Source organism: Lycium barbarum, chromosome 8 (assembly GCF_019175385.1).
Source record: "Lycium barbarum isolate Lr01 chromosome 8, ASM1917538v2, whole genome shotgun sequence".
NCBI lineage: Eukaryota > Viridiplantae > Streptophyta > Magnoliopsida > Solanales > Solanaceae > Lycium > Lycium barbarum.
Window position 1 is genome coordinate 93,507,539 of NC_083344.1, and position 72,089 is coordinate 93,579,627.

Below are 72,089 nucleotides of genomic sequence, written 5' to 3' on the forward strand. Positions count from 1 at the left end.
AGTGACTGTAGAGAGGATTTGTATAAATGTGTGCCAAAGTCAATCGTACCTCGAATGTAACGCAAGATGCGTTTTAATGCTTCCATATGCTGGACTTTGGGGTCATGCATAAACAAGAAAACCTGTTGAACGGCGTATGATATGTCCGGCCGAGCGAATGTCAAGTATTGCAAAGCACCGGCCAGACGACGATACTTCGTAGGATCCTCATACGGGGCGCTTGAAGAAGCGCTGAGTTTGCCCTTTGTGTCTACCGGAGTGGGGCAAGGCTTACACTGTGACATGCCTGCTCTGTCAAGAATATCCTCTGCTTAAGAACTCTGAGACATAAAGAGACTATTTTTGTCCCAGGAGATAGCAATCCCCAAAAAATAGCTCAACGGACCCAAGTCTTTCATTGCAAATTCCGTAGCTAACTTGGACATAATACCGAGTCTGAGAGAGTCTGAAGATGTAGTTAGATTAATAGCATCCACATATAACAAAATGTAAGCAATATTTTTTCCACGACAATAAGTGAAGAGAGAGTTGTCAGATGTACAATGCGAGAAACCAATGGTTGCCACATACTCAGCAAAACACTGATACCAAGCCCGTGGTGCCTGCTTCAAACCATAAAGAGACTTACGCAAGAGACAGACATAATCAGGATGAGCCGGATCCCGGAATCCCAGAGGCTGATACATATAGACGGTCTCATTCAAGTTGCCATGTAAGAAAGCATTCTTTACATCAAGCTGGTGAATGGGCCAAGAGTGAGATAAAGCAATTGTAAGAACCACACGGATAGTTGCCAGCTTGACCACCGGACTGAAAGTCTCGTCACAATCAACACCTTCCCGTTGAGACCTGCCATCACCTATAAGACGGGCTTTATGCCACTCAAAAGAACCATCAAATTTCTTTTTATGCCGAAAAATCCATAAAGACCGAATAATATTAGCATTTGGAGAACGAGGGACCAACTTCCAAGTCTTACTATCAATAAGAGCATTATATTCATCTTGCATAGCATTTTTCCAATTCGGGTCATTAAGGGCACCAACGGGATTCCGAGGAATGGGGGAGATGGAATTGTTGGTGACACTTAAGGCTTGATTATGGTATTTCAAGTTCGTCTTAAAAATCCCATGTTGACTACGTGTAGTCATGTGATGAACGGGTGGGGGACTGGCAGGGAGGGTGCTGCTGCCGTGGTGGGGCAGAGTGGGAGAGGGAGGGGCTGGTTGTGGGGGGACTGCCGTGGGGGCCGTGGCAGTGAGCTGAAGAGGTTGGCGGGCAGCTGGGGCAGTGGAGGTGGACTGCTGGGCAGTCGACAATGAAGAAAAGGAGGTGGGGGGGGGGGCTCAGGTGGTGGGTTGCACGAGAGGGAGGGGGCTGCATTGGCAGAGTAGTGGCCTGGTCATGCAACAATTGAATTCTCAATGGGGAATTATCATCATCTAAAAATTCATATGAGGTAGGAGATGGAGTATTTATTTGTGAAAATGGAAAGGAATTTTCATCAAACCACACATGTCGGGCTATGATTATTTTTCGGCTCGCTAAGTCATAGAATTTGTACCCCCGATGATTGGAAGGATATCCTAGGAAGACACACGGAGTGGACCTAGACTGCAACTTATGAATTTGTGTGGAGGGAAAGAGAGGAAAACATAGACAGCCAAAGACTCGGAGATGAGAGTAGGATGGATTCTTTTGATAAAGAATGTGAGTGGGTGTCTTATATTCTAAGAGTTTAGAAGGGAGAATATTGTGGAGGTACGTTGCCATGGCCAAGGCGTGATGCCAATAGGAGGGGGGCATAGATGCATGGGCAAGGAGTGTACGAACAATATTATTGATGGATTTAATTTTTCGTTCCGCCTTACCATTTTGGGGGAAGTGTGGGGACAAGAAAAGCGGAAAAGCATCCCGTTTTGTTCACAAAACTTATGAAAAGGACCATTGTCAAATTCACGCCCGTTGTCACATTGAAAGGTTTTGAGTTCTTTTTCAAACTGAGTGCGAATGAAAGTCCGGAAAGACAAGAAGCAATTATAAACTTGGGACTTTGTTTTGATGGGAAAAGTCCAAAGAAAATTAGTGTAATTGTCAAGAAATAAAACATAATATCTGTGACTTGAAGAGCTAAGAATAGGTGAAGTCCATAAATCACTGTGAACAATGTCAAAGGGCATAGTAGTAGTTGAAAGAGAGTCATAAAAAGGCAATTTAATTAATTTCCCCAGAGGGCAAGAATGACAAACATTGTTTCGAGCCTTATTACATTCAATAAAATTACTACTACGTAAAGAACTAAGAATAACATCCCCTGGATGACCTAAACGGGAGTGCCATATATGAGGAGAGATGACACTAAAAGCGGATGGTGCGGAAGACGAGACGGCTCGAAATGTTTTGAAGAATGGATAAAGATCATCCGAACTCTCACATCTCATGAGTTTGCTCCCCGTCCGTAAATCCTTCACATAAAAACCAAAAGTATCAAATTCAACAGAAACCATATTATCAATAGTAAATTTATGAACGGAAATAATGTTTTTGACGAGTTTAGGTGCATGTAAGACATTTTTCAGTTTTAAAGAGGGATTTTCTTGAAGGGATGTATGACCATAACCACGAATTGGAATCATGTTACCATTACCAACAACAATGCCATTATTTTTACTCAATTGATAATAAGACGAGAGAGTACCTTGGGAGTTGGTCATATGAGATGTGGCGCCGGTGTCCATGTACCAATTCTTGTCATCGGGCGGATTCAACGACATTGTGTGCATAGCTTGATCAATATCTGTGGGTGCACACCCACCATGTGATGACGAGGCTGACGAGTAGAATGACTGTGGAGGACGAGGACCAAGAACTCTCTGCTGCGAAGGAGCTGGACGCGACTGCTGCCACCCAGCCGTGGGGTACGAGCACGATGGAGTGGCCCACGGCTGTTGCCCCCAAGCTGCCCACGGTGGAAAATACCACGACGGGGCAGTGGGTCCCTACTGCTGTGACGCGGCGGGCTGGTATGCCTGTGCATTGGTGCGGCTGCCCCCGCCGCTGCTTTGTCCATTGCCGCTGCCACCGCGGTTGTTGCGGTTGCCGCCGCTGCGACCGCGGTTATTTTTCTTTCCACGATTCTGCGAATTCCCACGATTGTTGAAGTTATTTGCAGAGTTATTGGGCTGTCCATTTCCTAAGAAATTCTGAGGAGTAAGTAACATTGTGGGAAACAAGAGCAGCATTCGAGTCGGAGTCGTGAATGGCGTCCTCGGCATGGCTATCTTCCTCAAGCTCAAGCATCGACCGGACAACGTCAAAAGATGGGAGAGGAGTACGGTGCTACACCGTCATGCGAAAAGTTTTATATTCCTCCGACAACCCTCACAGAAGACGAAACACAAGTCGTTCGTCTGAAACCTTTTGACCGACGTTGGCGAGATTGTCTGCAAGAACTTTCAGCCTGGTGCAGTATGCTTTCACATTCGGAAAATCCACCAATTTTGTGTTGGTGAATTTTGCATCAAGAGCAAGAGCCCTAGCCGATTTGTTATCCTGAAAGAGATGAACAAGACGGTCCCAAGCTTCGGCTGCGGTGTCCTCTTGATGAATGATCGTGTTGAGAAGATCATTCGATATCGTACCATATATCCATTGCCGAACAATGTCATCTAGCCGTTCCCATAGGGCCTTAGCAGCAAGTTTTTCGGCTGCAGTTGCCGGTGGTGGCACGGTGGGGGAGGCAGGAGGTAGGATGTGGTCAATGACCAAGTTTGCACGACAATGGAGCTTGAAGAGGGTAGCCCAGTTATTGTATTGGCTTCCTTCGTAGTCAAGCACAATAGGAATGCATTATTTGATATTGGTGACGGTAGTCGCAGGATGCAACTTGGAGGTGCCAGCCATGGAGAAAAGGAGGGGGAATAGCCGAAGGAGAGGAAAACGAAAAGAGGGGGGGGGGGGGGGGGGGGGAAGGGCTAGGGTTTTAGGATGCTAGGGTTTTTAGGAGAACCTAGTCTGATACCATGTAAGGAAATGGATCATGGGCCTAACTCAACCTCAAAAGCTAGCTTATGAGGGGAGGATTGCCCAAGTCCATATAAGGAGACCACCCATCTCATTAACCACCAATGAGGGACTTTTTTTCATTCTTCAACACCCCACCTCACGCCTAGGGCTGGACATCTGGAGCATGGGCAATTTAATTTGGGGGCCTAACATCGGGTGAGATGAGTCCTGCTCTGATACCATGTAAGAGAATGTTTTCCTTGATTATTCTGTTCCCTTGAATGGGTTGATATGCATGATTTACAACATAATTGTAGGCTACAAATTAGGAACTAATTTGACTAAATAATTCTAACATATTCTATCCTAAAATAGAAGATTACAAAATATATTTGACTAAATAATATTACATAATCTAACAAAAGGAAAGGAGAATAACATGATAAATTATATTTTCGACCACCAAGATATATACAAATCTAATAAAATTATCTGGTAAAAAGTGTGGTTACCTCTAACATTAACATAATTCTCCTTAAAGATGAGAACATGCAAACTCTTATCCATTCGTGCATTCTTCTAGTCATTAAATTCTCAAATCATCGAATTCCAAAGTTGTTATAATTCCTTGGAAGTTTTTTCTCCCAAAATTCTTCTTCGGCTGAGAATTCCAATTAAATTTTGCATCTTTGTGACATCTATATCGAATGTTATTCACTCCGTTGTGACAAAGTTAAGAACTTAACGAAAGAAACCAAGAATAGAAGAAATAACTCTAAACGGTAATCAGTTTCAATTATGATTAAGAATAAATATAGGAACATGCACAGCAATTGGTTCTCCTTTATATATATGAGCATGTTCGAATAATAAAATAATATGTAGTACAACGAACTTTTACCATTATGCCTAAACCATACAACAATAAATAATGTAAATACAAAGTAAGAAAACATGAAAAGTAATGAAATACTTACATCCTATTAACAAGGGGTGATAATTATACTCTCTATGGGAAGATGAAGTTTCGGAATAATACCTACTAAAAAAACCAAGAATAGATTAAGCTAGATTCTCCATAAAATCGATCATCAGTTTAAAAAAAATAAATATGGCTTTGCTACATGAACTGCAGCGGATAAGAGATATTTATAACAGTGTGAAATTTGTATCCTATTGAAGTTCTAATTGATCAATTTTAAGCTTTAAGCTAATTAACTCTAGTTTCTGTAAGATATATTGCAATTAATATAATTCCTAACGTGAATAACAAAGTGCAAAACATGTGACCAAGTTCAATAAGGATTCTTTTCCACCAAACTCATTATAATTCTAATTCCTTAATGACCATTTTTACCTTTTTGTACATTAGTAATATAAGAATAAATTAACCTTTAAGGGGTATAAAAGTCGATCAATATTTAAAGAATATCTTGGTCAACCAACATTTATATTCATGTTTTTAAAATAGTATAGATAGACTAGTCTCTAAGAACGTACGTTGTACGTTATTATTTCCCATCAATTATTACCAAAAAAATGGTAAGTAATATTACTTGTAATTACATTATAATTGTTTTACGAGGTACAAAAATATTATTAGGCACTAATCTTAATAGTGAGGTAAAAGATATTATTAGAAAATATAACTTTTTCAATTTTATAATAACACTAACTTTTCAATTGTCCCAATTTTAATTATTAATGATAAAAATGTAACCATTTTCAATTTTATAATAACACTAACTTTTCAAATTATCCCACAGTAATAATTAATGATAGCAATTCTCATGGCATACCTTCGTTATCCAAAATCCTAATGATATTAGATTATGTCAGCTAAACGTGCATTAACTAATTTAGGTCCAAAACGAATTCTATTTCACCAAATAAGATGCCACAAAATGGTCTTAGGAATAAGAAACTTTTCAGTTAATAATGAAGAAATTAATGGAAATTAAGTGGAATAATTGTCATCATTTTTAAAGCTGGGAAGAACTAATTTTTTATTCAAACGGAAAGAATGGATAAATTCAATAAAAAAATAAGAGAGTTTTTAAATTATAAAAAAAAAAAGCAAAATGAAAAACGAGGAGGATTAAGTGGAAAAACAAGGTGTAATGTTCTATAGACTAGATAGACTATACGTTTCAATGAGAAGAAAGGTAATTTTATTGTTTGTTTAAATTAGACTTTTGAGATTTGTAAAGCAAAACTTCACGAGACTTTAATACTTCTATAATTGCAGGTGTCATAAATAATGTGAGGGAGTGGAAGAGTTTTATACTCTTTATGTAAATAACGTCACACCTCTCCAATTATTTAATGGTATGAATATAACCATTACAAGGATTTAAGACCATAATTATCATTTTAGTTAAAAAAAAAAAAGAGTCAGTGTAATGCAAATAAATTATCACGTATTATATATGGGTACATCATAAAATCCGCAAGGTTTGTTGTTTAGAATGAGAGTTATTTACTATTCAGAGATTTTGTTATTCACCTCTCTATTGGAGTTGCTGATTTCACTACTGCTTATTGGGCACGTTTTACTCTTATGCCTATTACTCTATGTAAGGATTAATTTCACAGATAGTAATTCAGGTTCAAGGAGGACCTAAAGAATGAAGATAAAGAATTATAACTAAGATTATTTATGAAATGAATTTTGGATTAACTATTTTAAATATAACACAAATCATGAAAAATATAACAAAAGTCGATGAAGAGAATAATTTTTGAAAATTTGCATAAAAATTAGTAAAGGGAGTTGATTAGGTTATTTAATAAAATGATAATAATAGTTTTTGATTTTGTGGAAGAATTAAATATTATTATGAGCACGACAAAGAAAATAAAATAAGAAATAGAAAAACATAAGCAAAGGCAAAGAAATGAAAAAGAAAGAGAGTAAACATGGGAACCCCAAAATAATGTTGGAAATTGCCTCAAGAAAAAAAATGCTGGAATGAATATAAGGAAGGGGTAGTATTGCATGAGAGAAAATTATAAAGATGGGAAACAATAGAGAAAAAGATAAGCAAATAAAGGATAAATGAACAAGAACAAATTGCAAAAAGGGTAAAAATGATTTTTTTAAAGTAAAAAAGGAATTAAGGTTTAGGTAATGAGAATATAATCAGATACAAAACTTTTTCCCGCTGGTTATTTTTCTTTGTTAAATTCTTGAAATTTTGAAAATGAAAGTTCTTAAAGATATTTATTATAGAAATCTTAAGAAAATAATTGAGATGGGAGGATCAAAATTAAGTGTTTACAACCAATCCCTTCTTAATTGGAAATGTGTAGAATTAACAAGAAGTGGACTAAGAATATTTTTCACACAACCACTTATTACATAAAAAATGGTTTTTGAAATAATGTGGCTGCATAGTAGTTTCATCTATAAATATTCCGGCAAGAAAAAGAATCATATTGTTAATTTTACCGCGTGAAGCGCGGTCAAGTTTACTAGTTATTAATGATAGCAATCCTCATGGCACACCTTCGTTATCCAAAATCCTAATGATATTAGATTATGTCAGCTAAACGTGCATTAACTAATTTAAGTCCAAAACGAAGTCTATTTCACCAAATTTAATTTAATTTGGTTTGAATTAAAGTTCGAGATATTGAGTAATATTTAATGACCTAATTATTTTTACATATTTATCCAATATTTAGTAGTTTGTTGTCTCACAGGATTAAACTTTGATATACTATTAGTTGACTTTGATCTTAATTGCAATTTTATCATATATATAAACTTATTTTTTTAATATTTTAAAGGGTATAAAAATCGTTCAAAACTTAAAGGATAATTTGGTCAACCAACATTTATATTTATGCTTTTATAATAATATAGATGTAGATTATGTACTTTGTCTGTCCCAATTTATGCAGTACTTTACTTTTCACCTCCTAGGATTCAAACTGCACGAATTTTAACTAACATTTTAAGATGCATTTTTCCACTAAATTGATATGAGAAAAATTGCAACTTATTGTACTTTTCATATAGTTCAATATATAAATTTAAAAAATATTGAGTTAATCCAATCCAGTTTAATTTCAAAGTTTAGTAAAATTGGCTCTCAAAAAACAAAAAGTATCACATATAGGGGTGTGCAAAAATCGGTTTAACCAATAAACCGAACCAATAAAAACACTATTGGTTTATCGATATCGGGTTATTGGGCTAACGGCTTTGTAAAAAATATTATTGGGTTATCGGTTCGGTTTCCGATTTTAAGGATTTAATCAAGTAAAATTTACTTGGCATAGGTTCCATTATTACCTATTTATGGAACATAACTAAACTTTTCAATAATTATATTTAGTAGCTAAAATATATCATATTTACTTCACATAGCTACCATGTTTTTACCACTCATCTGATAACTTCTCACTCCCCTAAATTTAAGCAAAAAAAAAAACGTGTCTCTCTCCTACCTCCTAAATACACGCCATTATTCACCATATCCATTACTTTCCTCCAATTTCAAATCAGTTTTTCAATTATTCAACTTCCTTTTTTATCTCTAATTAACTATTCATTGATTTCTCTCACGTTTCAAATCTAATTCCCAAAATAAAGTAAGATTCTATATAGATTTTTATTTTTTACCGTGTATTTAACCTATATTTGGGTGTTTTTTTTTTTCGTTTGAATCAGGAATGCAAGTCTAAGTAATTAACTATCAGTGTTTGTTCTTGGTTGTTTTTTCTTAGATTCAATTGGAATGACTAAGAAAGCTGCTACTCCGATGAGAAATACAGGTATAGAACCCGAATGTGCGATTCCTAATTTTTCTTTGGGAATTTCTCAACATGAAACTGCCATTGCAGGCTCTTATGCTGAGAATCGTTCAAAAAGAATTAACGATCCTAGGCGTTCTAAGGAATATGTTGATTTGAAGAGTAAACAACAAGAAAAATTGAAAAATGTTTCTCAAATGGAGAAACAAAAGAAGAGAAAGGCTGGTGACAATGTTGTTAATGTTAGGGGCAAACAAATTGCTAAAGCCAAACGTAATGTGGATGATGAAGAGGTATGTTTTTGTTGTATTTTCAGTATATTTAGTTCTTTTTTTTTTTTAGTTCAGTTATTACAGATCTGTGAATTAACCAGATCTATATTATATGTGCATTTTAAGTATATTTCTGTGTTTTTTTTACACATGTTTCTTCAGTTATTTTGTGTGTATTTTTCTTCACCATAACTGTGATTTTTAAGATTTTTAAGTACATTCAGTTATTTTTGTGTATATTTTGTTGACAGTTATTACAGTGATTTTTAAGATTTTTAAGTACATTCAGTTATTATTTTGTTGACAGTTATTTTGTGTATATTTTTAAGTACATTCAGTCGATATATGTCAATCATACGTATTTTTTGGCATTTTGTTTCAGGTATCTAAATTTTTGGTTACCAAGCACCCTGCTGTGGCACCATCTATGTGTAGATACACAAATGTTAATGTAATGCAAGATATTAGAGGCAAACTAACAGATCCACAGATGGATATGTTTAGGAATTCTTGTTTTGGTAAATATCTTAGAATGCAGCAATTGGATGTACAAGCACAGATTTTTCGGTGCTTTATGGTCAAAGAACTTAGGGGCAGTACATATAGGTGCTTTACATTTGAAATAAATGGTAAAGTTCTGCGTTTTGGCCTTAGAGAATTTGCACTGATCACTGGGCTAGATTGTGTATCTGATGAAAATGATTTTGTTTATGATAACTCAAAACCGAATAGACTTATGGTTGAGTATTTTGGTAGAAATCAGGAGAACCAATTGCCAGTTAAAAGACACGAGCTTATTGAGTGTTTCAACAAGATTGTCTGGGATGATAAAGGGGATGACGCAGTCAAGATGGCAATATTGTATTTCATAAATACGTGGGTACATTGTGGTGAGCCGAACTCAACAAACATACCAAGGATCCATTTTGATGTTGTAGAGGACGGGAGATATAATGAGTATCCTTGGGGTAAAGATTCGTTTAGAGAGTTGGTTGTAAGCATCGGGCAGAAATATGCTGGTTTTAAGAAATATTATAGGATTCATGGTTTGCTGTTTGCTATGCAAGTATGGTTGTATGAATGTTGCTCAAAAGTCCCGTCCACCATTGCAGTTAAGACGGGGAATTTAATTCCTAGAATTTTGAACTGGCGGACTACGGAAGGAAAACCAGAATTCAAGAGATTGATGGATGGCATGTTCAGAGATGATAAAAATCCGGTAAAACAGTCTTTTAACAGTTTTGTGTCTTTTACCATTTAACTGTTTTAATATGTTTGTTTTACATGCTATATTTTGATTATATTTTGTCTATATTTATGAAATAAGTCATTTGTGATCAATATATTTTGACTATATTTTCCTCATATTTTTAGTATGTTACCAATGTAGATATATACGGTAATATAGTTTCTATATTTTGTTGTTCATAGTCCTGTAGATTTGAGGAAGTTGTGCCAACAACCCATGAGTTGGAAACTCTTAAATTGCCTCCTGTTGCACATGATATACCAGACGTCAAACATGGAGTTGATGGTGTACATGGTACTGATTTGGTAGACGATGATTACGATGATTTTAGTACCACACCACCGCATCTGTCCAGTGGCAAACAACAACAAAGGAGTGCCAATTCTGATTTCCCGCGAGGACGCAGTTTCCAGTTTCTGTTCCTCCTTCCAGGAAACAACCATCACGAAAGGAATCTGGGATAAAAGGGACAAGGAAACCAGATGTACCTACAGCACCCCGAACAGATGAGTTTAAACTGATAAGGGAAGAGATTCGGATTTTCAAGAAAGAAGTAGGCGTTTTGTTTTCAATATGTTTTTTTTTACTTCATATTGCTTGTGTCAAGTAATTAACAATTCTAATTCTATTTTTTATCTTTCAAAACTGTAGGTGTTTGACTACATGGATAACAACTTCAAAAAGTTGTTAGATGCAATAAAGGGCAATCAAACACCAGATAAGGTAAAAATCAACACTAAAAATGGAAATTATTTACTTTTTAAGTTATTTTGATATATTTATTGGAAGACTTTATATTTTCTTTTGGAAAATTTTAAAGGTCGGCGACACAATGTTAAAAGCTGACTTACATAGTGATGGTGGGATTTCTCAAGGCAATCAAAGTGGCGGTGCAGTACAGCTTTCAACCAAAGAGAATCAAGGTGGTGGTGCCACTTCCGCGCAGAGGAGTCATCCAGTGGTACTCATTTTTTCTTTCACTTTTCTATATTTGCAGTATATTATTCAAAGTGAAAATATTGGATTTTTAGCTGTGTTTTTGTATTACCTATAGTGTATTTACATATATAGTTTTCACATGGTGATTTGTTAGTAGTGTTCTTTTTGATGTATCTATTTGTGTTATTTTTGTTATGATTGTGTTTATATATACTAGCAGTGCTATATTTGTTTTGGATTGATATTTTAATATTAGTTTTTCATATATGTTGTGGCTGTATTTTAATTGTATTTTGATTATTATGTTCAATGTTACTTATTCTGATTTCTGTTTACTATATTTCAGGCATATTTACCATATATTTTCTCTATATTTAACTGAAACTTTTAACTTTTAAAGCACTATTATATATGTGTATATGTGTATCTGTTTTGCTGATGCCTTTAAATTCATTTGAACCATGTTTTTATTGTTTTAGGTTGAGGGAGTTGGGTTGCCAATTAATGATCCGGTTTCTGTTGTTGATGTGGATAAAGAAACCGGAGTTAAAAGTGATGCACAAACAGATGGAGTGCCCATAACACCAATCCATTTAAATTTTGATGTAAGTACTGAAATGTGGCTTTTAAGTACTGAAATGTCATTTTGATAAGCAATAATTGACAAACACCAGTCGTTTTTTTCTTGTTTTTTATTTCAGGAATCTCAGCAAATCGGCGATATGGAGAATGCTAATGCTGAATTTACCGCATCAGAGGAAATGGTAGCGGACTTGCTAATCAACTGCCCTTTAGCATGTGTTATTCCTCTCGGTCCTCCTCCAGTACCACGTGATGATCAAACCGATTTGTCAAGTTTAAGGACTCCTCAAAATGTGGACAATAACCCGGTAACCATCTCTCAGTGGATGATTCCTGATTCTCAGATACCAATCCAACTTGGAGTACAACCAACAACCGGACAAAGTTCAACTAATGAAACTGAACAGCAAGTTGGAGTAGAACCGATAGTTGGCCACAGTTCAAGCGATGAAACTGGACAACAAGTTCCCGTACAACCAAATGCGGGCCAAAGCTCAAGTGGTGAGACTGCACAGTTTTCAAACTCTGAAAAACAGATCATTGTCCATCTAGGTGCTGCCCGAGAAAGGAAACCAAGCAAATATAACCTGTCCTCGTATTGTCCCAATTTCAGCTCAGCGGGTTCTTCTGCCAAAAATATCGGTCCTTGCATTTATCAGAAAAAACACCCATTTGTTGACCACCCTATAAATGCCCCGTTAGATACTTCGTTTCTTCAAGAATATCAAAAGTGGCTTGAGAAGGATCTGTTGAAATCGCATGACAAAAGGTACTTATTGTCACAACTTGTTTTTTTAGTTTTCCAGAATTCAATTATCAATAAACTTAACATATGTTCTTTCCATTGTTGATATACATGAAGCCAAATGAAAATCATTACAGAAAGAACAAGGAAGGACTCGATCCTGCGGATGCCGAACTTCGGTTGCATTTAGGCGTTACAGCCGTAGCCGACAAAAACTGGTTCTACTTGTTATCTATGGATGGGCAACTTTGGACTGATGAGGTTTTGATATCTTTCTGCTTGTTATCTAATTTTTTTATGTTTTATAATAGAATTACAATGTGATGTATCTAGAGTATATTTTTTACTATATTTGACATATATAGTAAAAAATATATTTCAGGCATATTTACCATATATTTTCTCTATATTTAACTGAGTCTTTTAACTTTTAAAGCAGTACTATATATGTGTATATGTGTATCTGTTTTGCTGATGCCTTTAAATTCATTTGAACCATGTTTTTATTGTTTTAGGTTGATGGAGTAGGTTTAGGTACTTATTGTCACAACTTGTATTTTTAGAATATTGTCATCATTATACTTGCACTATATTTAATATACAGACATTAATTTACTAGTTGAGCACAGTACTGTCCAGGTATACAGAATTGTATTTTTACTATGTTTAAGAGTATATTTCACTATATTTACTATATATACAACAATATTTTTTTTGAACATAGTGTTGATTATAGTCACTGAATTGATGTTTTTATAGCATATTGATGTTATTTTCTACTACCTACGCAAGAAGGGGAAGTATCACAATAACAACAACTATAGATTCACCACTGCCAGCTGTATTTTTCACACTTTAGTTGCTGAAATTTACAAATCTTGGGAAAACCCTGATTCATCCACATGTGTCGCCAGTAAGGAAGATGAACTGTGTGAGTACATTAACGGGCACAGGCTGTTGGCTAATGTACCATGGTATACTGTTGACAACGTACTAATTCCTGTCAACATAAAAGAGGAAAATCACTGGATTTTGGTTGTGATATCATTCACTGACAGGTCTGCTCTCATCCAATGAAAAGATCATTCATTTTTCTTATATTTTCTTTTTACAAACAGGTCCATCTACGTATACAACTCATACCGAGCTGCAGGGCATGATGCTGTCGTTAGAGTCGGAGTGAAAATGTTGGCTACTCTAGTGACACATAGTCTACAAATGACTGATTTCTATGAGAAGAAGGCGGATATAGATTTTGTCACACATCCTTCTTACAGAAATAGAGAACAGACCGACAACTTTGACATTGTGAATGTAGACAATCTCCCGTAACAAGCTCCCTCTAGCATATAAGAATCTATTCCAATAAAAAACACAATAAATACATCTTTTTTTTCGTGGGTTTTGATAAGTAAAGTTTTTGATCATTTTTGTTCCAGGTATTGTGGTGTGTATGTGGCAGCCTTCGCTGAATACTTGAGCTCAAGTGGAGTCATCCCAACCGAATTCGATGCAGATATGGTGCCCTTTTATGCGACTATGCATGGGATAAGTCAAACAACAATGCATCAAGTGATAACGAGCAACCTCCAAGACCAATTAGACCGGCAGTTGATTACGATGCAGTTGATAAAGAGGATCTTGATTAGGCCACCAATTCATTTGTGTTTTTGATTTTCATGTTGAACAATAGCATAGTTGGTTGCGACTTTTGTTGCTGTTTTTTCATTGTGGATATATTGTTTCATGTGTAGTAATCTTTTTTAGGATGATTAATATTGAACACCACCTTATGGTTTTTATATTGCTGTTTCTTTCAAGTATGTTATTTTTTCAATGCATAAATTCCATTTTTCATTATCTGTGAAATGTATTCATTTAACAAAGTAGTATGTATAACCATTTAAATACAGTCGATATATACAGAAAGTATAACTCAGATATATTCCATAAGTCCATTTTTAAAATTACAGTTTGTTACAAAATTTAAAATTTCATCTAAATACACTTCAAATATATGTAAAATATATATCAAATATAGTTAACAGTAAACCAGAATAAGTATTATCTACCAGATCAGACAAAATGCAACTAAAATATAGCCAAAATATATACGAAATACAACTATTAAATCATAAATCCAAAACAAAAGGTCAAATCAGTTAACATAGAGTAGACTTTCCAAATACCATTTAACCACCAATATAGCATTACATTGAAAAACATCGGATGTTCAACCATGTGAAATACAATCATACTAGAATAATATGAATTCAAGATGAATTCATTTTTTATTTTTAACTGAAATTTAAAGTAGAATTGTCTTAACAAATAAAATCAAAATGGACTTATTTATTCTTCTTATTGAGCGGCGGATTATCACACGAACGCCTATTATGACCAAGACATCCACATTTACCGCAGGAATTTCTGCGTTTACCAATCATCAACTCCTGTAATGGCTTGTCCCTCTTCTTTTTTGGCCTCCCAGGGGGTCTCTTATAGATCGGTGGCATAACAACTTCATCTAATATACTTTTAGGAACATTCCACTCGGTCTCATCGGGAAGAGGATCAACTGGCACATCATATGTGTTCACAACTGTTTCCGGCTTGAATAAATCCGAACAATATACATCAGCAGTCAAATTTTTATTCTTCAATACTGCCCATGCATGAGAACACGGTATCTCGTCCAGTTGGAACATCCTGCAGCTGCAAGTTTTCTTCTTCAAATCTATTATGAAACGCCTCGGTCCATCATTCACTGTGTAAACATATTCAGTTGACGTTTCAACCTGAGAACCATTTAACAAATAAACAAGCATTACCTGAGCAGTTTTACCATATTGGGAATATATATAAATATACATTACATATAGTAAAAATATAGATTAAATTTTTGTGTTGCAAACAAAGATACCCTCATTCGTATTGATTTGTACTCGTTGATCGACAACATCTCTTGATACCGCCTCATCAGTGTTGTGAATGTGTAGGTACCATTTTTTCTATTTGTCCAATTCCATCTACCAAACATCTTCCTCACTTCTTCAAGGAAATCAAAAATATGTAACTCTCTTGCAGCAACCAGTTTTCCATTAATACATTCGGCTATATTCGAAGTCATTGTCCATCCTCTATTAACAGGTGAATAAATCCTAGACCATTTATCTCTTCCAGCATCTTCTAGGTATCGTTTTACCTGAATATCAACATTCCCAATCTTCTCCATCAATTTATCGAACTCATCCTGGCTGTATGCTTTCGCTAGTGAATAAAATATAGGACTCAACACCTCACTGTTTGTTGTGTATTGCTTTGTCACATTTTTCCACAAATGGCATATACAAGCCAAATGAGGAACAGTAGGATACACCTTAGAAACTGCGTGTATTATGCTTTCATGTCTGTCGGACACGACACACATATTTTGCCTAACACCATAAGCTTGCTTGAACAGTTCACAGAACCACGTCCACGACTTATTATTCTCAGAATCTATCACACCATACGCTAGTGGTAGGATATTACCTACAAAAATCAGTATATATTTATAATATATTCAACACATATTTCAACTGAATTTGATCTCACACTGTATTTTTAGCACTATCATTTATAAAACAATAATATATATATTTACAATATATTTACCTCATATTTACAGTGTATTTCAACATATAATATTCACAAATTTACACCAGCAATACATCCAGAGTATGTTTTTAGCAGCTTTATTTGCAAATCAATAAGCATAATGTTGTATTTATAAAAAAAACATTCATAGAATAGAATTACACATACCTGCTCCATCCAAAGTACTTGCCGACACAAATGTACCATTATACGTTGATTTAAGATGTGCACCATCCACTACAACTATTGGTCTACAACACTCGAATCCCTTTATGAATGCTTTGAGTGCTACAAACAAATACATAAACTCATTTTCTGGTGATTTATGCATTTTAACGAGCGATCCAGGATACGTTTTATCAAGTATGTATATATATGCCGGCAACTTCTTGTATGAATGAGCTGGATCACCTCTGAAATCTTTTATAGCCTTCTCTCTAGCTCTCCATGCCATCATATAAGAAACATCTACGCCGAATTCATTCTTAACATAATCTATTATATCCCCAGGTGTGACCTTCCTTTTATGGTTAGTTATTTTCGCCTTCACAACCGCTTCTCCAATAAACCAACTTGTTGCCTGCCTTTGTGAATACACCTTGTCCTTCAACGGACATGTATGTTCGTCATCGAAAGCTCTAACCCTGAACATTTCAGAATCCCCAATTCTCGACGCTCTGAATTTCCATTTACATTCCGGCGACCAACATGCCAGAGTGTAGCTACATAATACAATGCAAATAGTACATATTGAATCAATTAAATACAGTATAAATATACAAAAAATATATCAGAATATATTGCATCAAACATTTTTAAAATTAACAGTGTGCTAAATAAGTTAACAAATCATCTCAATACAGTACAAATATAACAAAAATACATCTGCACTTTCTGTTACCAGAATACATTTAGAAAATCATACCTTATAGCATTCGATCTCTCTGTTTTGAAATTGAATCTTTCACGAATTGCGTATTTCGTCATCACAATTTTCAAAGTTTCCTTATCCTGGTAAATTGGATCGACAAAAACTCCTTTCGCTTCCGGTTTCGAAATTACCAAATTGTTATCATTCCCAAACAAAACAACAGCGTTTACAGTAGAATCACAAACTTTCATACCATCCCGATTCTCGCTATATCCAATTTGCAGCACATCATCTCCAATAATACGATTACCAGTTACACCATCCTCAACATCCAAATCATGAATACTAACGCACATTGGATACATCCCCAAAACTCTGTTTTCTCTCTTAAGCTCAACGTACACACGAACTCCCATATCGTTGTGTATTTCAATTGGTTGAAAATTGCCTTCAACAGTATATTTTATTGAAATAGTTTTCCTACCAGTATCCACGCCTAATTGATTTGTAATCGTACAAACTAACTCATCCTAATTGCAATTATCAATGAATACAACAACATCAATTTTGTAATTCACAAAACAGTTCTGATCGTTCCAAAAACCAGAATGACGGATCAACGCAGTTACGCTTGTCATTATCCTTTTGTTTTCGAATACAGCAATGTGTTATATTCAATTTAGCTGAAACAATTTCAGAAAAGACGAACAAAAAAAAAAGTTTACAGTGAAAAAATCGTTACCTCAATTATGAACTCAACTTGATGAAATCAAATATATATTCGTCGTGATAATCAAGCTATGTTCACTGGTTTGATATTGTTATTTTTCAAAGGTTTTTCAACCTTTTTATTTTTGGTTAAAAATATGATTGTAAGGTTTGAATTCAAATTTTTTTGAATTTGTTAGCTGTTTGAATGAGATATGGAATCAGATATGGAATGGGAGGATATTTGCGTGAATCAGGGAACAATATAACTGATTCTAATTAAAATTGGAACAGATTTTGTTTCCATAAATATAACACTGTCAGTTAAACTCGCGTATGTATTTCCGCTATATTTATGCTATATTTTGGTATACCCGACTACTAGATAAATATAGGGTCATCTAGTTACGAATTGTAAATATAGCATATGTAGTTATAGGTTGTTAGAAAGAGTTAAAAGGTAGCTATTTGTGAAAATTTTACTTTAATCAATGGTTAAACCGATAACCCAATAAGCTTATATTAAAATTATCTTTTTATCCCTAAGTATATTTAGTGTCTTTAAATTTGAATTTTCAAATACAAACCTATTTCTAAATTAATTACCGCAAACACGTTTATTCTCTCAAAGTCTCAATTCTCATATGAAATTAGGGTTCACTGCAGGCACGCTTATTCTCTCAAAATCTCAATTCTCATATGAAACTAGGGCTTGCGATTCCTCTCTGTGTCTGCCTCTCTCCCTCACTTCTCAAATGAACAAATGAGGCTGGCTTTGTTTATGAACTGTGAACTGACCTTGTTTTGTTTTTTGAAAGATTGCAACAATGCATTTTATAGTTTTTGTCTTGTAACTTGTATAGACTTTATGCATGAAGGTAGTGTATATATGAACATATGAAAACAAGAGAAAGCAAAACAATCTAGCGGAGCATTTTCTTATTGGTTAAACCAATAACGAATATCTTATCGGTTTGGTTTTGGTTTAGCATATTTACAAACTGAAAACCAATAAACCGAATCGGTAAATCACAAAATCGAACTGAACCGACCGATAAGCACCCCTAGTCTCATATGTTCGAATGAGGGGAGTGGTATATTATACATCTATATAAGTCATGTATCTACCTTGTATAATACTCGCTCCGTCAATTTTTACTTGTCATGTATTGACTTGGCACACCTATTAAGGAGATAAAAATAGAATGAAAAATTTACTCTATCACCCCAATTATTATTGTTAAGTAACCTAATAATTGAAATCAATAAAACATATTTTAAAAGTTATACAACCACTGAGAATTCCTTGAACTTGTCAACCCAATAATTAATAATAAAGGTAAAATAGGTATGGAATGACAAATTATCTCTTGAACTTCCAAATTAGACAAGTAAAATGGACAACTATTTTTAGTATACAGAACAAGTAAAAATAGACAGGGGGAGCTACAATGACGTCGCTAGCTCAGTTGCAGTTTTTTTTCAAAACCAGTTCACTTCTATCTTGTTCTTCGTATAAAAAGAATAAAAGAGAAAGAGGTAAGGGGTGAAAAGAGATCTACCATGAATTGAAAAGAGAGAGAAGAATAGGGGAGGAGATGGAAGAGGAGTGGGGAGAGAGAGACACGTATAGGGTTTGTTACAGTGTAACAAAATAGGAACGCTGCTAATTTTAATTATAAAAACACCCAATTTGTATGTTCATGTAGTTATCTCAAAAATAAATATGGCAGAAAACCCCATTAAATTTCATATTTCATGTGAATTTTGTGGTTTTCCAAACATATTTATTATAAAAAAATTATCCATAAACTAGAGTGATTTTATAATGACAAAAGTTAGATTATTGAATTTTGCCAAAAGAAAGAAAGATAAGCTCAACGATCATTCGATAAAAAAAACTCCTCAACAATCTAATTTGTGGTGTATTAACATAGTGGATCAAATAGCTGAATAGCTTATTGTCTATCCGCTCATTGAATTATTGATGTTCTCAGTGGCGGAGCCAGGATTTTAACCTAGAGGGTTCAAAAAATGAAGAAGTAAATACACGAAGAAGTCAAGAAGGTTCAACATCTACTATATACACATGAAATAATAATTTTAACCTTATATATACATGTAATTTTTCACCGAGGGGGATCGGATGAACACCCTGGAGCCTACCTAGCTCCCCCGGATGTTCTAATTCAATAAATGGGACACAAATTAACTGTTAGTCTCCCTTCTTATTAGTATCAAAGAACCATTAATGTCAAAGGAGAAAAATCGTTACAGACATCTCTTTCGTATTAAGTACACCATAACCATTGTACAGTAAATTATTTGTTCAAAGAATAATATCCTGCAGCTATTGACTTATGACCATGCATGTATACTATCCATAACTAATTTTTATCAGTTTCTAGCCATAAATATATAAACGCAATTTGAAATGGAATATTATATTCAAATCAACCATCCAAATAATTATGCGAAAGACTTGCCATGGCCTCCTATTGACTACAAGTCAATGTGAATCCTCCATTAATTCTAGCAAATTCAACAATGCGATTTAGTCAAAAAGACAAAGAAGAGGTTCAAAATTGGCTAGTATCAATAATGGGGGTCCTCTATGCAGAGGAACAATTAGGACAACTGGGCCAACTACAACAAAAGAGTGTTAAATGGCAACTTGGCCTTTGAAAGAGTTTGACAACATTGTCACTGCATTTCTTTCTTTTACACATATTTTGTGTAGAGTGGAAAGGTATTCATTCTACGATATTGGGTCTAATATTTCCATAATAATGCATGAATTGTCCTTCCCTTATGGGCCATCCTTTTTGACAAACATGTCTACGCTCTCAGTCTTAACCCTCCACCAAGCTAAAAGTTAATTAGATCATGTCACGAACTCGAGGCTTTAAACTCTCACTTACCTCCCGATAAACTTGACTTAAAGTCGATATTTAAACTTCCTTATATTTCCTTACTCCATGACTCCCAATCTATGCAAAACATGCATTATCGGAGTCAATTTCACGTATTAGACTAGGTCCCATAGTTTTAGGACACTCCAAAGTCAGAGTCAACTCAAAAGCAACCCTCATATCAATGGTTCAAATCTAGAAACAAATTTCATAATCAATTTACTCATTAGTTAAGGAGTCCACCCCTATGTTCAAAATCAAGCTTTGAGTTATATTTATAGTCCAATTGTTCCTTTTTTTTCATGTTGAACCTAAGTCTAAATAACCCTATTTAAACTATAAAAAATCAAGATTTCAGGGTTAAAATTACACTAAATTCAAATATAATCTCATGATTCATGTAGGAATCATAGCCCTGAATTGTAGGTTGAATCTCCAACCTTTTGGATCCCTAAACCGAGAGAATTTTCCCTAAAAATAGTTGTTGGTTCGCGAAACTCAAGTTTTATACGGATCCAGTCATCTTTGTGATTACAACATCAACCTCACGATTGCATACTAACTAACTTGTACTAGAAAATTCCATTTCCAAGCCTTCACAATCGTGAAGGTCGTTGACCAAGGTAAACCTAAGGCCAACCCACTATGCGATCACGATATATACAGCGCGATCGAGATGCTTAATCAACTTCTTCACCGCTATTGCGCTGATTAATCAACTTCTTGATTGTGATGGCGACGATCCCACTACGATCACAAAGACTGAATCTGCACTAGTAAAAATCTGTAATTTCAAGTGTGTTCCAATAGTGTAGAAACTTACCCAATCCCTTCAGGTCCCAATCTAAACCATGATATGTAATGACCCAACCCCTCTTTATGAGTGTTTACGCTTTAAATTATGATTTGAAGCCTCGTTTAAGTCAATAATTATAACGACCCTCCCGGTCGTTATGGAAATTCTAGGATCACCCTACCAAATAGATACCCTCCAAGGGTAGAACGAGCTAATAAAAACTCTAATGTAGAAGTCTAAGAACTTAAAACTTGACTTGTTTGTGATTATTGTTTGGTTGTGTTGAGTCCATTGGGGGGTGACGTAGGATATTAGACCTCCGTTGGGGATTCCAAGGCCACGGGTGATTCTGCATGATGTTCTTACATTAATGTGCATGTTTGGGTTTTGTTTGTGAGGCCTCGGATGAAGTGTTGCATGGTATAGTGAAAAACTGTGAAAAATTGCGAGCCTACTGGCTCAGTGGTACTGATGCAGCGGAAGAAGCATCGCTGCGGCGGGCCTCTCGCCGCCGCAGTCAGTTGGGAAATGGGGTGTCCGCTATGGCAGGCACTGGCCCGCTATAGTGGGGCCACTGCAGCGGGACCAGGCTCGCCACAGCGGAGGGACAATTTTGGTGTGATCCGCTACGGCAGGAATTTTCGCGCTATAGCGGGACCGCTGCTGCGATGGTTGGACCGCCACAGCGGTCGAGGGGGACAAAATTCCAATTTTTAAACACTTAGTTCCAAATTCTTTATTCATAAAACTCCAAAACAGTTCCTAGCAAGCACCTAGGGAGAAATTCTAAGCTAGGGCAAGAATATCCTTAAGAGGTAAGTCTCAACCATTCCTTCCATCATTATGCTTTCATCTCCATGATTATCATCCCTTTTATGGGTCTACAATGGAGAATGGGGAATAGTAACCCTAGAACTTAATAGACTTTCAATAGTTGGTGGGTTATGAATATTATTGTGTGTTTATCACCTAAAGGCTTGGGTTATCACTTTCTAATCAAGAATTGAACCATTAGAGGCATGAACTAAGTGAATTGAGACTTAGGGTTTCATAAAAATGGTAGTTTGACTATAGAAACTGCTTATAAGAGATAATTTGATTAAATAGCCTTGTAAATTGATAGTTCGTGGTCGTTAAGGCCAGTGTTAGATGATTTACGGCTAGTAATCATTCACCCATTAGAAAAGGGGTAAGGTGGAAGGGTGTTCATTGTATTGATAATGTTGGCTAGAGTGATTATGACTTATTTAGCATCTTATTGCTAGACTTTGAGCGTTCCGAGGCATTACGGAAGGGAAAGGCTATAACAGAGTAATCTGCATTGTTCCAGCTCTGCAGTTAAGGTAGGTTACGGTCTACTTGAGTTAGACTTTGATTAGTTGATTGTATATGTTGTGAAATTGATAGGAGAAAGCATGTCTAGTCGTCAAGCATAATGTGTGTGATTGAAATTCCTATATGCTATTGATTGAGTGATTAGGCGGGCTTAGTGCCACCATTCGATCTGTTGTGACCTACAGGTTGGTGAGATTATGGTGAGAAGTTAATATGATCTTCTTAGTAAGATTGAGGTACAAATTGATAAATCGATTATTGAAGGCGATGAGACAAACAATATGTATAGATATGAAAAGGCACATTTGACCGGGGGTGAGGATGTGACCTATATGTCTGAACAGGCACATTTGACCGGGGGTGAAGATGTGGCCTAGTTGTGAGCTTGGGTCCGAGGAGTGAATCCGGAACGAGGGTACATGTACAACATGGGTCCCTTGCAGGTCATGACTGTTGGGCAATGACACCAATTAACATATATGTACATGAGTGGTCAGTGACTGAGGATTGAGAATGTTGTTGGTAGAATTATTTCCGTTGTTTGTTTCTGTTGACTTGATTTTGATATCATTGGGTGACTGATAACGTCCAAATCCACCCTATTAATTAGAATGAGCACGGTCGTATGCAAATATATTTTACCCAACTATGAGTCGGGGTCGAATCCCACAGAGAACAATATGTAGGCGATTAGGAAAAGTAGGAATTTTTACCAACTACGCTAAAGCCAAACGATGGATAATATTTTGGTTTTGTTTGAGAGAAAATTATAACTAATGCAAAAATGTAAACTAACCTAGAAAGCAAGTAAAATGATCAATGGCCACAAGCATGGATACAAGGGAGACTACGCTCAAGTAATGATCCAATGTATTTCATGATTTACAAATAATGGTGAATTTATATTACTTAGCCTCGGATAATGACTCTAAATTAGCTTCTTCCGAAGACTAACTAGACTACCTAATTGAATATCCCTAAAGCAATTAGGAGCATTAAGAACACCCGAATATGGCTACAAGTGGCGTCGCCTATTCCTAGGTCGATTTCCATTAGATGAGGGTTAACGCCCAAAATTCTTGTTAATTAATCTTTCCCAATCCCGAGTTTGCCTCTTCCAAGTTTAAACCGAAATAAATGGGCAAGTCTTAGGGTTAGCTACTCCCTTAAGAATCATTCAAAATGAGATTAATTAAAGAAACAATAACTCACTTCATTAGGAATAAAATCATTCAACACATAAGCAAAACAAGAGATTCAATCCAAACTTAAACAGTATATACTTCCATAAACAAGGTTCAAGTATTGAAATGAAATACTACACACATAAATATTCAATACCAAACAAGAAATTGAAGAAAGGATTAAGAATATCTCATTAAAGTGCTTCCAATCTTCTCCTCCAATGTGTTGGTGTGAAACCCTAGCCTCCAAGGACTTGTGTTGAGCCAAAGATCATCATGTTTTGTTGCCCTAAGCCTCTCTTTATGCCCAGATTTTTCCAAGTCAAAACAATGACAAAATATGCCCCAACTTTCAGTTTTTGCAGTTCTGCCCGTTTTGTTTGCAGTTCTGTCCCGTTTTTGCAAAACTGTCCAGTTTGGACAGTTTTGCAAAACTGTCCCATTTGGCCTCTTTTTGACTAAATTTTCACTTGGTTTCTTCTGATCACTTCTAAATCACATAAGACCTGTAAAATAGATGTAAATGATATTAAATACACTATTTTCTCAAGCAAATATAGCAAAAATATAAGATTAAAGAAGAGATAAGTTGGTAAAATACTAACTTATCAAACCCCCAAACTTAAACTATTGCTTGTCCTCAAGCAATTCAAAACATAAAATCTCTTTCTAAGGAATTGACTCAATAGTGCATCAACATCATACCAAATTAAAAAGTCTACTTTAAGCACAAAAACATGACTTTGATTGGTACCAACAATTAATTCAAAACATATGAATCACCAACTTCTTCTTAAAAACTTCATTTTCTTTTCAAGTGCTCAAACACCAAGTTGATCAAAGTAGCAATCAAGTCATGACACTAAAGCTTCAAAATTTGACTCCTTATCACAAAACAACTTTCTTTTGTTCATTCCTCTCAATTGGAAAATGGAACAATTTCACAACTTAAATTCTCATGTGCCCTCACACTCAAGAGAGAATCCCACATTTAGAAAATGTAAGTCAAAACATAATGGGATATTAAATAGAAAGAATTAACTCTCTTCTCTCACAAAGATGTTCAATTGCACAAGTAGTACCATAAGCTTGCCCTTCATGTATTTCTCCACTAATATAGACACACTTGGTTCAAAATCAATTAGGACTTAAAGGGTTGTAATGTAGGCTTTTGGTTAAGGTAGGAACATAATTTGGAAATAGTGACTCAAAAACCTCCCTAAGCACTACAATTTTCAACAATCAAAGCACACTTCCTTTGAATTTTTTCCACCCTTTTCTTCATTTTTCATTTCACCAACTAGTCTTCCCTTTATTCACAACTCTTCATTATTCCTTCCTTTTTTTTTCTTTTTCAAAATAACAAGGAAGTTTCCATTTTTTTTTTTACTACTTCATTTTTTTTCTTTCACCTTAAAGTAACTCCCACATCACAACTTTTTTCAACTATCACCCCCAAACTTAGGCTTTTAGCCTACGTTTGCACTTTCAACGCACTTAAGGAGGTAGGGTACCAAAAGATGGATCAATGAAGAATAGAATGTTAAAGCTTGTAATATGGTTGCCAAAGAAAAGGTTAAAGGCTCAAAAGGGGTTGACTAGGGAAAATATGCAAGGGTAGGAAATTTAAGGCAACAAAAGCGGTTCAAGGAAGGCCTAACATCATTTTTCAAACCAAGTGTAGTCTAGGATTTCGCCTTGAAACTCATTCCGGGCAAGTTCTAGACCACAAATAATGCAAAAGAACTCACAAATAAACCTCATCACACATGGCACATGAAAACTCAAGTAGAATATGTATCCAAGAACCAATTGAAACAAATGAACTCAAAAAGTCACTCATAGCCTAAAGAGACTAATTAGTGAAAGTAAGAGCAAAAAATTAAATCTAAAAGTCACAACAAGAAACCTTACTTCAATCATTTTTCTTTTTCCAAAATCAAGAGTTCATATGTTAAGGTTTAAATAAGTTGGTACCAAGCAAGCCAAAAATTAGCCAAGGGGTAAAAAATCACATCCCAACACCATTTTTACTCCTAAACTACCTAACTAAGAACGGAAATAAAATAACAAAAGTGACTAATCCACAACATGCAAAAAGAACGAAATTTTCAAGAATTTGAGCAAGTTCCATTTGTAACATTTATCCACAGCCACACCAACAGTCACAAAATAAACCCGACAAGGGCACACAATCAAGCATAACCAAAATATAGCGTGCTACCACATGCCACCCCCAACTAAAAACATTGCAGTGTCCTCACTGCACAAGCAAAAACTGGACAGTTTTTCAGAACTGGACAGTTTTGCAGAAACTGGACAGTTTTGCAGAAACTGGACAATTTTTCAGAACTGGACAGTTTTGCAGAAACTGGACAGTTTTGCAAAAACTGGAGAGTTTCTGCAATTTTCAGCAGCTACTGGTTTGGGGCTATCCGAAAATTCGAACTGCTCAAAACAACTCCAAAAATTCTGAAACTTTGCAGATTAGTCAAAAACCATAAACAAAACTATTCTAAAAAAATCAAATTTCAAAAATAATTTAAATTTTTTAAAACGATGGGTTGCCTCCCACCAAGCGCTTAAGTTAACGTCGCGGCACGACGGTTACCTTTTACCACTTTTCCCTCCATTTGGAAGATATGAATTTGCGCCCCAACTTTGAATCAAGATTCCGGTGATGCTCATGAGGCGGTGGTAGGAAAGCAAAGAGGCCAACTCTCGGATGTCGCATTTTGCACTTTTTGGCCTTTGAGTGAGGAATGCCCTTTTGTCTTCTTGGCATAGCAAACTTCAAAATAAAAACGCTTTCTTCTTCATATCCAAAATTCTCCATTGGCTTGTTTGGTTCAACTTCCATATCATCAACCAAGCACAATGTTGAAAAATGTTTCGAATGTGGTCCAACACGCTCAAATTTCAAATTTGCATGAATTTTGACATCATTACCCATAAATGAACTAGAGTTTTCAAAAACGATTTCATGAACTTTTTTATGCAACTCTAGTATCATTTCTTCAATCTCGGCATCATTCACTATTTTTGGATTTGTTGGTTGGTAATTTATCATTAGCTCTTGAAAATCAATAGTGACCACTTCTTCATTGGAAATCAACTTAAAACTACTATCCATGGCCTTTTGATGTTGAGCGTCACATGCCTCAATCTTTGCATTCAATTCGGCCTCCAATTTTTTTTATAGCAATTTCAAGTAACTCCACTTCTTGACTTTTCTCCACATGCATTTTTAGCAATTCTTCTATCATCCGTGAAAAGCCATCACGGTGATCCCCATAGAGTTCAAGTTGTTGAGCTTGATTCATTAGCCAATCTTGGCTCATAATATCCACTTTATCAAGTTTGTCTTCATGGTGAGAATCGTCCAAAGCTTGTAAAAATCCTAACGTGGTGAAATCCATGTTTTGGATAGTTTCATCATCTCCATATTGAACTACTTCCCACCATTTGGCCACAATTTTTCCATATTTTTCATTTCTCCCCATGATGCCACTTAACATTTCCTCAATTTCCTCTTTTCGAGTATTGGAGATTTCTTCTTTATGACTTGGCTCATTTTCTTCAAGTTGAACCACTTTTTCAATTTCACAACTCTTGTTGGGGTCACAAGAATTTTCGGGCTCATCTTGTAAATTTGAAATCTCTTCTTCAACTACTTCATTTTGAGGAATAGGCACATCCATGGAAATTGAAAATTTTTCATCCTCAAGTGATTTGTTCATTTCCAAAATGGATTGCCCGACGAGTTCTCGCTCCTCCTCCCTTTCCCGGTCAAAGTATGCTTGGAGCAATTCCATGATACCTTCATATCCGGTACTTTGCCCTTCGTTTGCCATATCATTGTTCCTATCAAACTCAAAAGCACAACTAGTATTTTCATTAGAACAACTTGGGGGAGGGGAAGGAAAATAATTAGGACAATCACTCCAATGTCCATTTTGACCACCACATATATTACAAATATTCCCATCATAGGATTGAGACGGTGCACACATCTCTCTCCCGGGAGCATTTTCACAATCTTGCCAAAAGTGAGGTCCTCCACAATATGGGCATGGGTCATCAAAGTATGAACAACTACCATCCAACCAATTTTCATTATATGATGCCATTTTTTTTTTAGCAAAAGCAAAAACTGGACAGTTTTGCAGAAACAAAAACTGGACAGTTTTTCAGAAACTGGACAGTTTTGCAGAAGCAAAAACTGGACAGTTTCTGCAAAATTTCAGAACTGGACAGTTTTTATTTTTATTTTTATAAAGCAAAGAAAGTTTGAACCAAAGCGAGTTAGCTTAAATCCCAAACTAACCCAAATACGCCAAATTGTTCCCCGGCAACGGCGCCATTTTTGATAACGTCCAAATCCACCCTATTAATTAGAATGAGCACGGTCGTATGCAAATATATTTTACCCAACTATGAGTCGGGGTCGAATCCCACAAAGAACAATATGTAGGCGATTAGGAAAAGTAGGAATTTTTACCAACTACGCTAAAGCCAAACGATGGATAATATTTTGGTTTTGTTTGAGAGAAAATTATAACTAATGCAAAAATGTAAACTAACCTAGAAAGCAAGTAAAATGATCAATGGCCACAAGCATGGATACAAGGGAGACTACGCTCAAGTAACGATCCAATGTATTTCATGATTTACAAATAATGGTGAATTTATATTACTTAGCCTCGGATAATGACTCTAAATTAGCTTCTTCCGAAGACTAACTAGACTACCTAATTGAATATCCCTAAAGCAATTAGGAGCATTAAGAACACCCGAATATGGCTACAAGTGGTGTCGCCTATTCCTAGGCCGATTTCCATTAGATGAGGGTTAACGCCCCAAATTCTTGTTAATTAATCTTTCCCAATCCCGAGTTTGCCTCTTCCAAGTTTAAACCGAAATAAATGGGCAAGTCTTAGGGTTAGCTACTCCCTTAAGAATCATTCAAAATGAGATTAATTAAAGAAACAATAACTCACTTCATTAGGAATAAAATCATTCAACACATAAGCAAAACAAGAGATTCAATCTAAACTTAAACAATATATACTTCCATAAACAAGGTTCAAGTATTGAAATGAAATACTACACACATAAATATTCAATACCAAACAAGAAATTGAAGAAAGGATTAAGAATATCTCATTAAAGTGCTTCCAATCTTCTCTTCCAATGTGTTGGTGTGAAACCCTAGCCTCCAAGGACTTGTGTTGAGCCAAAGATCATCATGTTTTGTTGCCCTAAGCCTCTCTTTATGCCCAGATTTTTCCAAGTCAAAACAATGACAAAATATGCCCCAACTTTCAGTTTTTGCAGTTCTGCCCGTTTTTTGTGCAGTTCTGTCCCGTTTTTGCAAAACTGTCCAGTTTGGACAGTTTTGCAAAACAGTCCCATTTGGCCTCTTTTTGACTAAATTTTCACTTGGTTTCTTCTGATCACTTCTAAATCACATAAGACCTGTAAAATAGATGTAAATGATATTAAATACACTATTTTCTCAAGCAAATATAGCAAAAATATAAGATTAAAGAAGAGATAAGTTGGTAAAATACCAACTTATCAGTGACTTGATTGTTAATATCATTGGTTGACTTGTTGTTTGGTTATTTGATTATGTGTTGTTGACTAGTCTGTCAATTTTATTGATTTTATGATTATTTTTTTAACAAGCATAAAGATTGATTTTATGATTCATGCATGATACTCATCTTACTTGGCCTATGATATCTACCGGTACACAGTGTTTGTACTGATACTACCTTACTGCATTCTTTTGAGTGCAGATTGTGATCCAGAGATGGCTACCCGACCTCACATTTAGCGTTGAGGCCGTTTGTAGACAGATTTAGGGTGAGCTTTTATCCATGTCAGGCCGCCCGAAGATATTCTTTTTCTAATGTCTATTTCCATTCCAGACATTAATGGTTATTTATTTCAGACAGTATACATTCCTTAGACATGTTTTGGATTAGAGTCATTGTACGCTGACTTTCAGATTTTGGGGTTATAATATATAGGACTTTCGCATTTACATTATTAATTTATGGCATGACTATTTATTGGTTTATCTTGTGTTTAACTGTTATGAATTGGTTAAATAATAATGGACTTGAACGAGTAGATGGTTAGGCTTATTGTTTCGCCCACTAGGAGTTAGTGTAGGTGTCAGTCATGGAGGGTTGGGTCGTGACAATAACACCATTTGGAATCTATTGGCAGGGTTTGGATTGAGACCTGAGGGGCTCGGGGGTGATACGACATTGTTGGAACTCAAGTTGTAATTGCATATTTTGCTCTTTCAAGGTTGTACTATGTGACCATGTGGAGAGATCCGCGACCACGAAGAAGAGAAGGCTTGGCCAGCGCGAACACAAGCATGACTATACAAACGTGAAGCGGAGATCTGCCAGGTGGTCCGATATTCCCTCAGTGCAAACGTGATTATGGGTGATGCGACCGCAGTAGCCAATCAACCTAAACCTACACGATTGCAAAGAAGACATGTTCAGTACAATAGTAATAGATTTTAGCAGTGTTTTAAGAAGGAAATTCGGATTTTTAGTAAAAGCTCTCAATTTTGGATCACGAAAAGGTGGAGATTCAACCTCAAATTTAAGGTATGAATTCCCTGCATCTATCTATTGGTTATATGTAAATTTCATCGAATTTTTTCTGCGGAATCATATGATTAGAAGGCTGCTAAGAATGATGGTAAGAATCGCTATTGCAAGTCTATCGAAGCCTACGCTACTTGTCGATTATCAAAAAGCGAACCCCTCGGCTAAATCTAGAATTATAAAAATATTGATTTGACTTAGCAATTGATATCAAAAATGAATTTTGATTGTAGAATTAAGCTTAAGGGTGACATGTTTATATGTTTAATTTTTTATTTCGAACTGTTGATCCAAAGGGTGAATTTGAGTTGATCAAGAGTTGACTCTGATCCCAACTGTCCTAAAATTTTAGGAGTAGTTCCTCTAGCATAATTTGGACCTATTAGTCATGATTCTGAATAGATGAAGGCCATTGAAGATCGTTTGGAGTAATTTGAGTATTTCAAGTGAAGTAAATGTTTGTCGTTTTCAAGGAAAGTGAGACTTAGTTTGCTTGTTTTACCTTAAGCGCATGATTCTTGTATGCATTTAAACTATCTAGTTCATGTGAGTGGGATAAAGCATGAACTAGGTTCTCTAGTTTTGTAGTATCTAGAGTTGGCCGTGAGGGTCCTAGTATGTTTTTTCTTATAACAGAGATAACAACAACAACAACAACATGTTATCAATCTGTATTACGAAACAGTAACTTAGCAATATTTCTAGAAATCAGTAACTTTACAAAATCAGAAAGTATAAACCAATGTAAAACAGAATCTGGAAAAATAATCAGAAAGAGTATACGAAAATATTTTTAAGGAACAAAAAATCCAGCCCACTGAATGCACAGTGTGTTCTTAAGGAAATTATTCCCCTCAAGTACCCGAAGTTGAATGTGGAATATTTCCTCCCAGGATAGAAGGATTTCACTCACCGGTGTGTTGGTACCAAAAACGCCGATGTCAAGAGAACCACTTAACGGCAGTATATCACACAGAAGTAAACTTTTAAGAGAGTAGAAGAATAGAAAAATATCATAAAATTCGTAAGTAATAATCTGAATATTAACTGGAATATATAGCCATTAATGCACTGGTTGGGAAGAGGTTTGCAGCTTCTCAGAAAGGTTTGTAACCTTTCAGAAAAATATTCGTTTTAAAAATAAAATGGAGGGAAATTTAAATTAATCCGGGAAAGAAACGGGTCGCGGGTCAGACACGCGGATCCGGGTCACTAACGGGTCAGGATCTGGAAATAATTAATTAAATTAAAATTAAAGGAATTTTGGTCCAAAAAGATTATCAATCAATCACATCATAAATCCAAATCCAAATCCAACTCTGAAGCCGAAGCCGAAGGCCGAGCCGAGCGACGACGACGGCGCGAGGGGAGACCCTCTTCTTGACCCTTTTAGAAACAAGAAGGAGTGCTTCTACTTTTAAGTAGGAGAACTTTTCTTTCCACCACCTATGAGGGACAAATGCTTATTTCATAAAGCAAAAGGGGACAACCCATTTTCCCTCCACTTCTTTTCCCTCCATTTCCCATTCAACCTATCTATTAAACCCAACAATCCCCCACATGAGTGGGGAATGGCTATAAGATAAAGGAATGCACGGATAAGTGTGTGATATACAAGCGAAGATTAATTGCATCTGGATAAGTAGGTTTCCCTTTGAACTTTCCGTAGTGAACTTATATCGGATATACTCGATCAATCGGTAGATGTGATATCTTTGAACCGTCAAACTTTGTTGTATAACTAGACAACATAAGTCACACAATTAACCCTCAACCATCTATGGTTCTCATGGTTGTGTTCGTTTCAGCCATGAACACCGCCTGGTTTCGTGAATGCATAGAGAATGGGCCTTTACCATCATTCCCCTTGAAGCGGCTTATACTTCACACTCACATAGGTGATTTCTAAACGTGTAGTCCTATAGACACACTATCTGGTCATGTTCTGCCAGACTTAGATAATCATTAAAAAGCTTTAATGCTTTATTAACTCATTAAAAAGCCTTAAGCTTTTATCCTTGTTTCTGAACATTGTCATCATCACGAGAATGGGTTGAGTTATTTGACAATGTTGAACCGTCATTCATAACTTTATTTGATCTCTTTGAACCTAGTTCTTGGGATCTCCAGTCTACTAGGTAGAGTTACCGCCATGATGACTTGTCCTAGGATTTAACCCCATTCCCCTCGATGATCTTTCAACAGCCTCTCTAGATAGGCCTTTTGTTAGCGGATCCGATACGTTATCTCTTGACCTTATGTAGTCAGTAGTGATAACACCACTAGAGAGTAGTTGTCTAACGGTATTGTGTCGCCGTCGAATGTGACGCGATTTTCTGTTATACATAACGCTCCCTGCCCTACCTATTGCTGCTTGACTATCACAAAGTATACACATAGGTGCTAAAGGTTTGGGCCAAAATGGAATATCTTCCAAGAAATTTCGGAGCCATTCAACTTCTTCACCGACCTTGTCTAAAGCTATAAATTCAGATTCCATTGTAGAGCGGGCGATGCATGTCTGTTTTGATGATTTCCAAGACACTGCTCCTCCACCAATGGTGAAAACATATCCACTCGTGGATTTAACTTCAGATGATCCGGTGATCCAGTTTGCATCACTATATCCCTCAATTACTGCGGGATATTTATTATAATGCAAAGCATAGTTTTGGGTGTGTTTAAAATACCCAAAGACTCGTTTCATTGCCATCCAATGAGTTTGATTGGGATTACTCGTGAATCGACTCAGCTTGCTAATAGCACATGCTATATCTGGTCGTGTACAATTCATAATATACATCAGACTTCCCAAAACTCGTGCATAGTCCAATTGTGAGTCACTTTCACCTTCATTCTTTTGAAGTGCAAAACTTACATCAATTGTAGTCTTTGCAACATTGAAATTTAAATACTTTAACTTGTCAAGTACTTTTTCAATATAATGTGACTGTGATAATGCTAGATCTTGTGGAGTTTTATGGATCCTAATTCCTAAGATCAAATCAGCAACCCCTAAGTCTTTCATGTCAAATTTGCTTGCGAGCATACGCTTCATAGCATTTACATTGGCAATATCTCTACTCATTATCAACATGTCATCAACATATAAACAAACAATGACTTCATGATTTGGAGTATTTTTAATGTAAACACATTTGTCACACTCATTAATCTTAAATCCATTTGCCAACATTGTTTGGTCAAATTTCGCATGTCATTGTTTGGGTGCTTGTTTAAGTCCATAAAGTGACTTAAAAAGTTTTCACACTTTCCTTTCTTTACCAGGAACCACAAAACCCTCAGGTTGTTCCATGTAAATTTCTTCCCCCAATTCTCCATTTAAGAAACTGTCTTGACATCCATTTGATGGATTTCAAGACCATATACGGCCGCCAGTGCCACTAACACCCGAATAGATGTTATTCTTGTTACCGGCGAGTATGTGTCAAAGTAATCAAGGCCTTCTTTTTATCTATAACCTTTGACCACAAGTCTTGCCTTATATTTGTCAATAGTGCCATCAGCTTTCATTTTCCTTTTAAAAATCCATTTTGATCCTAATGGTTTATTTCCAGGAGGAAGATCAACCAATTCCCATGTATGGTTGTTCAAAATTGATTCAATCTCACTATTGACTGCCTCTTTCCAAAATGTTGAATCAGAAGATGGCATCGCTGCTTTAAATGTTTGAGGGTCATTTTCAAGCAAAAATGTCACAAAATCTGGTCCAAAGGAAGTAGATGTTCTTTGACGTTTGCTACGCCGTGGATCCTCTTCACTTGGTGTACTTTCCTTTGGTTCTTCCCGCGGTCGTTTAGATCTTTCACTTGATGACTCACATTCAGTTTTATACGGATAAATGTTTTCAAATAATTCAGCATTATCTAATTCAATTACCGTATTAACATGAATTTCGGGATTGTCCGATTTGCGAACCAAAAACCGACAAGCTTTGTTGTTTGTAGCATAGCCAATAAAAACACAATCCACAGTTTTTGGTCCGATTTTTACCTTCTTGGGAAAAGGAACTTGGACCTTTGCTAAACACCCCCACACTTTGAAATATTTCAAGTTGGGTTTTCTTCCTTTCCATAGTTCATACGGAATAGATTGTGTTTTGTTGTGGGGCACCCTGTTGAGTGTTCGATTAGCTGTAAGGATAGCTTCCCCCCACAAGCTCTGCGGTAAACTGGAACTTATTAATAAAGCATTCATCATCTCCTTTAATGTTCGGTTTTTCCTTTCCGCAATTCCATTTGATTGTGGTGTGTAGGGGGCAGTAGTTTGATGAATAATCCCATATTCTAAACATATCTCTGCAAAAGGAGATTCGTATTCTCTACCCCTATCACTTCTAATAATTTAATTTTTTTATTCAATTGGTTTTCCACTTCATTCTTGTATTGCTTAAATGCATCAATTGTTTCATCCTTACTATTAAGAAAATACACATAACAATATCGAGTGCAATCGTCAATAAAAGTTATAAAATACTTTTTCCCACTGCGAGATGGTATTGACTTCATATCACATATATCTGTGTGGATTAAGTCTAAAGGATTTGAACTCCTATCAATAGACTTATATGGATGTTTAACAAACTTATATTCCACACAGATTTCACATTTTGATTTATTACACTCGAATTTAGGCAATACTTCTAAATTAATCAATTTTCGCAAGGTTTTGTAGTTGACATGTCCTAAACGAATATGCCATAAATCATTTGACTCCAATAAGTAAGACGAAGCTGAATTCTTATTAATACTGTCAACAACCATTACATTGAGTTTGAAAAGGCCCTCGGTGAGGTAGCCCTTTCCTATGAACATATCATTCTTACTTATTACAATTTTCTCACTAACCAGCACGCACTTAAACCCGTTTTTGACGAGTAGTCCAGCTGAAACTAAATTCTTCCTAATTGTTGGAACGTGCAGAACATTGTTGAGAGTCAGCACCTTGCCGAAAGTCATCTTCAGAAGTATCTTCCCATATCCTTCAACCTTGGCTGTTGCAGTATTTCCCATAAATAGTTCTTCTTCGGGTCCAGCGGGAGCATAGGTTGAAAATGCTTCTTTTACAGCGCAAACATGCCGAGTGGCACCAGAATCAATCCACCACTCCTTTGGGTTTTCAACCAAATTGCACTCCGATAGCATTGCACACAAATCATCCATGTCATCATTCTTCTCCACCATATTGGTTTGTCCCTTTCCCTTGTCCTTTTTCGGGAGACGACAATCTGGGGCTTTGTGGCCAGCTTTCCCACAATTATAGCAATTGCCCTTGAATTTTTTCTTGTTATGCTCCTTACTCTTTCCAAAAGGTTTCTTCCTTTTCTTATTCTTTGGAGCAGCTTCTTCAACGATGGTCGCTCCCATAATCGTTGAATTTCCACGCGACTTCTTTTCAGCAACTTTATTATCTTCCTCAATCTTCAAGCGAATCACAAGATCTTGCAGCGACATTTCCTTACGCTTGTGTTTCAAATAGTTCTTGAAGTCTCTCCATGAAGGAGGAAACTTCTCAATCACAGCAGCCACTTGAAATGTCTCGTTGATCACCATACCTTCAGCAATAAGGTCATGGATAAGGACTTGGAGTTCTTGAACTTGGGTTCCAACAGTTTTACTGTCTGTCATCTTATAGTCAAGAAACTTAGCAACCACGAATTTTTTCAAGCATGCATCTTCAATTTTATACTTCTTTTCGAGTGCAAGCCATAATTATTTTGAAGTTTTGGCAGAACTGTAGACATTATACAGATCATCATCTAGTGCACTAAGAATGTATCCTTTGCACAAAAAATCTGCATGCTTCCAAGCCTCAGTAATCATAAAGCGCTGGTTTTCAGGCATTCCTTCTTCAGTAGCATGAGGATTTTCATTTGTGAACTTTTGCATGCCTAGAGTAGTCAGCCAGAAGAACATTCTTTGCTGCCATCCTTTGAAGTTGATACCAGAAAACTTCCCTGGTTTCTCTGCCGGTGCCATTGCGTGTGCAACAGTTGGACGGCTTGACGATGCAACATTTGTCGGCCCAACAGTCACGCCAACAGTAGTACCAACAGTAGTACCAGCAGTCGTACCAACAGTTGTAGTTCCATTAGGAGCATTAACATCACTTTCTGTTTCCATTCTTCACTATCAATAATTGCAAACTGTTTAATAAATGCCAAATGAAACAGAACAGTAAACATAGAAGATATTTTTTTTCCCGTTTTTCCAGAATCTGTTTCACGATGAAGTTTTTATGTTCTTCAAATCGCGTCACTGTTATGAACTTTAATAATCCAACGAAGTTTTTATGTTCTTCAAGTTGGACTAGAAAGATTCCAACGGAGTAGAAAACCAGAAGGTTTTTAGTCTCCAAAACAGAATACAGATTAAAATATATAAACACTGTAATTTCCATAAGATTGTTATCAATCTGTATTACGAAACAGTAACTTAGCAATATTTCCAGAAATCAGTAACTTTACAAAATCAGAAAGTATAAACCAATGTAGAACAGAATCTGGAAAAATAATCAGAAAGAGTATACGAAAATATTTTTAAGGAATAGAAAATCCAGCCCACTGAATGCGCAGTGTGTCCTTAAGGAAATTATTCCCCTGAAGTACCCGAGGTTGAATGTGGAATATTTCCTCCCAGGATAGAAGGATTTCACTCACCGGTGTGTTGGTACCAAAAACTCCGATGTCAGGCGAACCACTTAACGGCAGTATATCACATAGAAGTAAACTTTTAAGAGAGTAGAAGAATAGAAAAATATCAGAAAATTCGTAAGTAATAATCTGAATATTAACTGGAATTTATAGCCATTAATGCAAATAAAAGATTATCAATCAATCAAATCCAAAGCCGAGCGACGACGACGCGAGAGGAGACCCTCTTCTTGACCCTTTTAGCAACAAGAAGGAGTGCTTCTACTTTTAAGTAGGAGAACTTTTCTTTCCACCACTTATGAGGGACAAATGCTTATTTCATAAAGCAAAAGGGGACAACCCATTTTCCCTCCACTTCTTTTCCCTCCATTTCCCATTCAACCTATCTATTAAACCCAACACAACATGCCCAGTGTGATCTCACAAGTTGGGTCTACGGAGGGTAGGATGTTCGCAGCAGAGGCGGACCCAGGATTTTGAATTCGGGGGTGCTGGATCTAGGAATTTTGAGTTCGGGGGTGCTGGATCCAGGAATTTTGAGTTCGGAGGCGCTCTATTAACTATTTATATTTGTTGCCTTTATATTTTCTATACAGTTATACACTCCGTAACCGAATTTAATGGGTGCCGGAGCACCCAAAAATTCTACATAGGTCCGCCCCTGGTTCGCAGACCTTATCCCTACCTTTTTGAGCAGATTCTAACTGGACGGGTGATGTTGATGATGGTAAGTCTACGACAGGTTTTGCTATATTTCATGGTACCTCACTAGTGTCGTGGTCCAGTAAAAATAGCATTCTGTGTCTCGCTCCTCCACTGGCCGTCAGTACTGCGCCAACTCTTACGGCTGCCACCTCTGAACTACTATAGATTCACAATCTAGTCTAAGAAATTGGCCTCCCTATTTCTTGTTCTCCGACTCTTTTGTGTGACAACCTTAGTGTCACATATTTAATGGCGAATCATGTAGTGCACACTCGTCCCAAATACAATATTTTGTGCGAGACTTGGTTCAGAAACTTAAGCTACAGTATATCTCCTTCCATGACCAGACTGTTGATGAACTGACAAAGCCATTACTCAAAGCTTGCTTTCGGAAACTTCTGGATAAGTTGAGCATGTTTACCTCCCCGGCTCAACTTGCGGGGGAGAGGGGGAATGATTAATAAGAAATGTATTCTATTAAAGGAATGCACATATTTTTCAATAATTTTTGGAATGTATGTACTTACGTACTGTACCTTCATTCTGTAGGATTCTTATACCTTCAAAATTTTAACCTCAAATCTACAAAATGATCTTTGTGCTTGAAAAAGGTCGTGCTTAGTCCATCTTAGATTGTTGCTACGAAGAAATTAAAGGCATCGAATTTGGTAGCTTATTCCTTTCATAAAACGATATACAAGTGTTACAACACTCTTGGTCCCATAATTAGCTGTTACATATAGCTCACTAGCTCAGTTTGTAAGTCCCACTATTAAAGACAGACGACGAATATGTCAACCATCTAACAACCACGACGATAACGATCGATAATAATAACGTGTAAGTAATAACAATGACAAATTGACAATACCATAACAATAACACAAAGTAAGAGAGCCTTAGTTTGTCAAGGTATTTTTAAATTTCTTTTTCGATTTATGAGAAGTAATTACAAACATCGTTTGAAGAGGTGAACCGAAAATGTCCGAAAGTGAGGGATGTACGCCATAAAAATCTTTTGCATCTAATAAAGTACTCCCTGTGTTTCAATTTGTTTGTCTTATTTTCCTTTTTAGTCTGTTTTAAGAAAATATTTCTTTCCCTTTTTGGCAACTCTTTGATAGTTTAATTCCAACTTTTCACATGATATATTTAAGAACATAAAACTAAAGGACATTTTAATACATTCTACATATCTTTAAGGGGCAATTAATTTAAGATTACAAAATTTAAAAGTCTTCTTTACGTTCTTAAACTCCGTACCAAATCAAAATCAGAGAAACAAATTGAAATGGAGAGAATGCCTATTAGGTTATATGAAATACTTTTAACTAAGAATGAAATGGAAAAAGAAACTATTTGGTATATATCTCGTTAGATTTGCAGAGCTTTACTTAATGGAAGAGTTTCGAAGTTGTATGCTATAATTTGTCTGGGTTCAATCTTTTAATGTTTTAGTAATCAATATATTATATTTTTAAAGTTATGGATTTATATCTACTACTTGATACAAATTCTACAGATTTTTATAATAAATTTATGTTCCGCATCGAAAGCAAGTTTAGATGAATTACAAAAGCCCTTATGTTTAAATTGAGGTTTTCTTAACTTATCCATGCACCAAGCTAGAATCATTTGTCTTACTTAAATGAGTCAGTAACATGATAATCAATAATAATATTTTTAATACTGTTTACCCCAAATTTGGATAATCAATTAAATTTATGAGTGAGGTATAGGATATGTGGTTAAGCCTTAATCTATTTGGTAGAAAAATGATATGTAAGGATATGCTATGAGGAAGCTAATAATAATCGGTAATTTACGATAGATATATGTATCTAATAATATATGAGTATTGTTTGATTAAACAGATCTAAAGGATGAACACAATAATCCGGACCAAAATCAGATGTTGAGAGGGAGAGATTTATATATTATTGCTATTACAAAGTGTTCTAGAACTCAATCAGCCAACCCCTAAAAGTAGGGTAGTGACCCCTATTTATAGTTTTGCCTCATGGGCTTCATACAACATAAGGCCCTAAAGAGTAAGGAAAAACCCTAAAATGGATAAGGTTGGTCGTACGGTCTGACACCCGTACGATTGGTAGTACAATGCGGCAGAATGGTATTGACGCGTGACAATTGTGTAACGGACCACCCGGACCAACGGCCACGATCAACTCGGCTATGGAGAAACCGGACCAAATGATGTTCTTCCCTTTCTTCGGTTCAAGCACTCCTCCGGTCCAGAAAGAAAGTCTTCGTGCATGTGCTTGTCCTTTTCTTCCCTCGGTCTCCGGTCTTACCGGTTTAACATATATCCGATTTTTACCGTATACAGATAGTCCCCACACTTCCCGGACCATAGTTTTACCGGAGTAACGGGAAGTGGATGAATAAAAAAATCGATGGTTTCGCGTGCCCATTCTTATCTTTTCATTTTGACAGGAACAGTTGTGTCACGTCCCGTCTGTCGTCAGCCACGTGCCCCATCCCGGATGGTCAGCTCTAACAACCGCCGTAACGTACGTCGTTTCAAGTCACTTCTCATTAATTATAGGACACGTGGCAATCCCCGGTTTGCTGAGATCTGTAACCGCCTCGATCCCATGCCTATATAACGTCCTTCACCTCTTCATTTTAACATTTTTACCTCTTAAACTCGCTTCACTTATCTGTTTTCAGTTCTTCACTTCCTATCTTCCAATTCACATCTCTTGTTGATTCGTTGCTTATAGTACGTGAAAAGAAACGATTCTGCCAACTTCCCCTCTAATTATTCTTGTGTGTTGCTGCTTCTTCTCTTTACCCTTTACCACTTCGAGTCCTTATTTGACTGTTCCCTCACTTCTGTTCTTAACTTCCCTTCGAATTTTTCCAAATCTTTTTTCGTAATCTCCAAATGTCTGCTAACACCGAAACCACTACTCATGATGTTCCCTCGGTTTCGTCTCAAGGAACCGAGCCAACTTCACCACATAAGGCAAAAATCACCTTCGAGCCCACTACTTTGGATATTGTTTCGTCCAAACCCAATTATAACAAAGATTTCGAGGTTGAGAAACCTTCTCTGGTTTCCGATAGAGGGTATGATATGAGACGATATCCCTCATTCATTACTGAGGGCAAACTCGATTTAGTCCGGGCTGATTGCGGATGGGATAACCGTCTGGTTCAAGTTTTTGCACCCAGACCAAATGAATCAATTACCGACCATCGGGAGGGCTTCTTATACATTTACACTTACCCTTTCACCCTCAAGCTCGACCCCCCGATCGACCGGTCATTTTGGAGATGTGCAAGACTTACAATGTGACCCTGGCCCAGATTGGTCCGATTGTCTGGAGGACCGTGGCCTGCCTCCAGCTATTGGCCAATAATTCGGGGAAGGAGTTCACGCTTGCTCACTTCATCCGGTTATACTCCCCGAGGTTATTCCGGGGTGGTGTAATAAAGCTTGCTAAGCGCAGCCGGAACCCTATCTTTTCGAAGATGGACGAAGATAGAGACCGGGGTTGGCTGGAGCGTTACGTCCGGGTCAGTACCGCGGACATCATTCCGGCCAACTACATACCCTTTTCGGAGAGATGGAATGATAACCGTAAGTTTCAGTTCTTTTAATAATTGCTTTCGAATGCTTTATCAAACACCGGCCCTTTCACATTCTCACTACTTGTCCTCTTCTTTATACCAGCCGTGGCATAGATACCTCCGGCTATCCGGAACATCAATGACTGGGTTATTGCTCTCCTCAGTCAACATTCCCACGATGCACGGACGTGGGGTCACCTGTCACGTGGCCGATGGGTCGCCCAGAACCACGGTAATACTTTGCTTCTATCCGCATTCGTTGCATCTCTACCCTTCCTTCTGCAACATCTTCGGCTTTCAGGTTACCTAAGGGCTCGGTGGACCCAAGGCCGGAGTCATCAGCTGAACCCGCAACATCGGCACCCGAGTTCGATTCAGCGGGTGCATCCCGAATCCTTGCTGCCGCCGCCAAGAGAAAAAGGCCCTCGGACAAAGGGCAGAAACCGAAGAAAAGGGCGAGGAGCGTTGTTAGGACTTTAAGGGATGAAACAGAGCCCGAGCTCCTCGTTCGGAAGATCGGCGTGGATCCTTCCGTGGCTTCCATTCCAGAGGAGGGTGTCACCGTTTCATCCCTTCCTTCAGTCGGAGAAGGGATTTCCGCTCCGGTATTATACACAGCTGCGGAAGAAATTCATTACCCGACTTCTCTAAGGTCGATTGAATTCGTTGATATTTCAGGTGATGCTTCTTCCGAGGAAGCCCCTCTGCAAAGGACAAGAAGATCCGGGAGGCAGCTGCTGCCGAAGCCGCTCAAAGGATTGAGCCGGTCCCCGAGACCGAAGTCCCTACGGATGTTAGTCCGTTGCCCGATTATGAGACTGCTGCAACCTTGGAGGTCCCTACTTTTACCGAAGCTGCTGAGGCCGCTCCGAGTTCAACTCTAGCTCCAAGGTCGGATGAGTTTGACGACATGTTCTCGAACACTCCTCCTGCTACCGGCGAAGCTGCTGGTTTCGGACATCTCCCGATCCCTCGAGCCACGAGGGCGGCTAGTCGGACCACCGAGTCTGGTGCTAGGGATAGCTTGGTGCACACCTTTCCAACCCCAAGTGTGGAACCGAGGAGGACAAGATCAGCTGTGATCACCGTTCTCGAGGATTACAGCTTTCTTTCTCGCCCGGTGGGTATGGCAAGCTACCTGAGACCCCTTGTCTCGGACTTGGACAAACGAAAGATGAACGGAGTCCCTTGGCAGTGCCTCATTAACGAGGGTATGCACGCGGGCAATCGAGTAAGCTTATCAACCATCCTTGCATAATTTCATTGAGAATTTTAATCTTGTTTATTCAAGTTTTTAACTTCATTTGCAGAGTGTGGTGCTTGTCAACGAAGCCTTCGTCCGTGCTCAGCAAGAAGTGGACGATCTTAAGGGCCAACTGGATGCCCAAGGTCGAGAAATGGAGAAATTTCAGCACCTTCTGCGGGTGAAGGAGGACGACTTGAACTGAGCAGTCACTCTTTCCAACCTACAACCCGAGCTCGATACAATAAAGGCCAAAAACCGTCGATTAAAAGGTGAGCTGGCCGAGATGGTCTAATATAACCGGCGTCTCGAAGCGGACAAGATCGGCCTTAGCCGAGACAACACTCATTTTTCCTCAAGGCTTGGTGAGCTCGAAACCACCATCTCTCAACTCCGGGAGGAGCTGGACTCTGTCAAGTACGATGCTACGAGCATCGCCGAGAGGCATCGGCTGCTCGAATCCGAGAGTGCCCGGTACAAAGAGCGTATGATGGTGTTTGAGGAGAAGGCGGAGACGAGGGCCCAGATATGTAATGATCTAAAAACTGAGCTCGATTGGACGATTGATGCTAATGACCTTCTCAAGGCAGAGCTCGAATCAGCCACTCAAATGCAAAAGGTCCTCGAAGAAGATCGGGATGTTCTGGTGGCAAACCTTGCCCAGGCCGAGGCCGATTTGGAAGAAGCTCTAAAGAGCGTGGAGGCTGCCGAGGCTCATACTACTACTGCTGCTGAGTATGAAAAGTGAAATTCTCGGAGGATCACCCTTGAGCAAGCCGAGCATGGCTTTGCGGATCATCCGGCCCAGATACTTAAAGCTTAAAGGGTCGAGGAAGAGGCTAAGGGAGCCCTCGGGGTTGAATCCGACGACTCTGAGCGGACAGTGTCCGAACACTCCGGATCCAGCCATACCGGATAGACCAGGGCCTGTACTTAACTTTGTTTTTTTTGCCTTTGTAGGGTTTTCGATGTAAAAAACCTTTGTATGAATAGAACATGCATTTTTCTAGATTTTCTTTATTCTGTTTGAATGTTTGTTATGACTTTTGCCCGAATTGTCGGTCCGTTTTAAGGAGTAATTATTTCGGACTGTGCCTGATATCAGCTTTTCTCTTCATCCGGTACATTTTGTCCGCGAATTTGATGGAGTTTTGTTTTTCCCCTTAGGACTTATCTAATGCTTTGTGAATTCAGACGTCTCCAAATCACGATAGGTATTTTTAGGGCCGGTATTTTTCAGCTATTTTTTAGGACATCTGAATCCCAGCCTTAGCTAAATTTGATGTAACAGTCCCCGTTCGAGGGAGTTTAGAGATTTTGGCTCGGTTCACTGTGACCTTGTTGCCTTTGTCGAATCTCGACCGTAGTGCCCGGAATAGAGTATATGAATGAAGTAATGCCGAAATTTGGCGATGATCATCGGGGTGGGGTGTTTTAACAAGAAGACATTCGAGATATCGTTATCCGAACTTTCGATAATTTTTGTATTGCAAGTATTTATATACATAAGAATCTTGTTTCCTTCTGCTTTTGCCGTAGCAAATACTAAATGGACACGATTCATTCTGATCGTTTGGTCCTTACATCGAAACCTAATGCAGAAGGTCCGGTTCTTGGTTTTGCCGTAGCAAATACTGAGTGGAAACGATTCATTCTGATCATTTGGTCCTTACATCGAAACCTAATATAAAAGGTCCGGTTTTATTTTGTTGAGCTCCTCCGATTTGTGCTAACCAGGGTAAATTTCAAAGTGGGTATAATAGCCCCCTAGCGTTTATCCGAGCTGCAAGATCAGGTAAGCGCTATTAAGTCGCCATTCGTAGGGTGTGACCCCGGGTTTCCGGGTGTTTGTCCTTGTCTTCGTCAAGTAACACGTTGTACTTGTTGCCTCATTAAAAACCTTGTCGGAAAACCCATTTTGGGACAAAACTGTACTAAGGAAAAGAGTGCAACACGTGTTTTCAGACCTAGATTCTAACTTTATTCGGTACTTGACTTCCTGCAAAAAAGAAAGGTTAATAGAAAAACACGGGGAGTCCATACCTTAGCAGTAGTATCTTTTCAAATGAGCTACATTCCAGTTATTGCGCAACCGTTGCCCGTCCATGGATTCTAACTGGTACGATCCTTTGCCCGTTACCTCGGTTATCTTGTACGGTCCTTCCCAGTTCGGACCCAGTTTTCCTTCATTGGGATTCTTGGTATTCAAGGTAACTTTTCGAAGCACCAAGTCCCCAACTTGGAAATGCCAAAAATTGGCTCTCCGATTGTAGTACCTTTCCATTCTCTGTTTCTGGGCTGCAATGCGGACCAACGCGTTTTCGCGAAGTTTATCCGTGAGGTTGCGTTTTACGGCCATGGCCTCCTCATTTGACTCCTCAGTGGTATAGCTGAATAGGAGACTCGGTTCACCAACTTCTACGGGAATGAGGGCTTTGGCCCCGTAGACCAACGAGAAAGGAGTTTCTCCCGTGCTTGATTTCGATGTGGTTCTGTAAGCCCACAATACCTCCGGTAATACTTCCCTCCAGTGAGCCTTTGATGCTTCAAGTCTTTTCCACAAGTTTTGGATTATTGTTTTGTTCGTGGATTCCGCCTGTCCATTCGCACACGGGTGATATGGAGTTGATACAATTTTCTTGATCTTCAACCCTTCGAGGAAATCATTGACTTTGCCGCCCATGAACTGAGGACCATTATCACAAGTTATCTCGGCATGGATGCCGAAACGACAGATAATGTGGTCCCATATGAAGGCAATGACCTCCTTTTCACTAATTTTTTCGAAGGCCTGGGCTTCAACCCATTTGGAGAAATAGTCAGTCATAAACAAAATAAATCGGGCTTTACCTGGTGCCCATGGCAATGGACCAACAATTTCCATTCCCCACTTCATGAAAGGCCAAGGAGACACCACCGAATGTAGTAACTTCCCGGGCTGATGAATCATCGGAGCATGTCTCTGACACCCGTCACATTTCCGGACGAAATTCTTTGAATCTTCCTCCATCCGGTTCCAGTAATAACTAACTATGATAATCTTTCGGACCAGAGCTTCAGCACTGGAGTGGTTGCCGCAGGTTCCCTCGTGCACCTCTCTCATCACATACTCCATTTCTCCGGGACCCAAACACTTGGCCAGGGGTTCAAAGAAAGACCGTCGATACAATTCGCCGTCTACCAAGCAGAAACGCGCAGCTTTCGTCCTTAATGACCCTGATTCTTTTGGGTCATTCGGGAGCTTTCCATCACGCAAGTAATCGATGTACTTGTTGCGCCAATCCCAAGTTAAGCCTATTGTGTTTATTTCGGAATGTCTATTTTCTATCGCCGTATACATCAAGTGCACCGTAGTCCCGGGGTTGATTTCTTCCCCTTCGACCGAAGATCCCAAATTGGCCAATGCATCGGCTTCACTGTTCTGCTCCCTCGGTACATGCTGTATGGTCCATTCTTTAAATCGGTGCAGTATCACTTGGATTTTTTCCAGATACCTCTGCATCCGTTCGTCCTTGACCTCCAAGACGCCATTCACCTAGTTAATGACCAAAAGAGAATTGCATTTTGCCTCGATTATTTTGGCCCCATGCTCCGGGCTAGTTCCAAACCTGGAATCATAGCCTCATACTCGGCTTCATTGTTAGTCAATTTAACAGTTCTAATGGATTGTCGAACGGCATCCCCGGCCGGCGTTCTAAGGACGATTCCTAGTCCGAAACCTTTGAGGTTCGAGGCTCCGTCCGTGTGCAGCGACCAAATACCCGAAGCTTTCCCCGAGGTTAGCAGAAGTTCTTTCTCAACCTCGGGGACCATAGCCGGGGTAAAGTCCGCCACAAAATCGGCTAAAATCTGGGACTTGATGGCCGTCCGAGGCTTGTATTCGATATCACATCCGCTAATCTCTACGGCCCATTTAGTTAGTCTACCCGATAATTTCGGTTTATGCATGATGTTTTTTAGGGGGTAAGTAGTCACTACACATATCGGATGGCATTGAAAGTAGGGCTTGAGTTTTCTAGAAGCACTTACCAATGCCAATGCCAATTTTTCCAAGTGAGGATAACGGGTCTCCGCATCCCCCAAAGTTCTACTTACATAATAAATAGGGAATTTCGTACCTGATTCTTCTCAGACCAAAACACCACTTACCGCCACCTCGGAGACAGCAAGGTAGAGAAAAAGCTGCTCGTCCGCTTTTGGTGTATGCAATAGCGGTGGGTTGGACAAATACCTTTTTAATTCTTGTAAAGCTCTTTGACACTCCGGTGTCCAAACGAAGTCGTTCTTCTTCCTCAGTAAGGAAAAGAAGCGGTGACTCTTGTCCGAGGACCTCGATATGAAACGACTCAACGCCGCTATCCTTCCGGTGAGCATCTGCACTCCTTTGACGTTATTCACCACCTCAATATCCTCGATGGCCTTGATCTTGTCCGGGTTAATTTCAATCCCCCGGTTTGACACTATGAAACCCAAAAATTTACCAGACCGGACACCGAAGGCACATTTTTCCGGGTTGAGCTTCATGTTATACTTGCAAAGTACATCGAAGGTTTCCTGCAAATGCTTTAAATGGTCCTCTGTTTCCAGGGACTTGACCACCATGTCGTCAATATAAACTTCTATTGTTTTCCCTATTTGTTCTTCGAACATCCCATTAACTACGCGTTGGTAAGTTGCACTGGCATTTTTTAATCCAAAAGGCATGACATTATAACAGCAAGTCCCATATCGGGTAATAAAAGATGTTTTCTCTGGATCCTCCGAGGGCATCCGGATTTGGTTATACCCGTAGTAAGCATCGAGAAAACTTAACATCTCATGCCCGGCCATCGCATCGATCATTCTATCAATGTGAGGCAACGAAAATGAATCCTTCGGGCATGCTTTGTTTAGATCCTTGTAATCAACGCACATTCAAAATTTATTACCTTTTTTCGGCACCACTACTACGTTAGCTAGCCAATCCGGGTATTTTACCTCCCGGATATAGCCTATTTTTAAAAGATTCGTTACCTCGTCCTTTACGAATGCATGTTTCGCCTCTGCCATGGGCCTTCTCTTCTGCTTCACCGGAGTAAACCTCCCGTCTAAGCTGAGCTTGTGAGTTGTTACCTCCGGTGGCACACTGTTGACACCCAATTTTGTCCCGCCTCTCCTCCGAAATACCTATTCGCGCTTCTAATATTTTTTGAAAAATTAAAAAATACTTATATTTTACTATAATTATTAGCCTCTTATCAATACCGACGTTTCATTACTAGCTATTATTATTATTATTATTAATTCCAATACGAGCCCAATTCACCCCCAATATTTTTGGATTAACCCAAAACAATTTTCATAGGCCATTACCCATTTTAATTCACCCCAACCCAATTTTCAGACCAGTCCACATTTTATTCCAAGCCCACATTTTAATTCACCCAGCCCATTACCTAACCAACCCGCCAGCCCACTTCCTCCAAACTGACCCGACCCGGCCCACTACTTTTAAAACCCTAAAACTCATCCTTAACAAAAAGAGAGAGAGCAGCCGCAGCTCTCTCCTCTCCTTTCCCTTTTCCGTCGTCTCCCTCCCCTCTCTCTCTCTACCCACACTCTCTCTCCCACGCTCCTCTCTGACACCCCCCACGTTACCTCTGCCACCTCCACTCCGCCTTGTCCCCCCACGCTTCTGCCACCCCCATTTCACCATGTTCCCCACGCTCCTCCTTCTCTCTTCCTTCAAACAAAGAGAAAATCTATAAAGAGGGGGAGAAATCAGACACCAAAAGAAACAGAAAAAAAAAAGAAGGGGATCCGGAACCCAGAAATCCCCGAAACGAACAAGGCTCGGAGGCGGGAAAATCCCCTGAAAAACCATATCTTGACATATCGGAAATCCCTTGAAAAATAAGTTTTCCCAATGGCCTAAAATCCCCTACAAAATATCAGTTGTTTTAGCAGTAACAATATCGCTGAATATCGATTCCAAAGATACTGAACATTTTATTCTCTTTCGCTATTTCGGATCCGAGAGGTTACCAGCTTCGGATTTTAGTAGTGTTCGAGTGTGTATCGAAGGCTCCATACCCACTTCGCTGCACCCGAAGAAGGTAATTCTCTATATATTTTTTAATTTTTTCCCGCACTCGCTGTTGCTCTGTGTTATTGGGTTTGTTATTCTGGGATTAGAATATTTTAGTTTAGTTAAGCTAACTTTGTTTGACAAACAAGTCGGTTTGCAGGTTTTCTATGTTGATCTGTTTGTATGGTTAAGTATGATAATTCATGTCAAAATGTGTCGTGGTCATAAACATAGGTTTATCCTGTCAAGAGGCAGTTGAATGTCCATTTTAAATGACTGCTGGTGGTATTTTCAAACCTGGCTGCTAACGAGGGAGTAGTTCAGATGTTGGTCTTTCATTTGTTGAGTGTATACTCTGGCTGTTGACACCCAATTTTGTCCCGCCTCTCTTCCAAAATACCTATTTACGCCTCTAATATTTTTAGAAAAATTAAAATATATATATAGTCATTTTTTACTAAATTATCAACTTCTCATCAATACCGGCACTTTATTATTCTGTTGCAGTTACTCTTATTATTATTATTATTATTATTATTATTATTATTATTATTATTATTATTTATTATTATTATTATCATTATTATTATTATTATTATTATTATTATTATTATTATTATGTTACCAATATCATTATAATTCACAATTTTTATCATTTCGGTATTTTACCAGCTTACGCACACGCATCGCATTTATCTTTGCATAATTAAATAATAGTGTTTATTTAATGTGGATTTTCGAAATATTATTGCACGGCTATTACAACGCCATTTTTTATCTGAGCACTAATAATTGCATATTTTATGTTACGTAATATTTTAACGCAAGTTATTTAAGTAGGTCTTTATTTAAACGCAGTAGCCCAATCAATCCATACTATTTTCGGACCAATTCATAAATCAGTCCACATTTTAATTTACCAGCCCAATTTAATTCATCCTAGCCCAAATAATTAACCAACACTTCGGACCAGCCCATTCATTTAATACCCAGCCCAAAAATTGATCCAGCCCATTACCCACGTTACCCGACCCGGTCCAACCCCATTTCCTTATTCTTTTACCCTAAAACCCTTTCCTTCTCTTTCTTTCCCCTTCACCCGCATCGCCGCCTCCTTCGCCTCTCTCTCTCTCCTTCCCTTTCTTCCCTCTCCTCTGCTCCCCCCCCCCACTCGTTCCTGTTCCCCACCACCGCCGCCCACACCCGCTCCCACTTCTCTCTGTTCCCCACTTTCCCTTGTCTCCCCCCGCTCCTCTCTCTCTTTTCGTCACAAGAAACCCTAAATCGCTTTATAAATATCCATCTCCAAATCAGTTGAAAGGGGGGATTTTTTTCGGGTTCACGAAGTTACCTCAAGAAGTAAAGGATTTTTTTTGGATTGGAAACCCCCAAGAATCAATTTTTTTTTAGTCATGAAATTCCCCAAGAACAAGTTGTATTAACCACAGAAATCCCCTAAAAATCAAAGTTTTTGAATCGCCTCAACTTCTCCAGAAAATAGTCGTCGTAATCAATTTTTTAATATTTCTTAAGATTCAGTCGAAGTACCAAAAATCGTCCTTTTTATTTTGGCTTTTACTATCGTTTCGGGTCAAAAAGGATTCAAGCTCGGATTTTTGATAGTGTTTCGAGCATAGATCGAAAGCCCGTACCCACTTCGCTGCACCCGAAGAAGGTCAGCATACTTCCTTCCTTTAGTATATTTTTAGCATTTTATTTGTTTTGTTTATCCGCATTAAGTTAATTAGTTATGATAAGTGTTAGTATGAATCGGGCAGATGTACGTTAAGTGTTAGTCTTGTTTGGTCATATTGTCCTAATTGCTAACTTTAGTCATGTTAAAGAGTATTTAATTCCTACTTACATGCTAATATCAGTTTAGGTTTCTTGGGATTTAAGCATGCTAAATGATTAGTTTGATCAGCACTATGCCCGTTTAACTTATGTCTCATATATTAATTAGTTTAAAGTCTCGGTTAGCTGCATTTCTCTATCATTTTGTTTAATGATTCAATGCCCTGTTATGTTGAGAATATGATGTTAGTAGTAATATCTCCCCTGTTAGACTTCATGTGTGTTTTAATCCATTAGTAGTGACTGTTGCTGCATATTTAAGGGTTAATGTTAGGTATGCACATGATTGATAATTCACATAGATTGGATTTGATGTTGCTAAAGAAAATGGAGATAGTTCCATGATAGTTCAAGTAAAAATGAGTAGGCTATCATTGGTGTAGGTTTGTGTACAACCCGTATGTTTCCAGAGTTACTTTGTTGGCCTGCACTAGAAATTGACTAAGGTGTGTCAAGGTGATTATGTGTTTATCTTGGGCTTCAACAATCCTTAAACATCTTGGAAGCTAGATAATCCACAGCTATAACTATGCACATGTGTGATGTAAATTGATGAAACAGACTTCCTATGGTCATTAAATATACAATTTGTTTGCTGCCAGTTCCCCCCTACCTTTGCTCATGCTTCCTTATTTTTGTTAACTCACATGTTGCTTTAAATACTCTGTAGGATCCTAGGAGAACACTGTTTTCTTTCTTTTTCTTTAAATCTGGTTTAAAATGAGAAGCTTGTATCATAGCTTGAATTAGTAAATGCTGGGTTTGAGGAACTAAAATGAGTTTTAAGTCTCTGGTTATTTCATCATAGGGGATTTATGTCTACTTTGTCTTTCCTACTTATGTCGAGACTTTCATTAAGGCCAAATTACTTAGCTTAAATATTCACCTGTTTACAAATCTGTAATGAGTCAGCCTAAGTTCTTACAAAATCTTCATTGGTGGATGAATAGCTGGACTTATTTAGCAGTCATTTGGCTTGAATTGTTTTGAATACTCCCCTGTAATTGAATGTTGCATTGCGAATATGGATTCTCTGTTAATTTGCTATTTGGAACTTTCATGTAGTTAGAAATAGGTTTTTTCAGGAATACTTACACATAAGATCATGCTGCCTGTGTAATGTACAGAAAATGCACAGAGCTGAAGCATAAAAATTGAAATGTGCAAGGTCCAATAACTCTATTGTAGCTAATGTCCTGTTTGAATCATATATTTCCCTCCAGTTAAAAGATGATATTTTGCTATAGCTCTAGTATTGTAAGCCACTGGCAGTGATGATATTTGCTGTAAATATTAGTGCATTGCCTTGTCAATAATGTAGATTATGAACTAAAAATGGACCTGAATACCATAATATCCCTCTTAAACTCAGTAGGTGTTTTGTATTATCCTAAAGCTGCCTCAAACTATCATCTTAGACTATCTTAAATAATGGCATTACTGTCTAGAAAGAGCGATACTTGTTTGCATGCCTGAAAGCGATTTATCTGATCTTAATATCTCAACCTGCCCATATGCTATCCTCACCCTTTTCTTCCCTTTGCGTATAAGTTGCTAAATAATCACCATGGTAGCTCTTAACCCAGAAAAGGCCTGTTGTGTTACATGTCTGTTTAAGCGCGGATTTGTTGTTAAATGTGAGAGTCTATGCTGATTCCCTTAAACCAACGATGCTTTGTTTCAAATGTTTTCCCTTGTCGGAACCTTTCTGAAGACTGCACCTTATGGATACTTTCATTTACTAATAAAATGGGTCTAAAACTTGTAACGAACACCTCTGCATCTTCTTGCTTTCTCCTGGATAGGCCAACTCAGTCCTTCTGTGTTTCTGCCTTGATGTATGTGTGGCTGCTTTACTTAGTTTGATTGTTGTGGCATTTTGAAAGTAATGTTTTGACTAGTTGTGAAGACAAATCTTGTCATTCGTTCAAGGCATTGCGGCTGTCGAATTGTACCATCTGTTATTGTGTTCGAAATCTGTTTTCTGCCATAATTAGTGGCTGGTTCAAAGTGTTATATTCTTTGGCTGCAATTTTTGTTACTCATGGCTGTATTATTGGTTGTTCATGGCTGTATTGTTCACAGTTATGGTTATGAGCCTAATAATTGCTGTTTTCTAAGGATTGGACTGTGTGCATCGGAAGCTTCATAATACTTTCTTTTTTCCTTTCCCTCTGTTGACTATGTATAAGTATGTATAGGACTAGTATATCTTAGTAAACACCTATATAAGAATATTAGCCTTCAATACATCCTTATGAATGTATATATATGAGGTATATATATATATTAAATATACATACTTTATACATAATCTACTGATCTGTTTTTTTGAGCTTATATTTTACATGTTGACCTTATTCATCGATTATATACTAATCTTTTTCTTCCGTTTTATGCATGAACATCGCATACGAGTCTGAGGGACTCGTTCTTCTTCCGTATTCGGTGTTGGGCTAAAAGCCCAACGAAATCCGTCCAAGCCCTCTGTCCGCAGCACATGCCCAAAAGGAAAGAAATAAAATTCTGGGCCAAAGCCCAATAGACAGGAATACAGGCAGCAGCCATAGCAGTCTATAAAAAATAGCTGGGCCATAGCCCAACAGCGGCCTGTTCCCGGCAGCTCAAAATGGGTCAAGCCCATCTCATTATATTTTACACCGCTATTTTATGTTGTTGCATTTAACTTGTATTATGTGACTAACTTTTATTTTGCTTTTTTTTATTTTCTTAATTTAGGTGAACTTTAGTGAATTTAGTGGGTTAGCTTTAGTGAAAGGGTAGTTAAACTTAAGAAAGATCAATTAATTCCATTAGCTTCATTTTCTTTCCCTTTTATGTCAAAACTGTTTGCGACATCTAGTATTTATTTTTTAGAGTAATTGATTTGCAAAATAGCTTGACTATATATTTTCGAGTTAAGAGAATCATATTTTATGCTCACTATCCTAGAAATTTCAACACGTCACTAATATGCAAATATAAGTTCAAATACATTCTATGAATAATTTTTCAAAGTTTATCCAATAATACACTTCTTTTAGCCATGTATAGTTAATATAAAAGAAATTAAACTCATACCCTATCCATCACATTTTAAAGAAAATAAGTTTAGGTATTTTTACATCACCATATTAATATAATACAAAGTTTTTGTCTAAAGTTCACATTTTTGCTAAAAGATTATAGGTTTATATCTTTGCAAGTCTTATTTTCAAGAATATTATTACATTTTTCATTCAAGGCTTTAGCGTGTCCAAGTTTTATTTTAAATAGCCTTTAAAATTTTCTTTTAGGTAATACATCATATTTTCTACAAGTATTATTTCAAATGACATCATTATTACTTTCATTTAAAGTCTTAGCGATTTATAAGTCCTATTTTTAAAAAAATGGCATTTTAAGTTTTCTTTTATATTATATTTTCTATAAATCTTATTTTCACTAATATGATTTTCCTTTTAAAATTTTAACGACATTTGTGAATTTAAACATTATATTTACTCTCAATTAATTAACCGAAGTTTGGTCGGATAACCGTAAGTTAACGGATTCTAAAGGATGCCTAACCCCTTCCCTTTAGGATAATATAGAGCCCTTACCTAGAATCATCCTGGTTAAGCAGACTATTAACAAAGGTTTAGTTTAACTTTGCCTTAGTCAAACATCTAGGTGTCCTAATTCACCGTTAAATTAATTAGGTGGCGACTCCTTAAAATCAAAACAAAAATAGGAATCACCAATACGTCGTATCCCTAATTTTGACTCCGGGTTAAAATGGGGTGCGACAGCTTGGCGACTCCGCTGGGGAATTTAGGCTCTAACCATAACAGACTTAGGTTAATAGTTAATTTGTTGAATGTCTTGTTTGTTTTCTTTTTGCCTTCATTATTGCTTTTCCCTTATATGCTTTTAAGTGTTTGTATTTTATTCTTTATGTAAATTTTTCTATGTAATATGTATATTATTGCTTTCCTTAATTTGGCATTCCGCTCATATTTCTTTCACTCCTGGAAAATTTCACACATATTCACACACTTAAAGCGGCTTCGCAGTTTGCGCCCGTGCACTACTAAATTACCCCTTTAGTTGGATTGGTCTTGTGGATTTAGTCGATCGGCGGTGCAGTCGACGGCCACGGATTTTCCACTTCCAAGTTGTCCGCTTGGGGGAGCCTTGTGTCATAGGAAAACCACTCTTAGTCTACCTAGGTAGAGCGAAAAACAAAACCTTGTAAGGACATGCATCATTTTAAACCTAGGAGGCTTAATACCCTTGGTGTATTAAGTCCATTAGTCAACCTTACCAAATGTCCAAATGAGTCTATGACTCTAAGTGACGATTTTCACTATTTATATGCATTATTCGAAGGACAAATATGTGGAATATGTGGACCTTGTACTCTATAGATAAATATTTCAAGAAAACTAACATTCTGTTGCAGGTTGTCGTGGAGCATTCAATTAATGCCGAAGAGTTGAAGACAATTAAAAGAGATTAGTGGAGATGAAGTGTTAGATATCTTAGATCAACTTTGAATTGTATTATTAAACTGGCATGTAATAAGTTTTATTATTCTTGTAAATTAGTTTTAGGAGGAGTTGTGGAATGATACATAAAAGACATATTTGTTCTTCAAATATTCGTTAGGCCCACCTCTGGCATAAAGAGGTCCCTTGCATTATAGAACGCGATGTATTATGTGCAATAGTGTGTTTATGTGCAATAATATGTCATTATCGTATACTGACTCATTTTTTTTTTTTTTCTTCTTTTTCTTTTCTTTCTTTCTTTTATCTTTTATTTTAAACTCATTTTCAAAAACAAAAGGTTGACTTGTGCTAAAGGGGGACTGGCGGAACATTCATATTTCACAGAGTCTAAAGCCAATGAATTAGACTCTGACTCATCACTAATCACCTGGTTAACTAAAAGGACTCGTTCTAAAATGGAGCAAAGTTTGATCAATGCAACCACTTCATCTGAGCCATCTCTTAGTTTACCGATCACGAGTGATCCCACATCCTCTAATGAACCAGAAACACATTTGGAGATCATTGCTCGTCTGGAGCGACGAGTTGTTGAATTAAGTCACATGGTACTTCAAAATCGGTCATTTTCTCAAACTCCATCACATATGACTCCATTTCAGGGGGTCGTTAGACTTTGCCTATGCCAGATTCTCAAAACAAGCAAGCTATTTTACCTCTTCTCGACTAGCTCATTTCAGTTCAGGCACCCACCTCATAATGCGGGTATTTTAAATTTCAATTTAGGCAACCCACATCGAGTTCAGCCCTCCCTTTTATTAAAAACAAAACTCAAAAGTCTTTATTTTTATAACGAACTACGTTTGGCCTGACTTCCTGTTGGATACGTAGGCAGCCCACATCGGGTTCGGCCACTCTTTTAAAATCATTTCAGTATCTTTGTTTATGTGTGGAACTACGTGTGGCCTGATTTCCTTTTGGATACGTAGGCAACCCGAGGCGGGTTCGGCCCTTCTATTTTAAAGTTTTTCAGTTTGTCCAAACATTTTAATTCCTATAATATACATAAGGATTTTTTATATAAGATTTTGGTCTTCCCACCGTTTAAATTCATGTGTCTTAGTATCTTGAAACTGGGACAAATTTTTGAAATCGGCCAAATCACTTTCAAAAATTTTCATTACAACTTTCTCACTTTTCGATTTGTTTAGAATCAAGTGCCTCCAGGACTGGAAACTGAGACAAAATCTTGAAGTCGGTCAAATCACTTTCAAAAGCTTTCATTATAAGTTCTTACTTTTCAATTGTCCAGAATCAAGCGTCTCCAGGACTTAAACTGGGACAAAATTTTAGAAATAGCATAAAAGTTATCTTAAATATTTAACCGTTTTTTAATAAAAGTCCATCTATATTTCTAATAAATTCAAAAAATCAAGTCTTCACAATCATTTTTTATCTATCTATTAGATATTGCCCCTCAGAGTCATACAAATCTCGTTACTCATGTTTTGCAAAATATGTTTTATAACTGAAACTCCCCGGCAAAGCAAGATATGTGGTGAGACATCGAAGAACGTGGACGCGACCGAGACAAAAATCAAGTCAAGGGCCAAGTTCCCCAACATGCACAAGTCAACCAATTTTCTTTTAAACTCACAATTTTTCTTTGATGAGACAGGTTCAACTAACATGAACGTGGTGCATATTTTAAACTATAGACATGATCCAAGAGTTAGCTTCCTTTAAAATGCAAATATTGTTCAACTTGGATGCAAAGGTAGCTTATGATGAACGGTGGACGTCGTACCACTCGTTATGAAATCCCGATCGCAGCAGTGGACATGAATTTATCTTCTCAACAAAGGGTTGTGAGTATAATTCTTTCAAACCCAGCTATTTACATATCCTTATCACTAACAGTTGCTTTAGCTCGTGGCATTTCTCGATGGATCAAATACACATAATCGTGGACTTAACTTTCTTCAAAAGGGACTGACTGTGGTCACCCGTTATTGGTTGTGGGTATAAGCGTGGATACCTTTCTACAATACCATTTTAAGTGGACGTGGATTTACATTTACATTGTGGATGTGAGCAAGGAGGCAGAAGTAGATTTATATTACAAAAGAAAATGCACATATAATTATGGAAAGTGGATACAGATTTATTTTTCGAAAGTAGAAGTGGATTTATTTGCACCGTATAATACGGATGTGGAAGTAGAAGTGAATTTATTCTTTACACCGTATAATACGGATGTGAAAGTAGAAGTGGATTTATTTCAAACAACTGTATAATACGGACGTGGAACTAGAAGTGGATTTATTCTTTACACCGTATAATACGGATGTGAAAGTAGAAGTGGATTTATTTCAAACAACCGTATAATACGGACGTGGAACTAGAAGTGGATTTATTCTTTACACCGTATAATACGGACGTGAAAGTAGAAGTGGATTTATTCTTTACACTGTATAATACGGACGTGAAAGTAGAAGTGGATTTATTTCAAACAACCGTATAATACGGACGTGGAAGTAGAAGTGGATTTATTCTTTACACCGTATAATACGGATGTGAAAATGAATGTTGGATTTATTTTGTACCATGAAATGCGGACGTGGATTTATATTTTGCACCGTGGAAGTGAACATGGATTTAAAATTTCAGTTCAGGCGCCCACCTCCGAATGCGGGTATCTTATATTTTATTCCAGGCACCCACCTCCGAATGCGGGTATTTTATATTCAAGTTCAGGCACCCACCTCCGAATGCGGGAATCTTATATTTCAGTTCAGGCACCCACCTCCGAATGCGGGAATCTTATATTTCAGTTCAGGCACCCACCTCCGAATGCGGGTATTTTATATTCAAGTTCAGGCGCCCACCTCCGAATGCGGGTATCTTATATTTCAGTTCAGGCGCCCACCTCCGAATGCGGGTATTTTATATTCAAGTTCAGGCGCCCACCTCCGAATGCGGGTATCTTATATTTCAGTTCAGGCGCCCACCTCCGAATGCGGGTATCTTATATTTCAGTTCAGGCGCTCACCTCCGAATGCGGGTATCTTATATTTCAGTTCAGGCGCCCACCTCCGAATGCGGGTATCTTATATTTCAGTTCAGGCGCTCACCTCCGAATGCGGGTATCTTATATTTCAGTTCAGGCGCCCACCTCCGAATGCGGGTATTTTATATTTCAGTTCAGGCGCCCACCTCCGAATGCGGGTATCTTATATTTCAGTTCAGACGCCCACCTCCGAATGCGGGTATCTTATATTTCAGTTCAGGCACCCACCTCCGAATGCGGGTATCTTATATTTCAGTTCAGACGCCCACCTCCGAATGCGGGTATCTTATATTTCAGTTCAGGCACCCACCTCCGAATGCGGGTATTTTATATTTCAGTTCAGGCGCCCACCTCCGAATGCGGGTATCTTATATTTCAGTTCAGGCACCCACCTCCGAATGCGGGTATTTTATATTTCAGTTCAGGCACCCACCTCCGAATGTGGATTCAACTTTCAAAACAGGGGTTGCAAGTGTAACTTCTCCAACCTCGTCTTATTTACACATATATTTCTTTATTGCTAACAATTGTTTTTAGCTGTTGGCTTTTTGGCAATATCGAAGTTGGCATCACACATCAACTCGTGGAACTATTTCTTCGGCAGCGAACTGGGGCAATTTGTCGGGAAGGATAATAAGACTTTCCGACACGGGTCAAGGATCTACCTCGAACACTCGTCTCTAATCACAAGTATTCTTTTGCATTCCAGCAATTGAATTCTCAAGTCTCTATCATAATACCCAGTGTTATCATAATTCAACACTGGGACAATATTTTGCAAGATTCGCGCTAATCGGGTTCAGGTGTCGTAATTGTCCCAGAACTACACTCGACCTGATTCTCGTACAGCCCGAGATATGTAGGCAACTCAGAAGCCGGAGTTCGGTCATAATCCTCTCAAGTTTCTTTTAGCCGGGACAAAATAGGCTACTGAGTCAACGTCTTTGCCCGACAACTCTTTCATCATTACCGGGCAAAGAGGGACAAGTTGTTGACACCCAATTTTGTCCCGCCTCTCTTCCAAAATACCTATTTACGCCTCTAATATTTTTAGAAAAATTAAAATATATATATAGTCATTTTTTACTAAATTATCAACTTCTCATCAATACCGGCACTTTATTATTCTGTTGCAGTTACTCTTATTATTATTATTATTATTATTATTTATTATTATTATTATCATTATTATTATTATTATTATTATTATTATGTTACCAATATCATTATAATTCACAATTTTTATCATTTCGGTATTTTACCAGCTTACGCACACGCATCGCATTTATCTTTGCATAATTAAATAATAGTGTTTATTTAATGTGGATTTTCGAAATATTATTGCACGGCTATTACAACGCCATTTTTTATCTGAGCACTAATAATTGCATATTTTATGTTACGTAATATTTTAACGCAAGTTATTTAAGTAGGTCTTTATTTAAACGCAGTAGCCCAATCAATCCATACTATTTTCGGACCAATTCATAAATCAGTCCACATTTTAATTTACCAGCCCAATTTAATTCATCCTAGCCCAAATAATTAACCAACACTTCGGACCAGCCCATTCATTTAATACCCAGCCCAAAAATTGATCCATCCCATTACCCACGTTACCCGACCCGGTCCAACCCCATTTCCTTATTCTTTTACCCTAAAACCCTTTCCTTCTCTTTCTTTCCCCTTCACCCGCATCGCCGCCTCCTTCGCCTCTCTCTCTCTCCTTCCCTTTCTTCCCTCTCCTCCGCTCCCCCCCACTCGTTCCTGTTCCCCACCACCGCCGCCCACACCCGCTCCCACTTCTCTCTGTTCCCCACTTTCCCTTGTCTCCCCCCGCTCCTCTCTCTCTTTTCGTCACAAGAAACCCTAAATCGCTTTATAAATATCCATCTCCAAATCAGTTGAAAGGGGGGATTTTTTTCGGGTTCACGAAGTTACCTCAAGAAGTAAAGGATTTTTTTTGGATTGGAAACCCCCAAGAATCAATTTTTTTTTAGTCATGAAATTCCCCAAGAACAAGTTGTATTAACCACAGAAATCCCCTAAAAATCAAAGTTTTTGAATCGCCTCAACTTCTCCAGAAAATAGTCGTCGTAATCAATTTTTTAATATTTCTTAAGATTCAGTCGAAGTACCAAAAATCGTCCTTTTTATTTTGGCTTTTACTATCGTTTCGGGTCAAAAAGGATTCAAGCTCGGATTTTTGATAGTGTTTCGAGCATAGATCGAAAGCCCGTACCCACTTCGCTGCACCCGAAGAAGGTCAGCATACTTCCTTCCTTTAGTATATTTTTAGCATTTTATTTGTTTTGTTTATCCGCATTAAGTTAATTAGTTATGATAAGTGTTAGTATGAATCGGGCAGATGTACGTTAAGTGTTAGTCTTGTTTGGTCATATTGTCCTAATTGCTAACTTTAGTCATGTTAAAGAGTATTTAATTCCTACTTACATGCTAATATCAGTTTAGGTTTCTTGGGATTTAAGCATGCTAAATGATTAGTTTGATCAGCACTATGCCCGTTTAACTTATGTCTCATATATTAATTAGTTTAAAGTCTCGGTTAGCTGCATTTCTCTATCATTTTGTTTAATGATTCAATGCCCTGTTATGTTGAGAATATGATGTTAGTAGTAATATCTCCCCTGTTAGACTTCATGTGTGTTTTAATCCATTAGTAGTGACTGTTGCTGCATATTTAAGGGTTAATGTTAGGTATGCACATGATTGATAATTCACATAGATTGGATTTGATGTTGCTAAAGAAAATGGAGATAGTTCCATGATAGTTCAAGTAAAAATGAGTAGGCTATCATTGGTGTAGGTTTGTGTACAACCCGTATGTTTCCAGAGTTACTTTGTTGGCCTGCACTAGAAATTGACTAAGGTGTGTCAAGGTGATTATGTGTTTATCTTGGGCTTCAACAATCCTTAAACATCTTGGAAGCTAGATAATCCACAGCTATAACTATGCACATGTGTGATGTAAATTGATGAAACAGACTTCCTATGGTCATTAAATATACAATTTGTTTGCTGCCAGTTCCCCCCTACCTTTGCTCATGCTTCCTTATTTTTGTTAACTCACATGTTGCTTTAAATACTCTGTAGGATCCTAGGAGAACACTGTTTTCTTTCTTTTTCTTTAAATCTGGTTTAAAATGAGAAGCTTGTATCATAGCTTGAATTAGTAAATGCTGGGTTTGAGGAACTAAAATGAGTTTTAAGTCTCTGGTTATTTCATCATAGGGGATTTATGTCTACTTTGTCTTTCCTACTTATGTCGAGACTTTCATTAAGGCCAAATTACTTAGCTTAAATATTCACCTGTTTACAAATCTGTAATGAGTCAGCCTAAGTTCTTACAAAATCTTCATTGGTGGATGAATAGCTGGACTTATTTAGCAGTCATTTGGCTTGAATTGTTTTGAATACTCCCCTGTAATTGAATGTTGCATTGCGAATATGGATTCTCTGTTAATTTGCTATTTGGAACTTTCATGTAGTTAGAAATAGGTTTTTTCAGGAATACTTACACATAAGATCATGCTGCCTGTGTAATGTACAGAAAATGCACAGAGCTGAAGCATAAAAATTGAAATGTGCAAGGTCCAATAACTCTATTGTAGCTAATGTCCTGTTTGAATCATATATTTCCCTCCAGTTAAAAGATGATATTTTGCTATAGCTCTAGTATTGTAAGCCACTGGCAGTGATGATATTTGCTGTAAATATTAGTGCATTGCCTTGTCAATAATGTAGATTATGAACTAAAAATGGACCTGAATACCATAATATCCCTCTTAAACTCAGTAGGTGTTTTGTATTATCCTAAAGCTGCCTCAAACTATCATCTTAGACTATCTTAAATAATGGCATTACTGTCTAGAAAGAGCGATACTTGTTTGCATGCCTGAAAGCGATTTATCTGATCTTAATATCTCAACCTGCCCATATGCTATCCTCACCCTTTTCTTCCCTTTGCGTATAAGTTGCTAAATAATCACCATGGTAGCTCTTAACCCAGAAAAGGCCTGTTGTGTTACATGTCTGTTTAAGCGCGGATTTGTTGTTAAATGTGAGAGTCTATGCTGATTCCCTTAAACCAACGATGCTTTGTTTCAAATGTTTTCCCTTGTCGGAACCTTTCTGAAGACTGCACCTTATGGATACTTTCATTTACTAATAAAATGGGTCTAAAACTTGTAACGAACACCTCTGCATCTTCTTGCTTTCTCCTGGATAGGCCAACTCAGTCCTTCTGTGTTTCTGCCTTGATGTATGTGTGGCTGCTTTACTTAGTTTGATTGTTGTGGCATTTTGAAAGTAATGTTTTGACTAGTTGTGAAGACAAATCTTGTCATTCGTTCAAGGCATTGCGGCTGTCGAATTGTACCATCTGTTATTGTGTTCGAAATCTGTTTTCTGCCATAATTAGTGGCTGGTTCAAAGTGTTATATTCTTTGGCTGCAATTTTTGTTACTCATGGCTGTATTATTGGTTGTTCATGGCTGTATTGTTCACAGTTATGGTTATGAGCCTAATAATTGCTGTTTTCTAAGGATTGGACTGTGTGCATCGGAAGCTTCATAATACTTTCTTTTTTCCTTTCCCTCTGTTGACTATGTATAAGTATGTATAGGACTAGTATATCTTAGTAAACACCTATATAAGAATATTAGCCTTCAATACATCCTTATGAATGTATATATATGAGGTATATATATATATTAAATATACATACTTTATACATAATCTACTGATCTGTTTTTTTGAGCTTATATTTTACATGTTGACCTTATTCATCGATTATATACTAATCTTTTTCTTCCGTTTTATGCATGAACATCGCATACGAGTCTGAGGGACTCGTTCTTCTTCCGTATTCGGTGTTGGGCTAAAAGCCCAACGAAATCCGTCCAAGCCCTCTGTCCGCAGCACATGCCCAAAAGGAAAGAAATAAAATTCTGGGCCAAAGCCCAATAGACAGGAATACAGGCAGCAGCCATAGCAGTCTATAAAAAATAGCTGGGCCATAGCCCAACAGCGGCCTGTTCCCGGCAGCTCAAAATGGGTCAAGCCCATCTCATTATATTTTACACCGCTATTTTATGTTGTTGCATTTAACTTGTATTATGTGACTAACTTTTATTTTGCTTTTTTTTATTTTCTTAATTTAGGTGAACTTTAGTGAATTTAGTGGGTTAGCTTTAGTGAAAGGGTAGTTAAACTTAAGAAAGATCAATTAATTCCATTAGCTTCATTTTCTTTCCCTTTTATGTCAAAACTGTTTGCGACATCTAGTATTTATTTTTTAGAGTAATTGATTTGCAAAATAGCTTGACTATATATTTTCGAGTTAAGAGAATCATATTTTATGCTCACTATCCTAGAAATTTCAACACGTCACTAATATGCAAATATAAGTTCAAATACATTCTATGAATAATTTTTCAAAGTTTATCCAATAATACACTTCTTTTAGCCATGTATAGTTAATATAAAAGAAATTAAACTCATACCCTATCCATCACATTTTAAAGAAAATAAGTTTAGGTATTTTTACATCACCATATTAATATAATACAAAGTTTTTGTCTAAAGTTCACATTTTTGCTAAAAGATTATAGGTTTATATCTTTGCAAGTCTTATTTTCAAGAATATTATTACATTTTTCATTCAAGGCTTTAGCGTGTCCAAGTTTTATTTTAAATAGCCTTTAAAATTTTCTTTTAGGTAATACATCATATTTTCTACAAGTATTATTTCAAATGACATCATTATTACTTTCATTTAAAGTCTTAGCGATTTATAAGTCCTATTTTTAAAAAAATGGCATTTTAAGTTTTCTTTTATATTATATTTTCTATAAATCTTATTTTCACTAATATGATTTTCCTTTTAAAATTTTAACGACATTTGTGAATTTAAACATTATATTTACTCTCAATTAATTAACCGAAGTTTGGTCGGATAACCGTAAGTTAACGGATTCTAAAGGATGCCTAACCCCTTCCCTTTAGGATAATATAGAGCCCTTACCTAGAATCATCCTGGTTAAGCAGACTATTAACAAAGGTTTAGTTTAACTTTGCCTTAGTCAAACATCTAGGTGTCCTAATTCACCGTTAAATTAATTAGGTGGCGACTCCTTAAAATCAAAACAAAAATAGGAATCACCAATACGTCGTATCCCTAATTTTGACTCCGGGTTAAAATGGGGTGCGACACTGGCTGTCGTTTCTTATTAAACCTATGTCCCTGTTCAAAGTGCCCTGATTGTTATTTGTGGCATTGCATATCTGCTTACCTCTGTGTGTTTAATTCGTAACATTGGTTTGAACCTGTCGGGATTATGTGGGCTGTTGTTTGATATATGAACAATGTAAATAGCCTATCTTGCACTTCAATGTGTCGTCTGTTTTGGACCAGTGTTCTCATGGAATGCATATTCCTTGACTGTGTTTCTTTATTTTGTTACCTTAATCTTCCAAGCCTGATGCTTTATTCTATATGGTCAATCCTGGCAAGTTGATATTTTCTTTAAGAATATTGTCGAGTTGATGCACTCCTTCCATGTGCTTGTTTGGTAGCTACTAAAGCCTTGTGCATCAAGCTGTTTTGGATGTTTTTTGTCCCTGTGCCTTATCAAAGACTGCTTTAAAACTAAGTAGCTTTCAAAGGAACCTTATTTCATTTGGTCGCTGTCTTTGCTAGAAACTGCGTTGAGTGTAGGTTCTGTGTTTGCTTTAAAATGTTAAAGTGTCATCTTTAAAGTATTCAAGTGTCACCTCTTAATCTAAATGTGTCTAAAATAAAATCTCACATGTCAGGGAAGCTGGCCTGATTCACGAGGTGTTTTGTTTGGTTTTTGATTCTGTCTTAGTCTGTGTTACTTTCTCTCCACAGTGTTAAGTTCGTGGCAGGCTTTAGTTGTATGTTTTTGTCTGATTAGGAGGGGCCTGGTTGCATGTGAGGTATGAATAAGAATAGATCAACCATGTTTATGAGCTTAAGTCCTAAATAGATCAGTCTAGCTGTGCAGTCTATTACTCTGGAGTTGGAGGACCTCTGCTGCGACCTTTTACTGAGCATTGCCTGTTTGCTTTCAATTGATTCGAAATTAGTATGGAATATGTCTCGATTTAATGAGGGATAATATGCTAGTATGATTATCTACAAGTATGTGATATGTGATATTTCTACTCTTTAAGAGATAATGGTAATGTTTGTTGAGGTTGGTTTTTATGATAAAAATGGTCCAGGATTAGCCTTGAGTGTGTTGTCATGTCTGCTGATAAATATATACTCATATTTCCCTGCTAATGCCATATTTTGCGTTGTATGAACCTATACCATCAGTCATTTCCGCATTGCAAAGCAATATGGTGTTAAAGTAATACTCAAATATGCATAGCATGTATATAAGTCGTTAATTCGTTTTGTTTAAATTTACATTGCATATGTTTAACATTGTTCGACATATACTAATCTTTTCCTCTCATATCGTTTTATGCATGAACCTCACATACGAACTCGGACTCGTCTTTCGCATTCGATGTTGGGCCAAAGCCCAACGAAACAGCATTTTCCTTTCGTTCCAGCCCTGTCCGTAGCCCATTCTAAAGAAAAGAGCAGTTCTGGGCCGAAGCCCAGTAGCCCATGAATTACAGCAACCCACTGCATCATATTTGCTCCTTTTATTTTATGCATTTAAGTTATATTGTCTGATTGCTACTCCATTTCGTGTTGTTTTACTTAGCTTAGATGAATTATAAGGGGTATTAGTAAGGTTTAGTTTTAGTAATGGGTAATTTAGTTTAAGGAAGACTAACAATTGATTCCATAAGTTATTCTCTTCTTTTCACGTTTTATTTTTGAATAATTTATTTGCGAAATGGCATGACTATATATTTTAAGTAAAGGGGATTATATTATATCATAAATGTTTCAAAAATGCCACTAATACGCAAATATAAACTCAAGCATATTTTTATAAATAACCCTTCAAGTTTGGAGTCAATCACGTATATTTTCAGCTATGCATAGTTAATGAAAAATGACAAAAGGACAAAGAAACTCATATTAGCTATTTTTATGTATACTCCTAAATCACAAAAGAATCAATTGATATGTATTTGTAAACCTGTTTTTTTATATAGCATTATTATATTTTTCTTTCAAAACCTTAGTAGCATTTCGTGAATTTTAATTTAAAGAGTATTTAAAATCCTCTTTTATGCAAAATATCTTTTACAAGTTTTATTTCTAAATAGTATCTTATTTAAAGCCTTAGCAATATTTATAAGTTTTATTTAAAATGGCATTCAAAGTCCTCTTTTATACGAATTCTCACCTGAATTAATTAACCTATGTTTGGTCGGATAACCGTAGTTAACGGATTCTAAAGGATGCCTAACCCCTTCCCTTTAGGATAATATAGAGCCCTTACCTAGAATCACATTGGTTAAGCAGACATTAACAGAGGTTTAGTTTTAACTTTACCTTAGTTAACATTTAGGTGTCCTAATTCACCGTTAAATTAATTAGGTGGCAACTCCTTAAAACAAAATAAATAGGAATCACCAATATGTTGTACTTCTACTTTAACCCGGTTAAAATGGGGTATAACAGCTTGGCGACTCCGCTGGGGACTTTAGGCTCTAACCATAACAGACTTAGGTTAATAGTTAATTTGTTGGATATTTTGTTTGTTTTTTTTTTTTTGCCTTTATTATTGCTTTTTCCTTATATGCTTTTGGGTATTTTTATTTTATTCCTTATGTAAATTTTCTATGTAATATGTATGTTATTGCTTTCCTTAAATTGGCATTCCGCTCATACTTCTTCCACTCCTGGAAAACTCACACATATTCACACACTTAAAGCGGCTTCGCGGTTCGCGCCCGTGCACTACTAAATTGCCCCTTTAGTTGGATTGATCTAGTGGATTTAGTCGATCGGCGGTGCAGTCGACAGCCACGGACTTTCCACTCCCAAGTTGTCCGCTTGGGGGAGCCTTGTGTCATAGGAAAACCACTCTTAATCTACCTAGGTAGAGCGAAAACCAAAACCTTGTAAGGACATGCATCATTTTAAACCTAGGAGGCTTAATACCCTTGGTGTATTAAGTTCATTAGGCAACCTTACCAAATGTCCAAATGAGTCTATGACTCTAAGTGGCACTATTCACTATCTATGTGCATTATTTGAAGGACAAATGTGTGGAATATGTGGACCTAGTACTCTATAGATAAATATTTCAGGAAAACTGACATTTTGTTGCAGGTTGGCATGGAGCATCCAATTAATGCCAGAGGGTTGAAGACAACTAAAGGAAATCAGTGGAGATGAAGTATTAGACATCTTAGATTAACTTTGAATTGTATTATTAATTTACATGTAATAAATTTTTATTATTCTTGTAAATTAGGAAGAGTTATGGAATGATACATAAAAAACATGTTTGTCCTTCAAATGTTCGTTAGGCCTACCTATGGCATAAAGAGGTCTCTTGCATTATAGAACGTGATGTATTATGTGCAATAATGTGTTTATGTGCAATAACATGTCCTTACCGTATACTGACTCGTTTTTCTTTTTCTTTCTTGTTTTATCTTTTTTCTTTCAAACTTATTTTCAAAACGAAGAAGTTGACTTGTGCTAAAGGGAAACTAGCGGAGCATTCATATTTCACACAGTCTAAAGCCAATAAATTAGACTCTGACTCACTAATAATCACCTGGTTAGCCAAAAAGACTCGTTCTAAAATGAAGAAAAGTTTGATCAATACAACCATTTCATCTGAGCCATCTCTTAGTTTACCGATCACGAGTGATCCCACGTCCTCTAATGAACCAGAAACACATTTAGAGATCATTGCTCGTCTGGAGCGACGAGTTGCTGAATTAAGTCACATGGTACTTCAAAATCGGTCATTTTCTCAAACTTCGCCACATATGACTCCATCTCCCGGGGTTCGTCAGACTTTGCCCATGCCACCTCCATACCCAAACTTGGATGAACTTAACCAAGCAAACTATTTTTGACCAGGCACCCACCTCATAATGCGGGTATTTTAAATTTCAGTTCAGGCACCCACCTCATAATGCGGGTATTTTAAATTTCAGTTCAGGCACCCACCTCATAATGCGGGTATTCTAAATTTCAGTCCAGGCACCCACCTCATAATGCGGGTATTTTAAATTTCAGTCCAGGCATCCACCTCATAATGCGGGTATATTAAATTTCAGTTCAGGCACCCACCTCATAATACGGGCATTTTAATTTCAGTCATGCTCCCACCTTCTAATGCGGGTATTCCATTTTAAAGCTCTAGCACACAAAGCAAAGTATGCATCAGGATCTAGGCCCACAACCCGATCTATTCATCAGGGTCCCAACACACAATTTTGTAGTCCCTTTTAATCCATGGCTCTGAGTTCGGTCGCCCCTCTAGCAATGAATCATTTTCCTCCCTAACAAGATTTCACGAACTACGTCTGACCTAATTCCTTTGGGATACGTAGGCAACCCAAGGCGGGTTCGGCCCTTCTATTTTAAAGTTTCAAAATCTTCGGTTTGTCCAACCATTTTGGTCCCTATGAGATACATAAGGATTTTTATATAAAATTTTGGTCTTCCCACTGTTTAAATTCATGTGTCCTACTAACTTGAAACTGGGACAAATTTTTTTAAATCGGTCAAATCGCTTCCAAAAACTTTCATTATAAGTTCTCACTTTCAATTGTTTAGAACCAAACGCCTCTAGGACTGGAAACTGGGACAATTTTTTAGAAGTAGCACAAAAGTGGTCTTAAATGTTCAACAACTTTAAATGAGGGTCGTCCATGTCTTTCTAAAATGTTGATAAGTTTGAATTCGAGTCTTCACAATCATTTTTAGAGCCACTAAGTATTTCTCTTCGAAGTCATCCAAGTCTCGTTACTCTTACTTTCAAAATACATTTTTTATTACTTGTAACTGAAACTCCTTGGCAAAGCAAAATATGTGGTGAAGCATCGAAGAACGTGAACACGATCGGGACAAGAATCAATTCAAGAACCAAGTTCCCCAACAAGCACAAGTCAACCAATTTTCTTTAAACTCACAATTTTTTCTTTGATGAGACAGGTTTAAATTAACATGGATATGGTATATATTAGAGTCTTCTTCAGATTTTAATTATGGACGTGAACAAAGAGTTAGCTTTCTGCAAAAGACAAATATTCTTCAATGTGGATGTAAATTTAGCTTGCGCTAAACGGTGGACGTTGTTCCACTCTTCATGAAATTTTGATTGCGACAGTGGACATGAATTTATCTTCTCAACCAAAGGATCTCGTAGCACTTCTCGAGGGATCAAGGGCACATAATCGTGGAGTTAACCTTCTTCAAAATGGATACGGACATGGTCACCTATCATCGGTTTAAAATTCTCAACTTTATTATCACTTCATACATATTTATTTATTTCAACTTGCTAACAAATTTTTTAGAATGTGGTATTTAATGAGATGACAGGATCGAAACTTGCATCATATGTTAAATCGTGGGGACAATTGTAGATTTAACTTCTGTCACAACGGGACATGGATGTGGAATTATATCTCTTCACGAATAGTTTTGTGGATGTGGACATAAACGTGGATATACATTTCTACATTACAAATTGTGAGAGCGGACATGGGTTTATATTTCAATTATAAACATTGTGGATATTGTGGACGTCGAAGTGGATTTATCTTTACATTATAAACATTGTGGACGTGGACGTGGACGTGGACGTGGATCTATTTTTCTCGCATTATACAATTTGTGAAAATGGACGGGGATATAAATTTACATGCTACGCATCTTGTGGACATGGACATGAAAATTCTACATTATAAAATTTGTAGAAGTGGATGTGGATTTATATTTTTACCGTGGATGTGGACGTGAAAGTGGATTTATATTTCTAACATTATAAAATTTTGTGAAAGTGGACGTGGATTTATTTTCTGCATTGTGGATATTGTGGACGTGGAAGTGGATTTATCTTTTACATTATGAACATTGTGGACGTGGACGTGGACGTGGATTTATCTTTCTTGCATTATAAATTTTGCGAAAGTAGACGTGGATTTATCATTTTTTTTCACACGAATGACTTCGTGGATGTGGACGTGGATGTGGATTTATATTTTTACATTATAAGATTTGTGGAAGTGGACGTGGATTTATTTTTCTGCAATGTGGATATTGTGGACGTGGAAGTGGATTTGACTTTTTACATTATAAACATTGTGGACGTGGACGTGGACGTGGACGTGGACGTGGATTTATCTTTCTTGCATTACAAAATTTGTGGAAGTGGATGTGGATTTATATTTTTGTACCGTGGAAGTGGATGTGGATTTATATTTTTTTTTTGTACCACGAAAGTGGACGTGGATTTATATTTTTGCACCATGAAAATGGACGTGGATTTACATTTTTGTACAGTGGAAGTGGATGTGGATTTATATTTTTGTACAGTGGAAGTAGATGTGGATTTATATTTTTGTACCGTGGAAGTGGATGTGTATTTATATTTTTTATACAGTGGATGTGGATTTATATTTTTGCACCATGAAAGTGGACGTGGATTTACATTTTTGTACAGTGGAAGTGGATGTGGATTTATATTTTTGTACAGTGGAAGTGGATGTGGATTTATATTTTTGTACCGTGGAAGTGGATGTGGATTTATATTCTTGTACCACGAAAGTGGACGTGGATTTACATTTTTGTACCGTGGAAGTGGATGTGGATTTATATTTTTTATACAGTGGATGTGGATTTATATTTTTGTACCACGAAAGTGGACGTGGATTTATATTTTGTACCACGAAAGTGGACGTGGATTTACATTTTTCGTACCGTGGAAGTGGAAGTGGACGTGGATTTATATTTTTGTACAGTGGAAGTGGATGCGGATTTATATTTTTGTACAGTGGAAGTGGATGTGGATTTATATTTTTGTACAGTGGAAGTGGATGTGGATTTATATTTTTACACCGTGGAAGTGGATGTGGATTTATATTTTTGTACAGTGGAAGGGGATGTGAATTTATATTTTTGTACAGTGGAAGTGGATGTGGATTTATATTTTGTACCGTGGAAGTGGACGTGGATTTATATTTTTACCGTGGAAGTGGATGTGGATTTATTTATTTTACACCGTGGAAGTGGATGTGGGTTTATATTTTTGTACAGTGGAAGTGGATGTGCATTTATATTTTTAGATTTCCTTAAAATAAACGTGGATGTGGATTTAACTCTAGTTAAGGTGGATATCAATGTCGACTTAATTCCTCTTCAGGTGGAAGCCATAAATTTAATTCATCTCCAAAGTATGTTGTGGATTCAACTTTTGAAACAGGGGTTACAAGTGTAAACTTCTCCAACCCTGTCTTATTTACACATATGTTTCTTTGTTGCTAACAATTGTTTTTAGCTTGTGGCTTTTGACAATATTAAAGTTGGCAACACATATCAATTCGTGGAACTATTTCTTCGGCAGCGAACTGGGGCAATGCGTTGGGAAGGATAAGCAGACTTCCCGACACGAGTCAAGGATCTACCTCGAACACTCGTCTCTAATCACAAATATTCTACCTACATTCCAGCAATCCAATTTTCAGAATTCTCAAGTTCTATCATAATACCCAGTGACATTATAATTCAACACTGGGACAATATTTTGCAAAGATTCGCACCAATCGGG

The 72,089-nt window shown here is 37.2% G+C and overlaps 3 protein-coding genes and 1 long non-coding RNA gene across 4 annotated transcripts; 1 reads left to right on the plus strand and 3 right to left on the minus strand.

Moving 5' to 3' along the window:
* Window positions 1-3,381: 3,381 nt before the first annotated feature.
* LOC132607963 (uncharacterized) lies at window positions 3,382-4,572 on the minus strand. The gene is made up of 2 exons (XM_060322045.1): window positions 4,518-4,572; window positions 3,382-3,821 (listed from the first exon to the last, which is right to left on the minus strand). Exons 1-2 carry the CDS (start codon window positions 4,570-4,572, stop codon window positions 3,382-3,384), a joined length of 495 nt encoding a protein of 164 aa, XP_060178028.1.
* A 6,206-nt stretch (window positions 4,573-10,778) lies between these two features.
* Window positions 10,779-11,178, plus strand: LOC132605144 (uncharacterized). Its single transcript, XR_009569057.1, has 3 exons — window positions 10,779-10,840; window positions 10,939-11,010; window positions 11,108-11,178. It is a non-coding gene; the product is annotated as an uncharacterized LOC132605144 (long non-coding RNA).
* Window positions 11,179-14,901: 3,723 nt separating this feature from the next.
* LOC132607964 (uncharacterized) lies at window positions 14,902-15,983 on the minus strand. Its single transcript, XM_060322046.1, has 2 exons — window positions 15,645-15,983; window positions 14,902-15,351 (listed from the first exon to the last, which is right to left on the minus strand). Exons 1-2 carry the CDS (start codon window positions 15,981-15,983, stop codon window positions 14,902-14,904), a joined length of 789 nt encoding a protein of 262 aa, XP_060178029.1.
* Window positions 15,984-16,216: 233 nt separating this feature from the next.
* Window positions 16,217-17,221, minus strand: LOC132605145 (uncharacterized). The gene is made up of 2 exons (XM_060318390.1): window positions 17,118-17,221; window positions 16,217-16,914 (listed from the first exon to the last, which is right to left on the minus strand). The coding sequence occupies exons 1-2, from the start codon at window positions 17,177-17,179 to the stop codon at window positions 16,338-16,340; spliced, it is 639 nt and encodes a 212-aa protein (XP_060174373.1). The 5' UTR covers window positions 17,180-17,221; the 3' UTR covers window positions 16,217-16,337.
* Between the last annotated feature and the right edge of the window lie 54,868 nt (window positions 17,222-72,089).

Coding starts and splice junctions, on each gene's coding strand:
- LOC132605145 (XM_060318390.1), bottom strand. CDS start 17,179: ATGACGAAATACGCAATTCGTGAAAGATTCAATTTCAAAACAGAGAGA. Junction 16,915..17,117: donor GAGAGATCGAATGCTATAAG/GTATGATTTTCT, acceptor TGTATTATGTAG/CTACACTCTGGCATGTTGGT.
- LOC132607964 (XM_060322046.1), bottom strand. CDS start 15,983: ATGTGTGTCGTGTCCGACAGACATGAAAGCATAATACACGCAGTTTCT. Junction 15,352..15,644: donor AATGTATTAATGGAAAACTG/GTTGCTGCAAGA, acceptor AATGGTTCTCAG/GTTGAAACGTCAACTGAATA.
- LOC132607963 (XM_060322045.1), bottom strand. CDS start 4,572: ATGGATAAGAGTTTGCATGTTCTCATCTTTAAGGAGAATTATGTTAAT. Junction 3,822..4,517: donor GAATTATGTTAATGTTAGAG/GTAACCACACTT, acceptor TTGACTACGAAG/GAAGCCAATACAATAACTGG.